This window comes from Sminthopsis crassicaudata, chromosome 4 (assembly GCF_048593235.1).
Source record: "Sminthopsis crassicaudata isolate SCR6 chromosome 4, ASM4859323v1, whole genome shotgun sequence".
NCBI classification, from domain to species: Eukaryota; Metazoa; Chordata; class Mammalia; order Dasyuromorphia; family Dasyuridae; genus Sminthopsis; species Sminthopsis crassicaudata.
In genome coordinates, this window is record NC_133620.1 from 262,538,942 (window position 1) to 262,611,030 (window position 72,089).

The 72,089-nt window shown below is 35.0% G+C and overlaps 1 protein-coding gene across 1 annotated transcript; it reads left to right on the forward strand.

Annotated features, from left to right (window-relative positions):
• The first annotated feature begins 13,714 nt into the window (after positions 1-13,714).
• KLHL31 (kelch like family member 31) lies at positions 13,715-40,688 on the forward strand. Its single transcript, XM_074310638.1, has 3 exons — positions 13,715-13,926; positions 29,113-30,316; positions 32,545-40,688. Exons 2-3 carry the CDS (start codon positions 29,145-29,147, stop codon positions 33,275-33,277), a joined length of 1,905 nt encoding a protein of 634 aa, XP_074166739.1. The 5' UTR covers positions 13,715-13,926; positions 29,113-29,144; the 3' UTR covers positions 33,278-40,688.
• Positions 40,689-72,089: the final 31,401 nt, after the last annotated feature.

Consider the following 72,089-nt stretch of genomic DNA (forward strand, 5'->3'; position numbering starts at 1 on the left):
ATCGCAAGGAAAGATGAGCTGAAAGCTAGGTTCAACAGCTTCTCACTGTCCCACCTAGCTGCCCCTATTGATTCTTGCCATTTATATTGCTCATTAATGATGCTATTAATTTCTTATTTATTTATTTTTGCTGTGGCAATTGGGTTTAAGTGACTTGCCCAGAGTCACACAGCTAGGAAGTATTAAGTATCTGAGGTAGGATTTGAACTTTGGTCCTATGACTTCAGGACAGGTTCTCTATCCACTGCACTATCTAGCAGCCCCAATGCTATAAATTTCCAAATGAAAAAAAAGTTCCCCACCCTTGATATGTATGATGACCTAAAGAGTCAACTTAAAAAATAGTTGAAACAATAACTTTGAAGTTGTTTTTCAATTCATGTTTGACTCTTTATCATTCCATTTGAGGTTTTCTGGTCAAAGATAGGGGTTTGGCTTTTTTTTTTTTTTTTTTTTTTTTTACTCCAGCTCATTTTACAGATGAGGAAACTAGAGCAAACAAGAAGAAAATGACTTGCCCATGGTCACATAGTTAAATAATAGGATATAAAATAAATCTACTTCTTTTTTTCTATATTGGCAACAAACTCTAGCAGGAAAATGTAGAAAGGAATTCCATTCAAAATAACTATAGAATGTTGTAGTCTACCTAGAGAATATAGATAGAATATGTATTCAAATGTAGACCTACCAAGACCCACAGAAGGATTATAAAAATACAATTCTACAGAGAAAGACAGATTTTAAAAAATAGAAAAGTATAAATATCTTATGGTTGGCTTGTAGCAATGTAAAAAAGACAATGTTACCATAGCCATTCAATTTCATTACAATTTATCAAGAAGTATTCATTACAATTTATCAAGAAGTAACTTTGTAGAACTAGAATGAACCAAAATACACACACATTCATCTGAAAAAACAAAAGTCAACACTCTCAAAGAAAATAATTGAAAAAAAAAAAAGGTAAGTTGAAAGGAAGCTAGAATTTAAACTACAATAAGCAACATAATTTTTCATACTAGTTTAAAAAAATAGGAAACTTGATTGGTATTACAGATGAAGTATATAAGATTTAGAAGCAAACAATCCTAGTAGAATAACATTTTGTTTACATAAATTTTTTTTAAGTTTTTGTACAAATAAATCTAGTATAATAAAAATTAGAAGAAAAACAGGTAAGTTGGGGGAGATCTTTACAACAAGTTTCTCTAATACTAGTCTCCTTTCTAAGAATAAAACTAATTCAAATTTATAAAAGAGTAAAGAACATTCTCTAAAATAAAAATGGTCAAAAGCTATGAACAATTATGACAAATGTTGGAAGGGATGAGGGAAAACATGTACATTGTTGCATTATTAGTGAAGCCATGAATTGGTATTGCCATTCTGGAAAGCAATTTGGAGATATGTAAACCCCCAATCAAAGAAAGAAGAAGATCTATAAATATGAAAATGTTTATAGCAGCAGTTTTTGTGGTAACCAGAAACTGGAAACTTAAAGTAATATCCTATTGGAGAATTGCCAAATGGACATATTTATTTAATGAAATTTAATTGTGCTATGAACAATTTCAGAGGAAACTGCAAAAACCTCTCTGAACTGATAAAAAGAAAAGTGAACAGAGCTGAGAAAACAATTAAACAATTATAACACCATTATAGAAGAAAACGACTTTAAAAAGCTTTAGAACCATGATCATCTCGATGATAAACACAAGTCCAAAAGATGAAGTTGAAATATACTTTCACTAAGTGAAAGAGAAGTAATGATCTTAGAATTTAGAAAGAAACATACATTTTTAAAAATTGATAATGTAAGAATTTCTTTTGATGGACTATGTAGGTATGTATTGATGATTTGTTTGGGGACATTTAAAAAACTGATTGATGGTGTAGTGGGGAGGATAGATTAATAAAAAGAAAAAAGAAAAGAAAAATAAGCATTTGATCACATGGTTCATGTGAGCAAAAAAGAGTCTTTGTGCTATAGATTTTTAAAAGTTTTGTTATATTTCAATCTCGTATTCCTTTTAATTTCTATTTTGTATGTTTTAAAATAAAAATATATGAATATAGTTACATAACTTTAAAATAGACATTTATTGGGGAAGGGTGCTAAAAAGTTTACCAGGAATATGTAATGACAACAATTTGGAGATCCCTGCTCAAAGGAATGTTGTCATTGAAATGGGTAGCAACCAGATAGTTCATTTCATAAAAACCAAAAGAAGAAATAATGGTAGTAATTCTGTGCTAAAGGGTACTGAGGCAGTTATTTGTTGATCTGTTGGTAAGTGGTAGCAGAGAAATGTCAGTTGTCTTCACCTTTATCTGGAGCATGACTGAGCCCAGAACTTGTTAAACTTGATTACTCCCTACATTTCTAGTGTTATCATTCACCTCTACAAGAATTACAAATAAGCACCCAGCTCTAGAACCATAGGTGATATTTTCAATAATGATGCTAAGAGAGAGGGGAAGGAATGTAGAAAGGGATTTGGAAGATAAAGGCAAATGCAAGAAGGGAAGGTAGTGTTAAAGAAATGACATTTGAGAATAGGATTTGAATTTCTGTATTATGATAGACAAGAATAATAGGCTGTTGGCCAAAGTTAGAGTTTATCTAATGAGAACTGGTTAAAAATATCTGTATCAAGTCTTGTGAGTTGTGAAGAGGGTTTTAGGTGGAATAGAAGGGGAGGGAAGGAGGAGAAGAGAAGATTGGGGGAAAGCTACTTATAAGTACCAAACTGTATACCATTGTGTAATAGCTCCAACATGGGAAGGGTAGCAGTAGAGAATTCTAGAAATCCATAGAACACAAAATACAGGTGGTAAGCAAAAAAAAAAAAAATCCAACAAAAAATTACATCAGATGTCTATATACAAATCCATAAATTGTAGGTAATAGATAAGGTGAAGTGGAGACAAGGTGTCAGATTTGACCTTACAGATTTACAGACTTGGCAGATGGTATTTATAACTGGAATATAGCTCCAGAAATATAGGTGGGGGCAGGGGGTAGAGTAGTCTGATAAAGTGATGTAGAATTATATATTACAAGTGAGAATGCCCTTAAGAACCTATAATTTTTTCAAGATCATAAATTCCATTCTTTTACATACATAGGAAATGACTGAATAATCATCTACATATTCCCATTTAGAATTAATTATCCTACATAATCCTATATTATCCCACATAATTCTCAGATACTGGGAGGTTGTGGGTGAAGATAGGGAATGGAAGCTGAATATCTTTTGAGAAAGAGAATTTCAACCTCCTCTTCTCCTTCCCTCCCCTTCTATTCCACCTAAAACCCTCTTCACAACTCACAACACTTGATACAGATATTTTTAACCAGTTCTCATTAGATAAACTCTAACTTTGGCCAACAGCCTATTATTCTTGTCTGAATCTTGAGCCCAAAAGACCTTAGTTCAAATCCCATCTCATAGAATAAACTCGGTGTGTTTGTAGACAAATCATTTTGCCCTTATGGGCCTGTTTCTCTATTTGTAAGATAAAGAAGTAGGTCTAGATAGCCTCCCTTTAAAGCAGTTCCAACTATTTCAGAGGACCTCTCTAGTTTATTCAACTTACAATGCTCCCCACCCCCCTTTTTAAATAAGAGATATTTTTGCTTCAGCCAAGTTCAGTTTGATGACTAAATCTAACAACAACCAATTTTTTGGTTTGATTTTGTTTTTTAGATAGAAAATTTAAGAGATTCACTCTGAATTTTAAAAGAATCACAGTTTTTTGGATCCATCAATTAAATTTTTTGCAATTATTTGATTTTAAAGCCAAAAAGTTCTTCATAGGATACCATAATCTTCTACCAACCACTACTCCCATAGATTGTCCGAATCCCTTATAAGGGATGGCCTCTTCCTGCTCTCTAGAAAGCCTGGAATGTCTGAGTCTGCAATGATATCACTTACTATGTATGGCAATACCAAAGACTTGAGAGCTCTACTTACTCAGTACTATAATTGGAGGATATAAATGCCAGCCATGGAGAAGAAACTGCCTAACCTCACGACTCACTAAAACACAGAACAATGTTTAAACAGTTTCATGACAACTGTGACTGAGATCAAAACGAGGAAACAGCTGGTTTCTGGAGCATAATCTTCCATATGTAAACTTAATTTTTCTTTTAAATTATGTTTTTAGAAAAAACATACATTGAAAAGATTTCATAACTGGTCTTTTCCAAGGATGGTCATTATTTATACTATAAGTAGGAAGATCACTTGAGTAATATAACTTAAACAAAAACTAAGTATGAATATCATAGGAATATAAAGAAGTCAAGACAAAATAATGAGTCAACTCATGTCAATAAGCATTTATTAAGCACCTAGTATGTAAGAGGTAATAAAAGAGATTGAGGCACAAGACCTTAGCTGGAGTGGGGGAGGAAAAAGGAAAAGAAAAAAAAAACAATTAAAGGCATTTCTTGGAGGTATTGACATCTGACCTCAATTAAAAAAAAAAAGATGAAAAGACGAGCATACATTAAGGGACATTGTTTAAGATATAGTTTATGCAAATATACAGATGGAAAAAGCATGGCCAGATTGGAGAAAATCTAAGCAACTTCTTTATCTATCTTTTAGAACATATGAAAGGGAGCAATGGGAAATAAGGTTTGAAAGGTGAGAGCAGTGTTAAATCTATGAATTAGAAAGACATTTGACAGTTATGTGGACAGATTGGTGATTATTGGGATCATGGAAACCAGCTGGAAATCTTTGACAATTGAAGTGAGAGTTGAAAAGAGCCTGAATCAAAGTGGTAAGAGGGGGGTGGAGAAAAGGAAAGAGACAGACAGACAGACAGACAAACACAGAGTGACAGAGACAGATATATACACATAGAGAGATAGATATACATGGAGAGAAAGAGACAGAGACAGAGACAGATACAGACATAAAGAGAAAGAGAAACACACACAGAGACACAGAGAAAGAGAGAGAGGGAGAGAAAGTTCATTAAATTAGAATTAACAAGGCTCAATAATTGATTTATTTTCCCTCTATATCCAAAGTGGGCTTTGAGGTTTCAAGCCATTCATGGAAATAAGGAAATCTGAAGGAAAACCTTTATATATTAAAGGAAAAAGAAAGAAAGAAAGAAAAGCAACTGGGGAAACATGCTTGATTTGAGCTACCATAGGTAAGACTTCAATCATTTTTAGGAATTCTTACAAATACTTAATAGAAGCCATTATTAACCTCCAAAGGCTGACAGTTATGTTTATTATAATACATTTTTTTCAGATAGACATTTTTGTTGTGCTGATCCTTACTGGGAGCTATCAATAGCACTCCACATATGTTCCTCAATAATTGTATGATTCAGTTGAAGCAGGTGTTGAGGTGGAGGGGAGGGGGAAGAGGGAAAAAAGACATAGAAATCTTCATAAGGTTGATTATAAAGCCATGACCAATATTTGCCAGTTGAACTACTTTAGCTATAAAATAGTCAAATATTAAGAGTCTACTAGGACTATACATAAGACACAAAGGTAAATAACTATGCTCCCTGTTATGGTCTAGTAGGGAAGACATGAGCTTTATACAAATAGTTAATATAGAAAAAGGATGATGAATAATTAGAGGTAGATCAAAGTAAAATGAGAGTTCAACTTTTTAAAATTTAGACTTTCCTCAAGAAATAATAATTTTTTCAACTATCAGACATTTGTATAAAAAATTAAACAAAAAATTTTATTAAAATCCATGAAGGTTATCAAAATGACAGAGCTGTTTGCCTTTTTATTAAAGTAGCTCAAAATCTCCAGACACAAGTGATTGTTATTTCTAAAGCTGCTATAAAGCGTGAAGTTCAAGCACACATAATGAATAGAAGATAGCTCTTTAATTCTAAATGGGAATTCAGAGTACCCAGAAATTTTGTAATTCTTTACTCTGATTCATTATATTAATTACATTACTGTTCACTGAATAATTTCTGGGCATTTTCTTTGTATTAGCCTTTAAAATGATTCTTTAAAATGGTACATATTAAATTTTCATTGGTTTGTATTTTTTAATGCTAGTATATTAGTATATACATATACACATACTAGTATACTAGTATGATGTTGTTTTTGGCATTTTCTTTTTTCTTAATTACATGTAAAAATTTTTAACATTCTTAAATTCTGTCCTTTCTTCCTATCCCTCCCCCTTCATTGAGAAGGCAAATAATTTGAAATAGATTATATAATTATGCAAAACATTCCCATATTTGCAAAAGAAAGAAACAAAAAAACCAAGAAAAATAATGGAAAATATTCTTTAATCTGCATTCAGATTGCATCAGTTCTTTCTCTGGAGGTGGATAGCATTTTTCATCATAATCCCTTTGATTATTATATTGTTAAGAATAGCTAAAACATTTATAGTTGATCATTGTATAATATTGTTGTTACTGTAAATAATGTTCTCCTGATTCTCCTCACTTCACTTTGTGTCAGTTCATATAAGTCTGCCCAAGTTTTTTCTGAAAGATTCCTACTTGTCATTTCTTGTAACACATAGTAACACAATCATATGCCACAACTTGTTCAACCATATTCCAACTGATGGGCATTCACTAAATTCCCATTCTTTAACAACAAAAAAAGAACTGATATAAATATCTGTATACATATAAGTCTTTCTCCTTTTTCTTTGATCATGGGATACAGATCTAATAATAATATTGCTAGGTCAAAAGGCATGTACAGTTTTACAGTTCTTTGGGCAGAATTCCAAATTGCTCTCCAGAATGGTTGGATCAGTTCCAACTGTACCAACAGTGCATTAGTATCTGAATTTTTCCACACCTCCAACATTTGTCATTTTCCTTTTCTGTCATATTAGCTAATCTGATAGCTATGAGGCAATACCTCCAATTTGTTTTAATGTACATTTCTCTAGTTAATAATGATTTAAAGCATTTTTATATGACTATAGATAACATTAATTTATTCTTCTGAAAACTGACTTTATATTTTTCGACCATTTTTTAATTAAGGAATAATTTATGTTCTTATAAATTTGATTCAGTTCTCTATACATTTGAGAAATGAGGCCTCTATCAGAAATTTCCTGTAAAAATGTTTTTCCATTCTCCTGCTTTCCTTCTAATCTTAGCAGTATTTTTTTTTTTTTTTTGCTTATGCAAAAGCCTTTTGACTTAATGTAATGAAAATTATTCATTTTTAGATACTGTAAGGCTATTTCTTGTTTGGTCATAAATTCAGATCCTGATTTCATTTATTAATTGAATAGATTTTTTTACTTTCAACTTTATAACCTCTCCTTTGAGCTTCAGGATTCCCAATTTGGTGTTTAATTTGAGGATTTTTAATTTTGCTTTGTTTTTGAATAGGATGTTGGTATTCTTGATGATCTCTTTCCTTATTAGCACAGAATACTAGAAACCACTGTATTTTCAAGGATTCAACAACACTAATCTTTTAAAAAAAAATAAGAACATGCTAGACAAAAAAAGAATGATAGTTGAAATAACACAGATTATTGCTTTTGCCTCTTATATGTAATCTCTGATACAAAACATTGCTCATGGCAAAATAGGGGACTATTTATACATCTCAAAACTCAGCTGACAAAAATTAGATTAACTATCAAGACCCAGAGGAAAAAAGTTATTTTTAGGTGGATCATGAAAAGGACTAAGATATAATGTTAAGAAGTGATGACTAAAAGATCTTTTGTGTAATGGGAACACAGAAATATTTAATGATGCCCAAGATTTAAGAGAAATAGAAAAGAAACAACAGGGGCAAATATACAGCTGGACAAAAAGGAGGCAGCAATTCAGTACAGGAAAGACCTGACTATTTACTCATTCTCCCAAAGTAGAATAAGGAAGACTCCAAGGAGATTATTAAAAGACAGAAATTATATCACACCTATTTAATTCACAAGGAATGTGTGGTTGCTCAAAATCAACCACTATCATAAATCAAGGAATTTTGCTTAGCAAGTTCTCAGTATGGAGGGAAAGTAGGAAAGTGAAGGGTTGCTGTCAGGTATTACTATATACTATAATTAAATAAATGTGATTGTTCATTTTCAAAAAAGAGTTTTAACTCTAGATGGGACCTTAGAGAGCTAATTCAATCTCTCTTTTTACAGAAATGTAAACCGAGGCACAGAGCATTTATACCTGCTTCAAACAAAAGTAAATAGTGAAAGAACAGAGATATAACTAACAATTTTGATAGCCAAGATAAGATCCACTTAAGATAAATTTTGTTGAGGATGAAGTGGGAAAGGACTTCATAGGGAGAAAGAAATCCTAGGTTACCAGCCGCTGTGGGAATAAATCCAGGGAGAATGAAAGTATAAGGGAAGAAATCTACCACCTGGTAACTTCCTATTATACTAATTATTATTTTTTTCTTTTTAAAAATACATTTTTTTTCAATTATCAAGCATTATTTCCTCCCTACTACCTCCCCACCAGTGAAAACATTTACAAAAGAAAATAAAATAAAACCATCCTAACACATAAGTCAAGCAAAACAAATTTTCACATCCAAAAAATGTTTTTATACTAATTTTTCTTGCTACCTAGGTGTGCAGTTTGTTTCACTACTAAAGAATGAAAAATACAATTAATTCTCTTTAAGTATCATATCAGTTACCTGGAAAAGCGCCCTAGTAACCCCATACAAGTTAGGGCTACTTTGACTAGAGACTAAGTCTCCTCACTCCAATGCAGGGGAGTTCTCATTATATCACATTGCCTCTTTTCATATATAGTTAACATTTAATATTAACAACATCTAAAATTATAATATTGATGATAATAAGCAATATTGATAACGATAATTTAATGTTTGCAAAGCTACTTACATATTATTTGATACACAAATCATCCCAATTTGAATATACTATATATTTGGGGAAACTATACATTTGGCACTTAAATAAATTTGATATAGATTCAGTGCATTTATCCTATCTTCTCCTGCCTAGGTTACATCTACATCATCATTATCATCATCATCATGAAATCTTCAGAGAAGTTTGCAAGTAGGTGAAAAAACATATGAAGAACCTCTTAATAGTATTCCACCTGAACATAATACGATACTGAAACATTCAATTTAGAGAGGCTGTTTGAAAAGATTGAGTGAATTATAATTTCTACAAACCTGATAGCTGTTAGTTAACTGACTTCATTTGTTTTTCCAAATTAGAAGAGTGATTGGTGCACTGGAAGTATATGCATATGTTTAATGATGGTGAGCACAGTTGGCCTTTATTAATCATAGGATGTAGAGCTAAGAGAGACCTTGTATATCAACACCTTCATTTTATTGGTGAGGTTGAGGACCAGAAAAGAGTAACATTTTTCTTAAAAGTGTCAAGTTTAACCCAGAAAACTCAAATGATAAATAAGGTCAAATTGATATTGACTAAGAAGCCAGCCTATTAAAAATAACTCCTTGGTACAGACACTGATAAAATGTGAGTTCCCCAAGGCCACGGACTAGTGCATTTATGTCCTAATATCCCCAAAGCCTAGCCCAGTGCTTAGTGTATGCTTACTAAATGCTGATTAATTGATTAAATTGATTAATTGCCATATTTAATGCATATATTTTCTTATAATTATAATTGCTTTTACATCCAGTAAACCCAAGGATTTAAAATATGTACTGATACTTTTTCCTACAATGCCCTACTGGCACTATTTGTTATTGCCTTCCTACTCCAGCTCCATAGGACTATTTCTTCTGTCCTGGATTCATTTCAAAGAACTTTCAAATAAGGAAATTTCCTCTGCCACACAGATTGGCACCTGCTTATTGTAGTTTACGATCTGAGAGAATTTTCTTTCCTATAATAAAGAAAAACTACTAAACAAATTGTAAATTACTTCTTCTAGCTTCACCCTGTATCTGTGCTAGTCTAGTTTTTTTCAAGTTCAATGCCAGCCCTGCTCCTCATGACCTCCCACATCACTATGGCACAATCCTCCCTGTTCCCAATATGCTATTTCAAGGAAGAAAAAGAGGGAAAGTTATAATAACCTTTATAATAGTAATAATTCTTGTCAATATAGCACTCTAAGATTTGCAAAACATGAATATTATTTCATTTGATCCTCACATCAACCTGCGAGGTACCTGATATTTTGATGTACTGCATATTTTGGGGAACTATATATTTTATGTTCTAAGCAAATTGGTTACAGGTTCTGGGCACTCATTCTGCTCTTCTCCACCTGTTCTGGACCTAATTGAGTTAGGCCCACCATATTCCACCCCTTGTTACATCAATTTATTACATCAAAATCTAACCTTGCCCTGCTTCACTGAATTGCTCTTCAAAGCTTAATGGTGAATTAGGGTAAAGATGATTGACCCGTTCTTTCAGAAGTGTCTAGCATTTCCTTCACAAAGACTATACCTACCCCAGCACCTCTATCATCCCACCACCCCTGATAAATTTAGAGATACATTCTAAGCACTAAAAAACTTCAATGCCCAGGGAGAAATAATTCCGATAGAGCAATTCCAGATTGAATGTTGTTTTTTGGTTGTCTTTTGTAAAGTAATTTTAAACTTGTTTCTTCAAGTTGAAGCCCATTAGTTGTTCCTAAATTTGAGGTCATGACTAGACAGTCATGGTTAACAGTCTAACAAAGAACTTGAGATCATCTTGATGATCATTCTTCCTCACTCCCCCACTGTAATAGAATAAAACACAACAGTTGGCACATAATAGGCACTTAAATGCTTGTTGACAGACTTATTAAAGTAGCTCCAATACCTCAAGCCTTACCTAGGAATCTAACGATTTGTTTATCTGTACTTAGATTGTCTCATTCTAGGAGTTATTTCAGATTGCCTACGTGAAGCCAAACATACAGTAACTTCCTGGGAATGCCATTATTAAAATATTTCCTGTACATTTGTTACCTCCATCCCCATCATCTTCCCCTAATGATTTAACTTGCCAAAAAACTTCTCTTAAGAGTCCAGACAAGCATTCAAATTTATTCCACAAGTTTTTCCATCTACCTAAGGCTATTGCAGGTAGGAGGACCCAAAATTTCTTGAAGCCCCTTAACAGATCAGATTCATACCTTTTGGAAATCCTGTGTCTTCCTCTGCTGCTCTTTCAATGTCAGGACCCTTCCTGCAAGGTTCTCAACTTCTGCCACTCAGAGTCCCCTTTATTAGACTCCTCAATGAAGGAAATTACCAGCATACCTCAGAGTCTCCAGCCAACCACTGGGACCTCTACTCTCCCCCACACCAAAAAAAAAAAATGTTGCTCCTATTGAATAGTTTATAGATATAGTTAATTCACTCTTAACTAGTTACACTTACCCTAAGGATCAATAAATTCACTTAGTCTCTGAAAATTAGAAAAGAAGATACAGATTTAGAAAGTCCTTTGATCCTATATAGAAAACAGCTAACATCCTTCCCCAATGAACAGTGGCCTGTTTTTCAGTTGTTTTTCTGTTTCATTTTTGATATACTTATTTATATGTATGTCATTTCCCCTAACAGAATTGAAGCTCTTTCAGGGAAAGGACTATTTCTTTGAATACCCAGCACTTAATCACTTCAACAAATACTTATTAAAGATCTACTATGTGCCAGTTACCACATAGTAGATCCTAATAAATGTTAATTATTTGATGTTGTCAAGACTATTGACTACTTTGGTAATACATTCCAAGATGTGATGTGCCCACGTGATCTTGGTATGCCTAGTATATTCCTAATTCATTTTATCTGGTGTTCTGTCACAACTAGCTGATGGGAGCTAGGTCATGGAGTTTTGTTGAAATAAAGCAACAGAAAGAAAACAAGCTATCCTCTCTACTAAAAAACTAAAGACAATTCAGCTTGAAGTGCCCTGAGGGATGTGTGAGGAGTATCAGAATGCCTAAATTCTCATCTCAGCTCTTTCTCCATAAGGTTAAAGGATCATTGATGAACCATTTAATGTTCTTTGCCTTATCTTAACTTTTCTTTGCCTTAATAAGTATAAGATAGTTTCATAGCTCATTGGACTGGGAAAGGATTTAGAAATCTTTTTGTCCAACCTAATTTTATAGGTAAGGAAACTTAAGCCTAGAGTCAAATGGATAGCCCAAAGTAACAGTAAATTAGTAGCTGAGTTGGGAAGTAGAAAACAGATCTCTAAGCTGAATCCAGCATCTTATTCATGCCGATGGAAAGAAAATTATCATTGCAGAATGTGAGGGTTAAACAGAGAATATACATAAATATTTATCAAGCTTTATGTTTTAGAAAGCTTTCTTTTAGAAAGAATTTTCCTCTCAAAAGCCCTATAAATTAGTGAGCATAACTCCATCTTACAAGGAAGGAAAAAGAGGCTCAGAGGCACTAAGTGATTTATCTGTGATCACACAACTAATGTAAGGTAGAATTTTAACCCAAGTTTCCACTGACTGGAAGGTCAGACTTTTGCTATATTACCCCATCTGCTTATTAGGGTGTATCACAGACTTAGAGCTATAAAAGACCTCCAAGGCATATATAAGAAAGGTTGCTAGATTAAAATGCTATATGTTTATTGCACATTGTTTCTACATTAGATAAGCTCATTGAAGGTAGGGGCTGGCACAGTGTTTATAGCCCTAATTCTGAATCAAGACGATCTGAGTACAAATATGGCTGCAAAAAGTTATTTATTAGCTTTGTGACTCTGGATAAGTCACTTAGCTTTAGTCTGTTTCTTCAACTGTGAAATGGAAATAATACACCTATTTGTAAATGAAATAATCAAATAATATTTGTAAAGTACTTAGCACAGTTCCAAACATTTAATGCTTGTTTTGTTTTTTTTTTCCTTTGAACCACTAGTGCTTAGCTTAGTACCTTTAAAATCAATCAAAAAACATTTATAAAGAGCTTTCTATGTGCTAGATACCTTAGTAAGTTCTGAGGATACAAAGAAAGGCAAAAATGCAGTTCCTGACTTCAGGTAGTTCCCATTCTCCCGAGAGAATATGAAAACAACAATATGTAAGTGTACAATATGCATATGTACATACACACACAAACATATTCAGTGCAAATGGGAGGTAATCCTGGCACATATTAAATGCTTAATAAATATTTGTTGATAATAAGAGCTAGTATTTATATAGCATTTCAAGATTTGCAAATATTGTTTCATTTTATCCTCATAAGAAACTTGAGAGTTCCAAAAAATAGGTGTTATTCTTATTGCCAATTTTAGAAGGGAAAACTTTGTCTGAAAGAAGCTAAATGGCTTGTCCATGGTCACACAACTAGAGTCTGAGGCAGAATTTGAACTCAGGTCTGCCTGTTGATTAATAACAGAATGCTATAGAACCAGTAAACATCAACTACTCTCCTTACATCTGTCCAATCTATTAATGACAAATAATATCTTCGCAAAGAGCTTGAGGTAATCATCTTATATCTCTGAAGAGCTAATTCTTTTAAATCTATGGGCCACTCCCAACCTCCAGAAACCTTTTCATTCCCCTAAAATATATTCTTATTGTGAACTGAAGTCAATTGATCCCTTGACTTTTAAAAACTGGACAGGTTGAGAAATCCAATTCCTTCCTAGTCCCTCCCTCTGTCCCTGGGTGGCCAGGAGGGGTCATGCTCACTGCCCCAGCGCGCAGTCTCCAGACTCCCTTTTTCAGAGTGACAGGAAAGGGTCACACTAGAAATCGCTGCTGCTGGGGCTTGTCAGGTGGCTGTTGGAAGCTCGGGGTGGGATTTTTCCTTGTTCTTTCTTTCCTTCTGTTTCTCTTTCTCTCCCTCTCCCTCTATCCCTCTCATTCTTCCCTCAGGTTACCCACCAAGAAGAATTCAGTACAGAAGCTTCATTTTGGAACCCTGGGCCAGCACTTGGATAGAGGAGGGTAAGATCTGGGGCTACTCTCTTAGGGGCTGCCTCTTGTATTCTGGGTGTGTGCCTATTTGAGATTAGGGCATATGAGGAAGTTTCATATTTTATTTTTTGTTTTAATTCTGTGATGGCAAGTCCACAGCTGGTGCAAATTAGTCATGTCCGAGATCTACAATTCAAGGCAGGGAAATGTTTCATGTGAAGTCTCAGAGATAAAAAAAATTTTGGAAAACATGAGAGGTGTTGAAACCCAAGTTGGTTGTTGCTTGAAAGACCAAAACTAATTGTGATAGCTGGTGGGAAAGGAAAGAGATAGAATGGTTTTAGAATATTTTTTTTAAATCTCACGTTTCCCACTTACTTTGAAATTCCCATATCTGATCATGCTGAATTTTTCTTCACTGCTTAGCTGACAAAAAAATATATTATCATTGTATCCACCCCCAAAGTACAGAATCTACATCTCTATTTATCAGAAACCAGAGTTTATGCTATTATACAGAGATATCTCAGAATGCAATTAATAGGCTACCACAGGACTCATACTTTAGATGACTGTCAAAAGCATACTTATCAACATGGAGAACAACCCAATTCTTTGGTTCAGCATTTATAAAACATATTGGTTTTGGATTAGCATTTTTTTGTGTGTGCCTCTAAGTTTCTTAATCTAAAGTATGAAGACACATTGCAAAGAAAGGCTCATAAGACATTTAGACAAATGCACCTTAAACCAGACCAAACTTAAAATGGCAAGTTGGGCCAGTCCCCTCCTGTCTGTTACTATTCCTGGAGTTAACTCTGATAGGCTTCAACAGATGCAGCCTTTGGAATGTGGAAGGGAGGGGGCAGAGGGAGCAGCTGATTCACCTCTCCAGCTATAAGACATTTTGGACACTCAACCAGTTCAAGCTTGAGAATGACACTGACACTTTAGCACACATGGCTTCTTATCTTGCCCTAAGTGGTGTCCTATTCTAAGGAACCTCTCCTTTTTCCCTTCCACCTCAAAAAAGCCAAAAGGTAAAGTAACAATCCTTTCCGATGATGGCAAGAAATAAATGTTGTCCTTCATTTTCGAAGAGGACCAAAATGAAATGTTAGAATCAAGTTACAGTGTGTCTGATTGTATTGATCAGATCAATACAAGCTCAAAATGCTCTGCCAGTTAGACACAAATAGTTCATTTACAGGCATGTGAATATATGCAGTATAATGTAATGACAGTAAATTTCCCAAGAAGTTCTAGGTTGAAATCCAGCCTTGGATACCTGTTGACTGTGTGATCCTCATCAAGTCATTTAATTCTTTTTAGTTCTCTAGCAATTCCCATGATTGTGATCTGAACTGGAAAGAAGGTATTGACTTGTATTGTTCTCAGAAGGAATTTCCTCATATGGAAGTTCCCTATTTCAATGAAATTACAGACCTAGTTAGTATCTCTGCTGATAGAAAGAGAGTTTGCTGTTCAACAGAGTCTCTGTTGCTGTTGTTCAGTCGTTTCAGTCATATTTGACTCTTAATGACCCCATTTAGGGTTTTCTTGTCAGCAATACTAGAGTGATTTACCATTTCCTTCTTCAGTTCATTTATAGATAAGGAAACTGAGGTCAATGGGGTTAAATGACTTACCCAGGTAATAAATGTCTAAAGTCAGATTTGAACTCATGAAGATGAGCCTTTCTGACTTCAAACCCAGTCTCCTATCCACTTTGTTACCAAACAGCTCATAGAATACTACATATATACATAGAAACACTAGACATATTCCAAAAGCTTTAGGGCTATCAAAGCTTAAAAGTGCTCTGATACCTTTGGGATACTTTGTATACACAGGTACATGTGAAACATCATAGGGTAATGGAAAAAAGCTGATCTCAGGGTTAAAAAGAACTGGATACAACCTCTTTAGCTTATTGGCTTTATGGCAAATCATGTAAACTCTCAGTGTCCTCCAGATGTTCTCTAAGACTCTAAATCTCAGGAAAGTTGGTGATCCACATAAGTAAGAGGAGTTTCTTCATCTCCAATACTGATAAAACCAAAGATTGTTAGATTCCTAGACCCAGAATTGGAAGAAATTTTAAGATGCCATTTAGTAAAACTGGGTATATTAGTACTAAATAACTAAGTACTAAAATAAATAAATACTAAATAAATGCTTGTTTATTGATTGGTAAGGAAACCCGAGATTCACAAAGAGTGTGATTTAGCACTTATCTCACTAAGTTCAGACCCTTTCAAAAGGCACCATATGTATTGCTAGAATTACTATATTAGGAGCTATGATCAGAAATGTATTTAAAGAAAAAAGCTGTAACATGTGCACTGTCCACACTCTGATAAAATCATCTCAGTTGACAGAGCCAGGTTGAGGGGAATCAATAGGCCTCAAATCGGTCATCAAGTTAGGGAGATGTCTACCCCAAGCTTTCAAAGACTTCCCCTAGTGGAATGGGCAAATGAAAACAATTTGCTCCAACGACTACTTAGGACTATGGAACACTTACTTAGAGCTCTATCAGGCATCAAAGATGCCAAGGTCATCCACTGCATATCAGGCCATGACCAGTAGTCTTGACTTTTGTTTTGCATTGATTCTGAAAGAGTAAAACTGATGAATTTGTGCAACTCTGCCTCACTTAAATCCAATGAATGCACAAGTCAACACATCATCCTATGACATTGCTGTTCCTCATCAGAAAGGAAGGATGAACAACAACAAAAGAGGAAGCAACTTGACTTAAGTGGAATATATGAATATTATTTACTTAAGTATGAAAACTAGAAAGTACTCCTTTTTTTTTTGGTAGGTCCTTGACTCTCTAGAATTATTAAGTCACATTTACAGTAATATCCTTCAATTTAGCATCCTATGGAGACTAAGAGTTCACATTTATAGTTAGTACTTTAAAAGGTTAGCAAAGTACAAGTCCCTTCCCTTCACTGGCCCTCAGTTTTCCCACCCATAAAATGATTAAATTAGACTAGGTGATCTCTCAGATCCCTTCCAGCTCCTAAATCCTTGGGTCATATTTTCTTCATAATAAGTCTGTGAGATCCTTCATATTATTATCACTATTTTATTTCTCCAAAATATTTCTAGTTCATGAGAATGTGTTTTCTTCAATGCTACAGATGGCAATTTCCCCCCTGACTTAACAGAGGATCTTCATGACCTGTTGTGGCAAATATAAAAATAATTAGATAGGTAGACAAGTAAGCAAATATGTTAAACAGATAAGTAAATTAATAAATGGACAAGTAGATAAGTGATAAACAAATAAGCAAATACATATAAGAAATAAATGAACCAAAAAAAGGAGATAAATAATTGAATGGAGAGAGACAGAGGCTAAAAGAATTGGAGAGAGAATCACTTTGAGACCTACTTCTATTTAGGCTAGTCCTCTGATAAACATATTGCCAGTCATGATGACATGTCAGTCTGTCTTTGGGGGGAAAGGGTGCAGGAGAGATTTCATTTTCTCCTTATCTTGCCCAGACTGCAAGTACAACTCAGAACCCAAATCTACTACGGATCAGCATAGGAGTTTTAATCTGCTGTCTACTGCACCTTGGTCAGACTGATGGCCTCCATTTTCAGAAGCTCACCCTATTATTCTAAACTTTAGAAACATGATTAACTTTAGCCCTACTGCAAGTTAGATCTCCCTAACTTCAGTAATTCATCAACTTCAGCCTTTCCAGAAGCAGAATCTATAAGAGTGAGCCACTAGCCCCAGCTTTATGATTTTATTCTGGTTAGTTCCTAGCAGCTAGATACATTAACTGCTCCTGAAAGAAATTCTTCAGTTTATTTATTTGTATAAGAACAGGCTTTTTAACCATTTGTAGTGCACTCTTAGTCTTATATTCTGAGATCTGGATAAAAGATTCATTTACCTTACCCTCTCCTTCATGGTATTTTCAACTTTGGAGAGAGTCCTCTCACTCTCTAACATTCCATATTCAAGAGGCTTAATCTCTTTAAATGAGCAGAGGAAACATTTCATCTGAGGGATAACTTGCATCAAATTACATCTAGGACACAGGTGCTAGCATAAATTTATTCTCAGTGATTTATCTTTGAGAATTTGTTGAGAAATGACAACGAATTGTGGTCAGTGATCAAACCAACTAATCTGAACAATGTGGTAATATATGAAAATTCATGCCCTTCATTGTGTTTTATAATACTTTGTGATGCCAATAGAGCCATAAATGTTACAAACAAGGCCAAAATGTCTATGTGGTAGAAGAGATTCTTGACCTTACCACAGACTCTCTTTGGTAGTCTTATAAAACCTAGGCTTATCTTCTTAGAATAACACTTTTAAATATATAAAATAAAATAAATTCTAAATTATGAAATAAATGGATAATGTATTATATTTTTATAAGTGTAAATAGTAGAAAATAAAAAAAATATATAAAGGAAACAAATTATATGCAATTATATGCATGTGATAAAAGTTGCTCCACAAGCAAATAGCAATCCTTGATACATATCTGCTGCTGTAAAGACTCCCTTTACCATACTTTCTTCTATTACTTTTGGAGGTATATAATAAATGTGGGCAACTGGGTGGCACTGTGGATAAAGTGAGGGGGCTGGGAGCAAAAAGACTTACCTTCTTGAGTTCAAATCCAGCCTCAGATACTTACAGTTGTGTGACCTTGGACAAGTCTAAGTTTGCCTAAGTTTCCATATCTGTAGAATGAATTGGAAGGGAAATAATAAGCCTCTCCTGTATCTTTACCTAAATAGGGTTACAAAGAATCAGACACAACTGATATGACTGAAAAACAATAAATGTGGATGTCTCAAAGTCATGGTAGATATTTATTACAAGCATCTATTTTTTAAAGAATAAAACTGAATGAAGTGAGCCTATAGCTTCATTGATAAAGTTCTGCTTCAAAATGGTTTTAGTAAGTTACCTGGGACACAAAAATGTTAAATGATTCGACCAGAATCACACACTTAACTAGTATTGTGTCACACTTGAACCTAGTATTTCCTGACTCCTGATTCTATTTTTAAATTAAGTATTCTGTTATTAATTACATACTGTTAATATAAACTTAGTAATCTTAAAATGACATATGAAATAAGCAACAATCCCACATGATAATAGTTGATATTTTTATAGCACTTATCTACATTATCTCATTTGAGCTCCATAGCGGCCATCTGAGGCAAGGCATGTTATTATTACCATTTTATAGAAATTGAGGCCCAAGCAGAATAATAAATAAAATCCAACATAATAGCTAACACATTTGTAGTTTTGAATAGACATTATCTCATTTAAACTCTACATTAATCTATGAGGCAATAACTACATGTGTTATTATTCCCACTCTATAGATGAAGAAACTATAAGGATCAAAGAAACAAAATAAGGAATAAAGACCTTGATATCTCGCATTTATGTAGCTTGAATTTACATTATCTCACTTGAGTCTCATCTAGATCTTGAGTAATAGTTATTATAGTCTATAGATGAGGAAACTGAAACTTGGAGAGATGAAATGACTTTTCCAAAGTTACTCAGGTATTAAATATCAGAGGCAAGGAAAGTTTAGCTCTTTTAACTAGAATTTACATAAGATTTATAAAACCCCTTTTAAACATCATCTCATTTTTTTCTTCACAACAACCCTGGAAGGCAGGTGCAATAGATGAGGAAACTGAGGCAGAGAGAGGTTAAATGCATTACCCAAGAGCAAAGTGTCTGAGGTTGAATTTGAACTTAAATCTTCCTAACTTCAGGTTCAAACTCTAGTTCAAATCTAGGTCTTACCTTCCCCAAGCCTAGCACTCAAATTATTGTCAGACTGCCTCTCAACCTTCTAAACTTCAAAGCACTTACTTCAAAAGTTTGTTGAAAGGGAAAAATATGCGTGGAAGTTTTAAAAATATCCCGTTTGTTTTTGCATTTTCATTACATATTTTTTTTGACATATTGTTTCTCAGTTACTTTTGCCATTAGGAGTCTAAGCCTAAAGACTTGGAGCATTGCAGCCTTCCTGAGGGCAAAAGAGAACTCCAACCCTATTTTGCTTTAGAAAATGTGCTTCTGGTCATGGATAATCTGTCCCTTTACCCCCCCTTTATTTTAAATTTTACTGATACCCAATGACTATAGTCATTTACATATATATATATATATATATATATATATATATATATATATATATATATATATATATATATATATATATATATATATATATATATATATATATATATATATATATATATATGTACCCTATGTCCTGAATTGATACCTCCCCCCAGCAAATAAAAACACCAAGCAAAAATGATCACAGTTGACATTTCATCACCATAGTAACCCACATCTCTATCCAGAGGAAGGAAGTGTGGCAAATGAAAAGTTTGAGAGATGTAGTTTATGGATAATTAATCATTTTATTAATTCATGCTAGTGATCCATTTGGCTATTTTTTTCTAAACCAAAGGACCCTCATGCTTAATGCTTAAATGTCTTTGGAAGTATCAAGAGAATGAATATCATAATGAGATGTGGATTTCTTATAATGAAGGGCTAGGGAAAGTAACTGTCAGTCTTGATTAAAGAAAATTATTTATACCTATACCACCCTGTTTAGGATAATCTAGAGAAAAGGGGGAAATCCATTTTCACCCAGGGCTATCTGACTAAAACACAATCAGCCAGAATTCACCAATTCACCAAAACTAGAATTTCTTTGCATTTTGATCAGATCAGAGTTTTTCCATTTCATCTTATCACCAGCCCTGCCCTTCAAAGACTGACTGGGGATAACAAGGACTGATTTCTGAATAAGCATATAAGAAAGGGGAAAATAGTACCAATTAAATAATTGGTTTTCAATATAAGAAAGAAATAATCATTTTTCTCAAAAGAGTGTGTGGTCTTTACTCTTCCGGTTGCAACCAAAAGTGTTCATGGAAATTCATCTGAGTTTGTTTACTTTTTAATATTGTTTTCACTTACTTATTATAGTAAAAAGCTCATTTCCTCCACCCAAGCAGACCAACCATTTTCTGTAACTTCTAGTCTTAGAGAGTTGCCTGGGTCCTTGAGAGGTAAAGTGACTTATCTAGAATCACAGAACTAGGATGTGGAGGAGGCAGGGTCTCTAATTTTAAAAGGTGCAAAAGGTATATGGAATCTAATCTGAGATTAGAGGAATTTCCAAAATCCACTGACTTGGGACAACAATTTGGGATTTGGGAGCTTAAGTTACAGCTAGTCAGTAACTTGAGCAAGAGGCCAGTGGTGCTTTAAAAAATTAAAAAAAAAATATTAAAGGCTGATATGCATGCATATAATCAGTCTATAAAACCCATCTTCACTGGTGCTAAGCAAGGAAGTGCCTCTTTCTTCTTTCATACTATCCCTTGGGCTGGCCTTCTGTGACTGCTTTCCCCTTTGAAAATTGCCCTTAATATTTACTTTAGTCTGATTTCATCTGATCCAAGTGTTCTGAAGTTGTTACTTGTATATATGGAGCATATAAGATTTGTATATACATGTATATATTATATATGTGTATATATGTATGTATGTATTTGTATATAATGGCAGGAAGGACAGGGGTATTTTTTGTTTTAAGTTTATATTCATCCCCCTGCACTTATTTAAGGTAACTAGACAACCTACAAGCTAACTAGTCCTATTTGTCCTTTATGAGATCTTAGGTTTTGCTGTTACCAGAACTCCTGATCCCTCAAGTAAACAGGGAATCACTGTCGCTGATATAGGGTACTGGATACCAAGCAACAGTGACCATTTACCCTGACTATTGCCAGATCCTCTAGTCTCCTTGGGCTGTTGCCCATCATGAATTGAACAAGACCATGAGATGGGGACAGGGCAAGAACTAAGATGATGCAGGTGATAAGAGGCAAGGGGAAGGAAAGGTGAGTGTAGGGGGGTGGGGTGTAAGGATGGAGAATTACTCAGGAACATAGAGAAAGTTGTAACAACTAAGGAACTAAAATATGCACCAGGGCTTAATGCAGGGATTTTGTACTTCAAGGAGCAAAAACTGTTATAGGGTATGTGATAATGCCTAGAGAAGAGGCCATCTCTCTTTTCCTACAAATGTCATAAACAAGTGAAAGAACACCTACAGCTAAAGGATTTGGAGCTAAAAAGGTGCTTAGAGTCTATCCCTTTTATTTTATTAATGAAGGAAGTGAAGCTCAGGGAGATTAAGTGCATGGAACAATATTAACATCTAGTATTTATAAGGTACTTTAAGTTTCACAAAAGTCTTTACAAATATTATCTCATTTGATCCTCACAAGGACCCTGGGTTATTATTTTTGTTATTATTATTATTATTTGCCTCATTTTATAAATGAGAAAAATGAGGCAAACAGGTGTAGGTGACTCACCCAGGGTCACATAGCACCTGAGTCTGGATTTGAACTCAGGATTCAAATTTTATCTTAAATTTCTTTATTTAAATTTCTTTAATTAACCTCTTTATTTAATCTTTAATCTCCTTATTTTAGATAGGACACCTAAGTTTAGAATGTTTAATTGCTCAAGGTTGCAGTGAGTGGAAGAAAATGAATTCTGCTCCTCTATTTCCAAGTCAAGCTGTGCTCCTCATATATCACAGTATAGTTAATAATCCTCCATGCCACCTCGATGTTTCCATTCCAGCTATCGGTTGAGGAAACTGAGGTAAAATGACTTGCTCTCTACTAAGAAGCAGATTCTAGAATGCAGTATTTCAGCAGAAATTCTTGGGCAGTCTTGTGGATGTGGTCATTGTTCTTCCTCCTCCTCCTCCTCCTCCTCCTCCTCCTCCTCCTCCTCCTCCTCCTCCTCCTCCTCCTCCTCCTCCTCCTCCTCCTCCTCCTCCTCCTCCTCCTCTTCTTCTTCTTCTTCTTCTTCTTCTTCTTCTTCTTCTTCTTCTTCTTCTTCTTCTTCTTCTTCTTCTTCTTCTTCTTCTTCTTCTTCTTCTTCTTCTTCTTCTTCTTCTTCTTCTTCTTCTTCTTCTTCTTCTTCTTCTTCTTCTTCTTCTTCTTCTTCTTCTTCTTCTTCTTCTTCTTCTTCTTTTTTTTTGGCTGAGGTAGTTGAGGTTAAGTGACTTGCCCAGGGTCACACAGCTAGGAAGTGTTAAATGTCTAATGTCAGATTTGAACTCAGGTGCTCTTGACTTCAGGAATGGTATTCTATCCACTGTGCCACCTAGCTGCCCCTTTTTTGTTCTTGTTCTTGTTCTTCTTGTTCTTCTTCTCCTTTTCCTCTTCCTCCTCCTCCTCCTTCTTCTCTTCTCCTTTGTCCTTCATCTTGACTTGTTTATAAATTGTATTTAATGAGGCAGAATTGCTCTAGATTTATAACCTTTTGACTCTATTAATACAAACTCATAACTTCTGAGCCTCAATTTCTTCATCTGTAAAATGAAAAACATGGGATTTAATGGTTTGTAAGCTCCCTTCTATTTCTAAATCTATGATACAATGAAATGCTATATTTCCTTCAAGTTTCATATGTCTTCTATAAAGACATTTCTATCCATCCTAAGACCTCTCCCATGTGATATTTCCCTTCTTTTCCATTTCCCCTTATCACTGTATATAGCCTATATCAGGAGATAGCATGGCATGATGGAGGGCAGGGCTTGATTCTGGAGTCAGGAAGACCTGGTTTCAAAAGCTGCCTCACTTATGAGGTAGGTGACCATAAAGTATTTAACCAGTCTTGACCTCATTTTCCTCATCTATATTGTGGTGATTGTGCCATTTTTCAGTTGTGTCTGTCTCTTTATAATCCCATCTGGGGTTTTCTTCTCAAAGATACTGACATAATTTGATGGCTCCCTCTCCAACTCATTTTATAGATGAGGAAACTGAGGCCAACAGGGTGAAGTGACTTGCCGGGTCATATAGCTAGTAAGTGTCTGAGGCTAGATTTGAACTCAGGCGTGGTGCTCTATCCACTGTACCACCTAGCTGCATTACTCATCTATAAAGTAGAACTACTCTCTAAAGTAGCACATATCTCTAATGAGAGAATTATGGCTTTTGCTTTGCAAACTTTAAAACATTATATTTATAAATGTATATATAGATATGTATATCTATATATCTATATAATAGCTATCTTTATTAAGTTGCATCACATAATTTTATATTGTCTTACCTTACGTTTAGGATAAGTATATTTTCTAAAACAAAAATCAGAACAGATAGTCTGACCAAGAATCCTTTTATAAAACTTTTGAATTGCGCTAGAAAATCTGGGACATATGATTTTACAATATTTTATTTCTTTCAAGTGATTGTGTAATTATAGAGTTGTCTCTCAAGGAGCCATAGTATAGTGAAAAGAACACTAGACTTTGAGTTAGGAAAGACTTTGCTTTGAATCATTCTTCCCAAATTTACCTACATCATGGACAAATAACTTTTAGCAATATAAGCTTCAGTTTTCTCTGCTACAAAATGAGGATTTGATTACCTGTAACGGAGACAGCTAGGTGACTCAGTGAGTAGAGCTCTAGATCTAGAATCAGGAAGTCCTGAGTTTAAATCCAGCCTTAGACACTTAATAACTGTGTGACCCTGGTCACTTCACTTTATTTGCCAGAGTTTCCTCACCTGAAAAATGAGTTACAGAAAGAAATGGCAAATCCTTCCAGTATCTCTGACAAAGTAAAAAAAATCCACATGGGATCACAAAGAATTGGAAACAACTGAACAAAAACAACGTTAAGATTTACAAAGTGCCTTGTAAATTATCTTATTTGATTCTCTCAACAATCCTGTAAAGTAGATGCTAGTAACATTCCCATTATACTCTTCAGGAAACTGAGGCTGAGAAAGGTTAGTAGGTTGCCAGAGGTCAAATAGCTGGTTGAGTGTCTGAGGGAGGATTTGAATGAAGGTCTTCCTGCTTCCTAGTTTAGCACTTTCCTTTGTACTACCTAGCTGCCTCAAAGTAAGTATTTGCAGTAGAATATAATTGGAATTGATTTTTTAAAGCAGATTGTCTATTATAATAGTTTGAAAAATATTTAGTTTAACTTATCAACACATTTTCATTGCCATGAAATTCTATGGCCTCCTTTCCCAAGAGAAGATGAAATTTATCTTTAAATTAAAGTATTCATTTTTATTGACCATAAAATTTATGGTGACCTCTTTAGTCACAGGCAAGTTTGGAAAAGAGGTAGGTTATGTGGCCTGTCTGTTCCTCCAATAAGTACTCCTTCCTTAGAGTAAGACCCTGGCCTCAAGTCCCAATCCCCTCCCATATATAGTAATAGTAAATAGTAAATTTTAATAGTAATAGTAGTAGTAAATAGTAATAGTAAAAGCACCTTACCAAAACAGTTAATTCTTGCTGCTAGAGCGGCCATAACTGGTGGATTGTTGAAGCTTAGGGATTCTAAGCTATAGCAGGGCTTCAAATCCATCATGAGTCTGAAATAAGATTAGCACCAATATAATGAACTCTTGGGAGCAGAGGGCCACCAGATTCCTAAAGCGGAGTGGTGAACTGGCACAGGTCATAAACTGAGCAAAACTTCCCTGATCATCAATAATCGGATCCGGCTGGTTCGGAGACATTGCATTTCCCATACTGGTGAGATTAGTACACTAAGTAGCAAAAAATAATTTTAAAAAACCTCAATGAATATTCTAAAAATGAAAGGAATCTAATCACATTATAATCATTTCATGGCTGAAGGGAAGGGATTGCCCTTCTGTTATATTATAATTGCTCAATAACACTCATTTTTAAAAATATTAAAAGGCCATGTATTTTAGAGTTAGACCTGCTTTCATATTGCAGAAGCCCAGAGAGGAAGAGTGATATAGCCCAGATAGAAAAAGGTATTCTGACTCCAAAGTTAGTGGTTTTTTTTAATCACTTCTCAAAATTAAAAATTTCTTTGGTAACATCCTAGATATAATGTCCAGTAGAGTGCAACAGGGATGTATAGTTCTAGCCTGCTTAACATTTTTTTCAATATTTTGGTTAGAAACTGAAAGGCACAAGTATTAGATCTACAGAAGACATGAAGTTTGAGAGCCATGGGGAACACATGGAGAGCAGCTGGCACAGGGAGCTAATACAATGTATGCCAAAGCCAGGAACAGAAAATTTGACCAGCTAGAACACAAAATTTGACCAGCTAGACCAATGGACTGAATCTAATAAAATGAAATCTAATAGGAATAAATTTCTTAGACTTGAGTTCAAAAATTAGACTGGACAAACACAAGATGGTAGAGATATGTTTAGATACTAGTTTGTCTGAGAATTATCTGGGATCAGAAGTTCAAAATGAATCAATATAAATAGTCCCAATGAGCTTAGGATCCATTCAAATGCATAGTTCCCAGAAATATGGCCATGACTATACTCTGAACCAATCAGCTCACATAAATCTAGTGGTTGCAGGCAAAGAACAGTTATAAACTAGAAAAATGTACAAAGGATAGCAACCATTATTGGGAAGAGCCTCTGTTCTTGCCATGTCACAATAAATTGAAGGAAATGGGAGTGTTTAAACTAAAGAAGACAATTCTCAGGGGAACACAATAGCTAATCATTTATTTGAAGGGCTGCCAAGTGGAAGAAGGATTGATCTTGCTCTGTTGGCACTAGGGAACAGAGATAAGAACAATCCATGGGAAGTTCTTGGAGACAAATTTAGGCTCAATAAAGGGGAAAACCTCAAGAAAATGGGTTCCCCTTCATCTTAGGTCTTCACTTAGGGGCTGGATATACCATTTATTGGGTATGTTAATAACAGGACTTATTTTTGAGGTAAGGATGGGACTGTATGGCCATTGAGGTCTCTTTCAACTCTAAAATCTGTGATTCTGTAATTCAAAGAAACAGTTGGATAGTGGATTGAGTGCCAGAACTAGAGACAGGAAAACCTGAATTAAAATCCAGCTTCAGACACTTTTGAGATAACAGTGGGGCAGTCATTTAAACCTCTGTTTGCCTCAGTTTCTTCATTTATAAAATGGGCATAATTATAGTACCTACCTCCCAGAATTGTTTTGAGGATCCAATGAGATCATAATTATAAAGCACTTAGCACAATACCTGATATATAAAAGTACTATATCAATGATCATAGAATTTTAGTCTTAAGTGATCATAGAAATTATCTAATCCCTCTATTGTAGAGGGCCAGAACTCTGGAGAAGTATACTTGAAACAAGGATACTTACAAGGTGTTAACTCAGTGTGATCGATGAGAAAATGGTTCTTTAGTTTACATATATTTAATATGGTGATGGAATGGTTCTCTAGTTCACACATGTTCAGTATGCTGTAATGATGTAATTGTAATAGGATATTTAAGGGCTGAGAGAACTTGGGACACAGTCAAGTCAGAGTGAATAGACTGTGAAGGAAACAGACTATGAAGGAGATAATAAAGACTTTAGACTCTATTCATGACTAGCCTGGTAGTGGCCCTCCTGCCTTCATCACTTCTCCACCTAAAGACCAAGGACTATGGCTGATCCAAGGTCCTCCAGAAAGCTAGCCCAGACATTACACTCTATGGCTAAAACAGACTGTTGGGGCCAAAAGTAGCTCTATTGACCCTGAAAGATGGCTTTTATTATACTATTAGTCACACAAACATACACACACATACTGCTTTTTACTTTCTCAGCCAACTTTCATGAACTTGTCACAAGCTTCTTGTGGATGCCATGAATTATCACCTACCTCCCTACCACAAAACACATTGCTGTGGAGGCACACCAGAATCGGAGGGGGCTTTTGAGCTCTATAGACAGGGTATAATAAAATGCCTGCTGCTTCTGTTGTGTGACTACTGCCAGGTGTCTTGCCAGGAGAATTAGAATAGCTTGTAGTTCTACTTTAAATTGAATATAATGTAATTATATGCTTAAATTCATTTAACCCACCCATAGGAAATCAGCCCAGATCCCCCTTTAACATGGCCCTCTTCTCAGCCTCACCCAGTTTCAGGGTCCTATTGGGATAGATGACTATTAAAATTCATAGCTTTGAACCCCCCACAGATATATCTCTTTATACTTCACCAAGCCAGATAATACTTAAATTCAAAGCAAAGACATTTAATTAAAAGAGATTGGCAAGATATTTATAAGGAATTAGGTATCAAATGGTTTCTTTGATCATTCCCAAATACTATATGCCAATACCATACTTTTATAAATAATAAACAATTACTGAAAGAGTTGGGGCTAGAACTAGGCCATAACTGGGGTGGGGAAATAAAGCTTTGCCCTAGGGCACTAAATTTAAATTGTACTGCAATTTAGAAAACACCAATTATACTTACCCTCCTTCAGTTCCCAATTGTAGGGAACTAGTCAATTCCAGATCATTCCTTAAGAATCCCCAATGTAGTAACTGTAGAGGGTTATTTCATGGAAAGGTATTAAGGGAATCTATTACAGCACAAGTATTGGTAATGCTATTTACTTGGCACAGTAACTAGAACAACAGCATTGCTGTTAACGTCTCTCAATACTACAATCCTTTCTATTGTCTGTGCTAATAAAAGGATAGTCTTGTTGTGACTGTGATTTTTCCTCTATGTCTCAAATTCCATACCCACTTCTTTTGGAAGACTCCCAGAAACTTTTTTTTTTTTGGCTGAGGCAATTGGGATTAAGTGACTTGCCCAGAGTCACACAGCTAGGAAGCATTAAGTGTCTGAAGTCAGATTTGAATTCAGATTCTCCTGACTTCAGGGCTGGTGCTCTATCCACTGGACCACCTAGCTGCCCCAATTCCCATATACTTTTAAACTGTGAGCACTAGTAGCACATTATCCCATCTGAGTCTACTCTGGATAATATTGCCGTGTTTCAAAATCCATATACAGGGTGTTTAGAAGTGTACTTCAAAGAGAATTTCCTTCAATAAGCAGGGATCTCTCAACTCCATATTTTAAAGAAACATGGGATTTGTATACAGATATATCTTCCTACTTTTTCCCACTCAAAATAAAATTTATAATTCCTGCAAATCATACTAGGTATGATTTAAACTTAAACCATAAATACTCATAAATTGGCATATAATATAGTAAAACTGAAGGGAGGAGCCATGTTATTCCATTATCTGAAAGAGAAAGTGTTTATTTTTTAACTGAATCTATTCATTTGGTTTTTGTTCACTTGTTTGTTTAGCAAGTTCTTGCCTGTGACATCCTGTTGCAGTCATGGCGCCCAAAAAGAAGACTGTCAAAAAGAACAAAGGAGAGGTGAATGAGATGACAATAATTGTAGAAGACAGCCCACTCAATAAACTAAATGCTTTAAACAGTTTCCTAGAAGGAGGCAATGGATTGAACTGTATCTCATCTGAAGTGACCGATGCCTCCTATGGACCCAACCTCTTGGAAGGATTAAGCAAAATGAGGCAGGAGAACTTCCTCTGTGACTTAATCATTGGCACCAAAACCAAATCCTTCAACGTGCACAAGTCAGTGATGGCCTCCTGTAGTGATTATTTTTACAACATATTAAAGAAGGACCCTGCCACTCAAAGAGTCGATCTCAATGATGTGTCCCCAGTTGGCCTGGCTACTGTGATTGCATATGCCTATACTGGAAAGCTGACTCTTTCCTTGTACACAATAGGAAGCATCATTTCTGCTGCTGCCTACCTTCAGATCCACACCCTAGTGAAGATGTGCAGTGACTTTCTGATACGAGAAATCAATGTTGAGAATTGTATGTATGTTGCTAACATAGCAGAAACCTATAACTTAAAAACTACTAAAGCAGCTGCCCAGAAATTTATCCGGGATAACTTCATCGAGTTTGCAGAAACTGACCAGTTTCTAAAACTTACTTTTGAGCAGATCAATGAACTCCTGGTAGATGACGACCTGCAGCTGCCTTCTGAGGTAGTCGCATTCCAGATTGCAACCAAATGGTTAGAATTTGACCAAAAGAGAGTAAAGTATGCTGCTGATCTCTTGAGCAATATTCGCTTTGGTACCATTTCTGCTCAAGACCTAGTCAATTATGTTCAATCTGTACCCAGGATGATGCAAGATGCAGATTGTCACAAGCTTCTTGTGGATGCCATGAATTATCACCTACTTCCCTACCACCAAAACACATTGCAATCTAGGCGCACCAGAATCCGAGGGGGCTTCCGAGTTCTAGTCACTGTTGGGGGGCGGCCTGCTCTCACTGAAAAGTCCCTTAGTAGAGACGTCTTGTACAGGGACCCTGAGAATGGATGGAGCAAGCTTACAGAAATGCCTGCCAAGAGTTTTAATCAGTGTGTGACTGTGATGGATGGATTTCTGTATGTGGCTGGGGGAGAAGACCAGAATGATGCAAGGAACCAAGCCAAGCATGCAGTCAGTAATTTCTGCAGGTAAATGATCTCTCATTATGAAATGAAAAGGTTAATATTGTAGATAAATAGTCCTTATGTAGCAATTTGCTGTGCCATGCGTGGCTTACCTCAGTTCATAGAATCAGAGAATGAAAGACCAATAGAACAGTTTTTGTTTGTTTGTTTGTTTGTTTGTTTTGCTGAGGATTAAGTGACTTGCCCAGGGTCACACAGCTAGGAAGTGGTATCTGAGACCAGATTTGAACTCGTTGTCCTGACTTCAGGACTGGTGCTCTATCCACTGTGCTACCTAGCTGTCCCCCCCCCCCCCTTTTTTTTAAAGGAAAGCCAGAGTTGAACACATTGACTAGGACATTAAGAAGATAACTCCTGATATGTTGTTTTTGTGGTTGTTTTAAAAGATAGATAGTTGATGCATCCAATATCTAGCAAAGAATCTAGAACATAGTTAGTGCTTTCTAAATCCTTAAATCACAAGAACAGCAAATCATGTGTGAATAGTGGTAGCTTTATAAAACCAAGAGGAATTATTGAAGCAAGAAAGGGAGAAAGGATTTCCAAAAGAAGTATAGGAATATAGGAAAAAAGCAATAGAATGTTTCACATCCTAGGTGAGCACACCTGGGACAGCTGATATTTCCTGGAAGACTTTATATTCTGAATTCTTGCTGTTAGAAATTCTTCCAAAGCTGAATACAGATTGCATTTGCTAGATAATGGGAGAGAATAGGCAATAACTTTATACAGAGAATGTCACTATACTTTTAATAAGGGAATGGGAATTCCCAGGTCCTAAACCTATTGTGCAAGTTTGTGAGGATTCCTAGGAATTCATGTTTTCCCTAGAGGTTCTATTGGTTTTATATGATTGGGATTGATAGACCTAGCTGAGAGACACCATGGGCAGGGACAAAGCCAATATTAGAACTTGAACTATGAGAGATAATGAGTTGCTCTTCAAGCCTACCTAACTTATACAAGAAATATCTTTGCTGATCTGTTCTCCTTTCCATATGGCAGCAACTACAAAAGAAGAAACTATTCTATTTGAAAAATATTTTTGTTCTTTCTATTTCTTTATGGTTTTAATAAGCATTTGTACTCTGTACATAGTTTTACAAAGGGATTGTATGGGGCAAAGATTAATGTGAATAATAATTTCTATACCCATACCAGTTTTGTGCCAGTCAATCCTACACAGGTGTCCAAAAAAAGGGAATTTTGGTGCATATTATGCAAGCAGTTACATATTTGCTCTGATTAAAGACCAGAAAAGATGTCTTTTAATCAAATAGCCTTACATACTAAGAAAAAAAACAAACCATTTTATTCTCTCTTTTTAAGGTTTATAATATATATATATATATATAAATATAAAATCGAACTAGTTGAAAGGCCAGGGCATGATAATAGGCACAGGAAGCATGCAAAGTTCTGAGACTGAAAAAATGATACACTCCAAGAAAAGTTTTCCCTCTGGATTGGAAGAGGATTGATAATTAGCTATGAATGGGTGGATGTTTATAGGAACACAAAATTAAGGGTGAAAGTGAGAGATCTGTCTTCCTTCTTTCCACTGCCCATAAATATCCAATATCTTCCTGAAACCTCACTGAAATATAAAAGTTACTGTAAATGAAGATAAACTGGACATCTATTTTTGTCAGAGCTCTTTTCCAAGGTGTTGACCTGAGGAGGGCCAGTCTCTGTTGACAACTCATGAGGAGGTTATATATCCCCCCAGAAAATAAATTTCTTATACCTAGTCATTGATGGAATGGATAAAGCATTGAATTAGTAGTAAAAAGTTGTTGAGTTGTTTTTCAATCGTATTGGATTCTGTGAGTCAGACCCATTTGGGGTTTTCTTGGCAAAAATACTGGGCTATTTCCTCCTGATTAAAAAAAAAAACCCACTTGGATTTAAACCCCAGTTCTGCTACTTATAAAATAAGGGGATTGGATTACATTATCTTTGAGGTACCTTGCTACTCTAAATCTATGAAGCTTTTTTTTTGGGGGGGGGGGACGGTTGTTAACTTGTTTTTGCTCTCTTTATCAGTTAGTGTCATGATTTGTTTTTAATAGTGTGGGAAGTGGGGCATAAGCAAAGAAGTCGACACAATGGATTCTTTTCCTAATCTCTTTTCCATGGATATTGAACCGACAAGGTTTAAAATAGCTTAAATTCCTCAGGAACAACAGAGAAGAGTAAGACAACATTTTTTTTTTTTTAAACATTTTCAGATATGACCCACGTTTTAACACTTGGATACACCTGGCAAGCATGAACCAGAAACGCACTCATTTCAGCCTCAGCGTGTTCAATGGGCTTCTTTTCGCAGTAGGTGGACGCAACTCAGAAGGCTGCCTGTCTTCCATCGAATGTTACGTGCCTTCCACAAATCAGTGGCAGATGAAGAAGTCTCTGGAGGTGGCGAGATGCTGCCACGCCAGTGCTGTGGTCGATGGCAAGATCCTAGTGACGGGAGGCTACATCAATAGCGCTTATTCCCGTTCAGTGTGTATGTATGACCCTGCTAGCGATGACTGGCAAGATAAGTCTATCCTTAGCACTCCAAGAGGCTGGCACTGCGCCATCTCTCTCAGCGAGAGGGTCTATGTGATGGGGGGGAGCCAGGTAGGGCCCAGGGGGGAAAGGGTGGACGTGATCCCCGTAGAGTGCTACAATCCTTATACAAGTCAGTGGAGTTATGTAGCTCCTCTTCAGACTGGAGTCAGCACAGCCGGGGCTTCAACACTCAATGGGAGGATTTACTTGGTGGGAGGCTGGAATGAAATAGAAAAGAAATACAAGAAGTGCGTCCAGTGCTTCAATCCCGACCTTAACGAATGGATTGAGGACGATGAGTTGCCAGAAGCAACTGTGGGAGTTTCATGCTGTACTATTTCTATGCCTAACAATATGGCCCGGGAATCTAGGGCTAGCTCAGTGTCCTCTGTACCAGTCAGCATTTAAATGTAGTGAAAATGAAGAGAAAAGATGCAATTAAATAGCTATGTTATTAACACTTTGGCCACAAAAAAATAACCACAAGATACAGCGTATAAACTTCCCCTATCATGATTGTATTTTAGAATATAATAATGAGCCAAGTAAGAGGTAGAGGCAGAGAAGTAGAGTCCGAGGTACTGGGTTTACAAGCCAGCTTGGCTACTTACCTGCCGGTAAGGTCTTGGGCCAGTCACTGAATCACCTGAGATCTCATTTTCCTCAGATCTAAAATGATGGGGTTTGGATAAGGTAAGCGGGAAGGGAAGGAGCACCTCCAACGTGCCAGACATTATACTATATGCTTTATAAAAATCATCTTATTTGATTCAATTCAATTCAATAAACATTTATTCAGCACTTGCTATGTGTCAGGCACTGTGATGTGGTTTACAAATATCTCATCCGAGATTCAATTCTATACTATTTAATAAACACTTATTAAACGGCTGCTATTTGCTGGGCACTGAGCTAAAGGCCCAGGATACCAAAAGATGCAAAATAATCCCTGTCCTTTTATGATCTAAATAACAGTGACCTGCAATTTCCCTGTCAAGATATTTCAAAATCTCGAATGTCATTTAATCTACTGATTAGCAGATTCCGGTGACTGATTGGAATTTGAACAAAAAACCAAAAACAAAACCAGGGTTTCAGCCAAAGTAGTAAAGAGGAAATAGTTCCCAAAATGGCCACTGGGAGGCAGATATGTCTAGATTTATTGCTGGAACTCTGAATTTTCCAATTCAATTCTGACTTTGCATTAAAGTTTAAGAATAATTTTGCTCACCTATACCTGCATAGAATTGGTCCACTTCTAGAATATTTTAAAATATTTCATTTATTTGTATGCATATTTTATACTATCAGTCAATACGTTGTTGCACATTAGATAGAAAACAAATGTTTAATTACTACCCATGGAAGCAAGGAATTCATTCCTGCACAAAAGTTACTCTGGGATTTTCTCCATTCTAAACAATTTCAGTTGTGCATATGGTACTTATATGTCTATTTATTTATTTATTTTGGAAGATTCATGTGTCCCCTTATCTCTCTTCTATACTTTTCCCAGCTATTTCTGGAAAAACTTGAGGAAACTTGGTCATAACTTAATAGTGCAATTTTATATTCCTACTTAGGGCTAAGTAATGGATATCTTGCCAGTCTATATCTAAAAAACAACCAAAAACAATCAGGATCCATTACCTATTCTTCAAAATGGGGTCTGCCTTATTCAAGGCTAACCAGACAAAATCATAGATAAGTTTTGACTTTGAAGTTCCTGATTTGTCTTTATGAATTCTTTCCTCCATTTGTTGGCCTGTGGCACCACTTCTTCTTCCCAAATTCAGGCAAGTGCAGTTTCTTCTCAACTAACCAAACCTGCCTCAGAAAAAGGATCCAATATCAACCAATTACACCTCAGTATGAATTTGTCAAAGAAGCAATGTGCGATAGTGACTCGAGAGTCAGATTTAGACTCAGAAAAGCTTGGGTTCAAGTTTCACTCCTGAAACATAGTGGTTATGTCAGCCTGGAAAAGTCACTTAACTTCTCAGTGCTAGAGTCCATTCTCCAAATCTATAAATTCTAGAGAATATTTACTGGCACTGGTTGAAAGATCCCTTACTATGGAGTTTCCTATACAATTAAATATATTCCTTTACAATGAAATAACAAATCCAGTCCCTGTTTCCATGAATTTGACAGTACAATACTTCTAATTATAAAATGAGAAGTTTTTATACTCCCAGAACAAGGTTTAAAAAGCATGTGACTATCCACTGGAGTGCCAAAGCTTTACCACTTGTAACCTGACTTTGCACTTATGGATCCTTGACTGCAAGATTCTTTAGCATTATAAATACACTTATTTTTAAGAAATAATATTTTAAAGTGTGATTCATTGTCTTCCTACATTCTGTACCCCATATAACTGCCAACTTTGCTATCCCTAGTTTGTATGATGGCAAGACCTTAAATCACATGATTACTGAGTCTTAAAAAAAAGTTTTTAATTTACTACTTAGATGAAAAGCTATTTTATAGGTTTTTTTTTCCCCTTTTACTGTTTAAACATATTGACCTCTTTTTTACATATATGAAAAGATTAATACAAATTCTAGGCTGCTTTGGTTTTTGATGCATAAAGCTTAGCAATTCAAAGGATTTCCATATGAATCACAGAATTTGAGAACTGGAAGGGGCCTCAGCAGCCATCTGGGCTAACCTATAACTAGAAGGAAGTAACAGTATAATGTAACTGACAGGTGGTCATCCAGCTTCTGTTCAAAGACCGCATGAGGCAAAACATTCCTTTTTTAGGCAGTTATAATTGCTAGAAAGTTTTTTCTTGACATCAATCCTAAATTTTCCTTTCTGTAACTCCTACCTATTGCTTCTGTTTCTGCTCTCTGGGGCCAAGAATAATTCTAATCCCCCTCCAAATATGCCAACAGTACAAATATTTAAACACAACAATCACTGTTCCTACTGACTCTTCTCTTCTTCAGGCTAAATATCCTAAAATCTGTTCATCAGTTTTCAAAAGATAGATTCGAGGCCATTCACAGTCTTGCTTATCCTTCTCTGGACACTTCAGCTTATCAATGCCCTTAAAGTAACAGTGGTGTCATTCTTAAATTTTAGTTTTATTAGTGATATGCTATTCTTTCCCGTTTGAATCTTTAGTACGACTGCTCCATTTGTTTTCTGAAAGGAAAAACATGATATTTCTAAAGAAATATTAAAATTATCCTTGTCTGTTTTAAAGCATCTCCCTAGTTATTTCTGCCCCAAATTTGTTTTGTGAATCAATGTAGAAACAATTTATTGCATATAATCTCATTTTCTTATACAATTGCCAAATTCTAAATCATTCAAGGGACAAATTGTAATCAATTGATATCATTTTTTATTGTTCACTGTTCATGTTTGGAATGTGCTCAGAATTCTACTTTCGTTGTTTTCGAAAGAAAATGTCTTCTTCAATTATGAGCTATGTGTAATAAAAAAAATGCTTACAGGGTTAAATGTGAAGTATATAAAAAATTCTAATTGTATTTCCATTCATCCCTGTCCTACCTTGTATTAGATTGTTGCTAGAAATTTGGACATTTCTTAATTGTTGTCATTTTTCTTAATTTATTGACCTGGAAAAACAGGTTTATACTTTGCATTTTCATGGGTCTTTGTAATGTTGTCCCTTTATGGTATTCAAATCTCTCAACATTTAATTATATCACCTGAAAAAGGGTCTGTGATTTTAAAAATAGTCTAAATTCAGAAAGGATGTAACCAACTAAGTATATTGGCTCTGGTTCTCCCCTCAAATATAGCAGCCCTGGGAAACTTTTCCAAACACAATTTCCCTTGACTTCAAAGAGAAGTTCTGCTTCCTTGGCAACTTGGCTGCCAGGGCTGAGTTATAAAACAACATTAAAAATCAGGCTTGTTGAGCAAGCTAAGTATCTAAAATGCTTTAAAATCACAGATGGCTCATACTATGTCAACATTTTTGCTTAGCAGTAATGGCAATGGTGGAGGAAATGGGGATTTTATGAAGTTAGCACAGTGGCTGGCATATTAAAAAACAAAAAACAATGGGGCATATTAAAAGAAGGACATGCCACAATGATGGTTTTTGAGTAGCACTTTATAAATGGTCAGTAGAGGGAACTAGGGGTACTCTGGAATGGATGCAAAATAGCAAACCTGAGCAGCAGTGTTTCCAAATTCAACAAAGGTATATGAAGCCTTCACACTAAGATAGCATACATTATTAGTGTAAGGATATCGAGCATTTATATAGTGTTTTAAATTGTTTTATACATGTCTCAATTGATCCTCAAAATAACATTAAGGTAAATATTACTATTATTATTATTATTCCCACTTTCTAGACAAGGAATCTAAGACTCAAGAGAGATTAAAGGACTTACCAAGATCACAAAAAGAGTAACTGTCTGAGACAGAATTTGAACTCCAGTCTTCCTTAGTCCAAATCCAGTGTAATACATACTGTGCTATCTTAGATCACAGTTATAGGGCAGTGAAAAACTGGCTACGTAATGAAACAATATGGTACAGAAAAAGAAAGAACACAGGCTCTAGTGTCAGAAGACTCCTCTGATGCTTATTATTGTGGTCCTCAGTTTCCTCATCTATAAAATTATTTATTTGACTAGATGGCTTCCTTCTAGCTATAGACTTGCAATTCTCCAAAGTTGGGATAGATAGTGAGCATGTGATTTCTTTGGTATAGGAAGCTCCCATGTGAGGGCATTACTTCTACCATTGAAGACTGGCCTTTCCCCACAACTTTAAATCATAGAGAATTGTGTCTGGAAAACAGAGGGGAATATGTGACTTACCCAGAGTCTTACATCCAGAATGTATCAAAGGTGGAGTTTGTACCCGTCTTCCACTACAATTTCACAATCCTACAAATTAGACTGGAAAAAATGTCCTCTCTATTCTTATCTGCATCTCTTGCTGAAGAAATCATTTCAAAGCATTGTAAGATTCCTGGATATAGACCTAAATTCACTTCTTGGAAGAAAATGTCACTGATGATTGCTTTTAGTATCTTTTTGAGAACAGACCAACTGTGCATGAATGAGGTCAGAGCAACTAAACTAAACTAGAATAATATTTAATTTAGAGACCTCAAGAAGTTGCTGTAAACCTCATTATTGCTCCCTTAGGAATTCTGGGCCTTGCTAAACTTTGCTTGATATGTTGTTTCCCTCAAATTTGAATGCAGCTTCCTTGAGAGCAGAAGCTGTCTAGCCTTTTTTGTTTGCACTCTCCAGAACTTAGCACATTGCTTGGCACATAGTGAATGTTTGATCAGTACTTTTTCAATCAATCATTCAGGCAATCAATCAGGTGGGTTAAACATCTCAAAGCTCTAGATTTCTTACCTAAGTTTCATAAATAGCACTTTCAAAAGATCTTAGAAAGGAAGAAACAGTGAAATCAATGATACCGTGGTTCTTAAGAGAACTCTAAATCAAATCCATCCCAATCCAACATAATCAACATCTATCTCCTAAGTTAACAAACATTTATTAACCCCTTGTCACATGCTAGAGTCATAAACACCCCATGTCCACTCTAATTTCTACTACCCTTCCTCTTATTAACTAATGCCTGATTGGATAAGTGATTGGAGTTTATTGGCAAATGTCTAGGATCACTCTTCAGATAAACATAGCTGGAAAAGCAGCAATCAACCTTAAGCACCACCAATGCTATAAATTCTTCCCTCAGATTCTTTCAATCAGTGAATTCCCATATTCATAGCCCATAGATTTCATTTTTCAAAAAAAAGTTATTTCAGCACAAGCCATAATAGCTGCTGTAAGGAGATTATGTTGTCTATCCTAGAATTCTTGATGTATCCAGTGACAGGTATTTATGTAGAATATGAGTGTACTCCTGACAGACTCAGGGTGGTATCTTGTTAAGATAGGAAAAACTGTTAAATGAAGGCATGCTAAGAGGATTTCCCTAGTTCTTGCCAATAGGGAAAGATCCCGCTGACTTATAGGGATTCTTGCAAACAGAAGAGGTTCATGGCCTTGGGATAAAACAAGAAGCATGTCTTGTAAGATTGTTGTCATCTTAGAAGGGGATAAGAAGAAATGGTGAAAGTGGAATTCTTTCACGTATAAATAGATGATAATGGATTAGTTTGTGGGAAAGAACTGGCAGTTGGTTTCTGTGGTGAAAACTGAGATATACTTGAGTTGGATAAACCATATTAAAATACTAATCCCCCAATTTACAAATTTCCAGTATGAAGACTCAGAAAGCATCCATAGTTGTACTTTGTAGTTTCCCAGTATATTATTATCCTGTAACTTGCTTCAACAAGTAGGTTGCTGAAATCAAGACAATTATGAATTGGAATGTTATAACTACTGGCTTAATTCACTCAGAGTGAGCAGGAAATTGTGTAAATTGAATGTTCAGGTTTTGAAAGCTATAATACAGAACCCCATAAGAGAAAGCAAGTTAACATTTGTCATTGTTTCTTTCTGATTTGTTTTTTGACAGATATATAAAGATGTAAAGCAGAGAATGTATGTGTTTTACTTATTAGATGATAACTGGAGGAAAAGCACATATTTTTAGTACAGTGTTCTTCAGGATGATTTGGAAGATTCTCTTTGAGGTTTCTTTTCTTTTTCCTTTTTAAAAAATTTCCCAACTAGAAATTGCTCCATTTTAGTTATGACTTAACCCTTCATGCAGTTATGTTGTCAGGTGTTAAGGGGCCAATCAATCATTCTTTCTTATGAAAAACACTTGCTTATATGTTAGGAAAACTGGCAGTTTGTGTTTGGGGTAACATTTGAGTAAATACACTGAAAACAACATTATTTGACATACAAAGAATAAAATTCAAGCTTTTCTTTCTTTGACTTAATGGGAAATGGAAGAAAGAAACTTCTATCCTGAAGCATGGGAAATTACCAGAATCAAGGAACTAATGGATTCTATACATGTTTAGTAATACTATTTAATATCTATGTACTTTCCTTGGGTCGATTGGATTCAACAAAAATTTATTAAGCAGCCAGACTAAGGGAATGTAAGTGAATGAGGAAGGGAGAAATGATTCTAGAAGAAGGGGGGGTACTGAAGATTACAAAGATAAAGTTAAATCCTTACCCTCGAGGATGTAATTAGGGAGATGAGAGGGGTACATATATGGTTAACCAAGTAGAATAGAATGTGTACAATGTGCTACATGGAATTCCAAAAGAAAGAGAAAGATTTGGTGCTAAGGCTTTTCTTTTTTTTTTTTTTAAGTGAAAAGTATTGGCCAAAGTCATTGAATGAAGTGTTTTTGTTTTGTTTGGGGGTTTTGCTCCACTGTATTAAGAATGATTGTGAGTTTTGATGAGGAGTGATTTCAGAGTCACTTTATTTTAGGTTCTGATTAGAAAATGATAAAATGTTATAAAATGTTGATTGAGGTTATAAGAAGAGAAAGGATAATATAGTTAAAAATTGTGTGAATTAATGCTACCAAATGCATTTGTAAATATGAATGTAAATAAATAATTCCCTAGAAATGTGCAAGTATAAACAGATCAATTCTTCGCTTTCTGTACTGGCCAATTACTTCTTTAAAATTCAGAAAAGTGCCTAGAAGAAACAAATCATTTCAACTGTACGTAGTTTTTTTTTCCTAGCTATAACTAAATTAATTCATGTAACTTCCTCTTTGAATCTGCCTGGGTTTAGGGGAATAAAAATCTCTGCTAGACTAATAAAGTTTACCAAACTCCAGAATAAATATGAATGACCTTCCAAAATGTTAGATGTGTATACCTGAAATAAAATTAATTTATTTGGTAAATCTTCACAAACATGTCTATTTTTATATGACTCTGGTACTACAAAATAAAACTTACACAGTATTACATAACCTTTTCATCATCATTAAAATTATGTTCAATAAGAACTGAAAAAATGTATGAGGATCACTCCAATTTTATTTATTTATTTGGTAATAAGGAATTTTTGTCTCTGGTATCATTGAAAATGAAACAGGAAAAAAAACACAAGAATTCAGGAGTAATTGAAGTGCTACAATAAAGGCTGGAAAACTTTGGCAAACAGTATATAAACTTTGAAAAATAAATAAGTTACTCAGTGGTCAACCTTGTCACTCAAACTCTCTGTGCCCGAGACAACTGAAACAGAAATCACAGGCCACATACACATTGAGATTAGTATTAGATCTTTCTGTCTATTGGTCTGAAAACACCAGTCCAGTCCAAATAAAGCATCAACAGTAACTTTCAATGGAAATACCAAGCAAAAAGTATTGTTGGAAACATTTAATAGGATGAACTTCTATAAGTTAAGATTCCATTCCCAACTGTACAGTGATCACAACCAGTGGGATAAAATAAGATGAGAACTGATTTTGAAGTCAGAAGATCAGATCTACCACACTGCCTCTATGACCTTGAACAAATCACTTCTCTAGGGCTCAGTTTCCTTATCTATTAAATCAGAAGATGAGACTAAATGGCCTCTATCATCCCTTTCAGGAGAGCTGGATAGCACAATGGATAAAGTGCCAGCCTGGAATCAGAAGGAACTGAGTTTAAATAAAGCCTCAGACAAAAAGCTCTGTGACCTTAGGCAAATCAATTAACCTTATTTACCTCAGTTTCCTCATCTGTAAAATGAGTTGGAGAAGGAAATGGCAAACTACTTAAGTGTCTTTCCAAGAAAACCTAAATGGGATCACCAAGAGTCAGGCAATCTAAAAAAGCAACTGAACCACAAAATTATGTCTTTCAGCTTAAAATCTATAAATATTTACAATGGACTCTCCTTTTCAAAAAGGATGATTATACTATTATGTAAAATCATAGATCAAGAGTTAGAGGGGACCATGTCATGTAAATCGTAAATGACAATGAAATAATTTAAACCTGGTATTCAGAACCTAGATCCATAATACTTTCCAGTGGAGTCACTGTTCTATCTCCTATTTCAAGTCCTCATACAAATGCCATCCATCAATCAAACATTTGTTAAGTATTTGTTAAATACCAGACTATAATAGGAGCTGGGGTTGTTACAATGACAAACATTAAACAGACACTGCCTTTAAGGAGGCTCACATTCAAATAGAGGAAATAAGTTGTATATATACATACATACACACACACATATATGTATGTGTGTGTATATAAAATAAATATAACATTATATTTTGCAGGGTAATTCTCCAAAAAATTCTTCATATACAAAGTAGCCAGTAAGCTGAACTTAATTCCATGAATTCAGAAACAGGGGAGGAATTACAGAGAAAGGAAAAGGAATAAACATTTATATTCCATATGTCAAGCCCTGTGCTAAGCACTTTTACAAATATTATCCCACTTGATCCTCACAATAACCCTGAGAAGTAGGTGCTATTATCATTATTATTCCTATTTTACAGGTAAGGAAACTGAAGCAAACAGTGGTTTGCTTTGTTTTTTTTAATGATTTGCCCAAGGTTGCCTAATTCATTAAGTATCTGAGTCTGGATTTCAACTCTTCCTGATTCCAGACCCAGGGCTCTGCATGACGTGTAATTTTGAGGAAGTTACTTCTGTTTCAGCCTCAGTTTCTCCATCTATGTAGCACAAGCTCTAGGATGATTTTCCCAATCCAAAGTCTAACTCATGAGCTAGATTTCTAGAGTATAATTAGCTTTGAAGGATGGAGAGTAACTTTCCTAGCACTATAATTTACATGCCTCCACCAGAATTTTTCCCTCATGATTATTAGTTGATGTCTATTAGTCAAATAAATGTAATTAACTTTTGCAAATGGATGTTTACTAGGGGGTAGAGTAAGAAGATAGTTGAAAACATTAAATGTCTGTGAAACATGGTGGTTAGAGTGCTGGCTCTAAACCTGAGTTCAAATCCAGACTCAAACACTTACTAGCTGTATAACCCTGAGCAAATCCTTTATTTACCTCAGTTTCTTAATAATAGCACCTACTTCTGAGTTTGCTGTAAAGATCAAATGAATTAATATTTGTAAAAGTGCTTACTTAGCACAGTGCCTGGAATTGTTGTGGTTAATTGTCCATTTTCAAAGAGGACCAATGACATCACAGGGTGATGTTTGGGTACATACATAAATTGGAATTAAGGGTGAGAGACAGTTAAGCAAAATTGTTAGCCTCCCTTTCTCTTCCAAAGTCAATGAAGTCTGGTGGCAAGACAAAAGTCAAGAAGACTGGCAATTGCTCATAATGCAGTAGATGACCTTGCTGTCTTTAATATATGATCAAGCCCTAAGCCCACAACAGGACCTACTTCAGCCGCCTTCATGGTTGCTGTAACAAAATTTCCATCTGTCCATTCCTCTGGAAGAAAGTCCTCAAATGAATACTGTAATTTTTCTCATGGGTTCTTTATAGAATTTTGAACTTACCTTTCCTCAGTGTGTCTAGTTTGTCCTTGGCTTCCAATAAATCATTGGAAACCAACTATTCTAGGATACTACTAGGACTAGAACATTGATGGGAAAACCTAAAGGAACTAATCTTCTAAAGTTCATGTGGTCCTTCAGCTAAGGGAGGAGAATCATATGGAGGTGGAGGCCAAGTTTGCTTTCCTCTCCCCCAAATGACTTCTTAGAGAAATGATTATAATAAATAAAAGAGATCCATTTCCCCATTATTGTTATACATTGGTTGTGAGGCAATTTTCCAAGTAAATGGATACCCTAAAAATAGCACCAGATGGAATAATGATCAAGAAGTTCAATAAACAACTATAGATGGTAATTTCATTACTATCAGTTTGTGCAGTTACTCAGAACTGCACAAAAAATCAGCCAGAAGTCCATAAGCAACAGGAAAGAGAACCAGCCAGATTGTTATTGTCCACATTCAGGCAAACAACCTAGCTTTGTCAATACAGCTGTGTTTACCCAATGGGCAGCTATATTTATAGTTGATTTGAGCCTAGATCTTCTGTAGATGTATATTTCATGGCCATGGCAGATGGTTCTAACTGGAACTGGCAAGCCTCATACTTAGGATTCAAATATATAAATGCATTAGTTATATTGTATTTATTTACTAAGCACCCTTTATAGCAATAACTCTTGAATTGAATTTCTTGCTTCAAATTTTTGAGTGTCATACAAACCCATTAATAAATGGGTCAATTAGTTAATTAATTTTAACAATAAAATATTAGAATTGGAGATTTAAAACCAGAGGAAATATGTTTCCAACTGAGATAGCTACCTAAATTCCTACTCTAGAAAAAAAAATGAAACCCTAAGAATAGCACTACATGGAGTAATAATCAAATTCAATAAACAACTTTAATAAATAAATTTAATAAACAACTTCATTCATGTCAGAACTGCACAAAAAATCAGTCACAAGCTCACAGGCAATAGGAAAAGGAATCTGCCATAGAAATTATTTGTTCAGACTCAAACCAACAAGTTGGTGAGTTCTTAGCAAAGACTTGGGGTGACTGAAATAAACAGCATGGACTTTGGATGGAATCAAGAGCAGTACTGATCATTTTGATGCAGTTGATTTAATGAAGTAGTTAGATCAGGGCAGCCCAAGCCTTTGGCCTCCAAAGTCCCCAGTAATCTCTTCAGAGACATTAATATAGAGGTCCTGAATATTCAATATTCTGAACCTGAAATCTTCAAAGCTGCTTAACAACCATGGGAAATAGAATCAGTATGTGACTCGTGTCCACACCAACCACCTCACCCAGAAGTATAGCAGAGATTGAACCTGGACCTGGAACAAAACTCCAAATACAGGAACTAAGGCTGGAGATAAGGGCAAACCAAAGAAGACAATGTAAAAAATTGTTGTAAATGCAAGTTACCCCCAAAATCCAAGAAGAGAGTAATTCCGTAACAACTGTAAGAAGATACTCAAAGGGAAGTATGAATGTTCCATAAGAACTACATCAATGTCTAAAAGAAATAAAATGAGCCAAGAAAAACAGAAGATCTATAGGAAATAATTAGAAGGAAACTAAACATCTTAGAAGGGAAAATGATAAACCTTATTTAAATAATAGACTCCCAGAAATTTAGAATAGACCAAAAAGAAATTAATGGTTCACAAGACAATTTAGAACAAAATAAAAAAAATTTAAAAGAATAAGAAATTATAAATGAAAATAGAAATGGAGGTTGAAGTAAAACCTGGAAAGAATCTACCAATAGTCTACTTAAAGAAACTACCTCATAAGGAAAAGTTCCAAATATGTCACAAATTCAGAGCTCCTATGTCAAAGAAAAATATAGTAAACATTTGGTACCAAAGCATCAGTCAATAGAACAGAAAATTTGGTTTCTTGTTCTATAAAAAAAAGAAACCTTGGAAAACAATATTTCAAAAGGCAAAAGAGAGACTTAAAATCAAAAATTTGTACCCAGCAAAGCTGAGTGTAATTCTCTGGGTTGTGTGAGAAGAACAGGAACAATAGACCTTTAATGGAATAGAGAATGTTCAAGCATTTCTGATTTAAAAAAAAAAAGCCACTTGAAATACAAATAAAATTCAGAATGGTAAATGTATCAGAACAATTGAAAGAGGTTATATGAAAATAATATATAAAATAATTGACCTTTTATTAAAGAGAAAAGAAACAAGTATATCTTCAGAAACCTAATGTTTTTAAAGAATAATTGAGGGAGTTAAATCAGAAAAACAGAGGTCTTGGGAGTGGATTGTTTTTGTTCTGAGGAATTGAAAAGCTGAATGAGAAGAGGAATGGAGAAAGCATTAGTATGGAAAGGAAAGAGATGGGAGGACGATCCTCATTTTTTTCTGAAAGGAACAATGGAGAGACACAAAGAGTCAGAGAAACAGACAGAGAAAGACAGAGACAGAGAAATGGAGACAAAGAGAGTCAGAAGTAGAGATAGACATACAGAAAAGACATACAGAAAACACACACACACAGAGACAGAGAGAAAGACAGACAGACAGACAGAGACAGACAGAGAGACAGAAAGGGAGACAGACAAAGACAGAGAAACAGAAGAATAGAAAAAAAGACAGAGAGATAGAAATATGGGGAGACAGAAAGAAAAAGAGAGAGAGAGAGAAGAGACAGAGACAAACAGATGCAGGGAGGCAGAAACATAAGGGGACAGAAAGACAGAGAGACCAAGACAGACACACACAGAGAGAGAGAGAGAGAGAGAGAGAGAGAGAGAGAGAGAGAGAGAGAGAGAGAGAGAGAGAGAGAGAGAGAGAGAGAGAGAGAGAACAGAGACACAGAGAGAGAAAACAGAGACACAGAGAGAGAAAACAGAGACAGAGAGAGACAGAGTGAGGATGATATTAGGAAGAGAATTGTCACAAGAAAAATTCCTAAATTCTAAAGGGGGACCTGAAGATGAGACATTAAGTGACTTTTCCAAGATCACACAAATAGTATAAATCTGACAGAATCAAGATTTGAACCCACATCCTTTAACCAAAAATCAACATTCTTATAATTATATCTCATTGTTGTAGTCAGAACCATGAGAAATGAAGGGGGATAGAAATGCATATTGTGTAAGATCCTATTCTCCTACAGCAATGATAGCTTCAGAATGTCTCAAAATTTTTTGTGACTTGGCTCTCTTTGATAGTCTGTTGAAGCTTGCAGATCCTTCCTCAGAATAACATTTTTAAATGTATAAGAAAAATACATAAAATTATAAAGAAAATCAATTATACTAAAATATAATTATCAAAATATTTTGAAAATTAGTTTGCAGAGCTCAGCCTAAGACTCCTTGGCTAAGACCATAACCCACTGGATTTTCTATTTAAATCTGGAAGCCATTTCTGGAAGCATATCACAACCCCCCTTTTTTTTCAGGAAACAAAAGGTAAAATAAATTATCCAAGATCATACAAGTAATAAGTAGCAAAATTGGGATTTGAACCCAGTTCCCTTGCATCCAAAATCTGGTTCTTTTTCCAGTGCATCACCTTTAATAAGAAGTAAAAGAATAAATCTAAATAATTATGATATACCATATCACATAAATAGGGCCACAGGTGGCACAATGTAGACCTTAGAGTCAGGAAGACTTATCTACCTAAGTTTATATCCAGCCTCACACACTTACTAACTGTGTAACTCTGGGAGTCACTTCGCCCTGTTTGACTCAGTTACTTCATCAGTAAAATAAACTAGAGAAGAAATGGAAAACTATTCCAGTATTTTTGCCAACAAAATCCAAATAGGATCACAGAGAATAAGACATGATCAAAAATGACTGAAATATTACATAAATCCATGAAAGAGCAGCAAAAGAAAAAAAATGTAAAAATTCTGAATAAGATAGTTAATAACCAGGTAAATCAATGAGGTAAATTCAACTTGCTCTTCAAGAAGGCTTATAAGCAGCAGTTCTAAACCTAAAATTTGTGAACTTATTATTATTATTATTATTTTGCTGAGACAATTGCTGTTGTGACTTTCCCAGGGTCACACAACTAGGAAGTGTTAAAGTGTCTGAGGTCAGATTTAAACTCAGGTCCTCCTGAGTTCAGGTCTGGGACTCTATCTACTGTACCACCTACCTGCCACAATGAACTTATTTTTAAATGAATCTCCTATCCTCCAGAAGGGTCCAGAACTCCAAAAAGGTTAAAATATTCTAAAGTATAAGTTGAAATTCAGCATCCCTTATATCAAGCATCTGAACATTAAAATTTTTCGGCATTTGCTTCCAATTTGTTTCTTCACATCTGAGCAGGAATCAACTATGATAAGCATTTAATGTAAGAAGCATTGGCTACCCTTCAGAAGGGCCAGCCAAGTTTTCATTTAGTAAGTCTAATTTAAGTACCAGTAACATAGCTTAGCATTCAGATGGCTTCTTTCCATATTTAACTTAATTACTGCTGCATGTAATGAGGCAAATTTTTTTTAAATGCTTAAAGAGTATCATCTAAAAGAAACTAAAATGAAAATCATACTAATTAGTGTGTCCCTTGCCCTTATCATGCTTTTGGGGGGTCTGGGCAGTAAAGGAGTAGCAAAGACTCCCTTTAGGGATGAAGTTGGTGACAAGATTAATGATGATAATGAAGTCATGAGACTAGAGCCTGGGAGGTTTTGTCCTCAAAGATGAAATTCAGTTCCCAGGACGCTCACAAAAAGAACACTTCTTAGCAAGGGTCTGTCATTGACATTACTTGAAGGGCAACCTTTCCACCATTAACATTTTTTTAATTATTATTATAGCTTTTTATTTACAAGATATATGTATGGGTAATTTTTCAGCATTGACCCTTGCAAAACCTTCTGTTCCAACCATTAATATTTGAGAATAAGATTCTATGTCATACCAAATAAGATAACAAAATTTAAGTGCTTTGGAAACTTTATGTTCATTTTTTTCTTATTCAAAATTATAGATAATTTTGCTAGATATGATATTTTGACTGCAGACCTAGCTCTTTTGATTGTCATTAGATATGATTTCAACACCTGTGGTCTTTTATTCTCTGATTATTCTTACGAAGATGGATAGCTACCTAGAAACAGCTAGGAGGTATAGTGGAAAGAATGCCACTTGAATTATAAGAATGATCATGCTTCTCCCAATCCATGATCTTACTCTTTCTTTTTCCACCATATCTGCAAAATCATATATTAAAATCATTGTCTTTCATGTAGCTTATTCACACCTATTATGAGGTGAGAAACTCTGTGATGACTGTTTTAGGGAATCTCATAGTGTTTTAGAAAAAAGACTAGATTTAGAGTTGCAGAAGAACTAAATTCAAATCCCATCTTTTCAATGTGTGGCTCCAAGAAGCTATAGCACAGCCAGTGGCTAAATCCTGGTAAAAATCATCTCAGCAGATGGCCTAACTCAGGTTGAGAGTAACCAATGGGCATCAAACCTGTTGGGGAGTTAGGGGAGTTTCTACCACAAGCATGTGAAGGTTTCCCCCCATCTCTACTGCTACAGAATGGGCAGATGAGAACAATTTGTTCCAATGACTGTTAAGGCAGAAGAAGCAGACATCAAAGTCATCCATGACATCACAGGCCATCATCATCTGTCTTTTTGACTTTTGTTTTATCACTGGATTTGAGGACTCTGGAAGAGAGAGTAAGATTGATTACTTTGCATAGTTCTGCCTTTCCCAAATCCAATTTTTGCACAAGTCAAAACACTACCCTATGATGTCACTGGTACTCTTAGAAAACGAAAGACAGACAACAACAAAACAAGTGTGACTTTGGGTGTGTCACTTTTGTGATTGGAGTCCTCAGAGCTGAGGATATTTATAGACAACTGATTCTTTGGCCTCCAAGGTTTGCAACTCCAAAAACATCTAAGAGAAGGCTTCTTCTGGGTGAGATCATTCATTTTTCTCTCCTGGTTTGAGCAGAAATCTTATCTCACTCCCACTTGAAAAGCTCACTTACTTGTATGTTCTTTAATATGTTCTAATTTATAGTATTTATTTGATTTCTATTTGCTATTGTGTTTGGATAAATAGGTTTGTTTACAATTTGTGATGGACTTTTGTATAACTAGTACTTTTTTAGGAAGGGAATAAACTAGCTAGGGTTATAATAATAATAATAACAACAACATAACTTTTAGATAGAGCTTACTATGTACCAGTTACTATGCTGAGCACTTTATAATTATTTTCTCATTTGATGCTCACAATGACTTTGTGAGGTAGGTGCTTTTATTAGCATCATTTTACAGATGAGAAAAAGTAAAGGTCTAAGAATGGATTGGAATTCAGGCCTTTCCGACTTCAGATGGGTATTCTTTCCAATATACCTCCTAGCTGTTTCTAGGTAGCTATCCATCTTCATAAGAATAATCAGAGAATAAAAGACCACAGGTATTGAAACCTAGCAACAATCTAGTGACAATCAAAAAAACTAGGTCTGCAACCAAAAATATCACATCCAGCAAAATTATCTATAATTTTGAATGAGAAAAAATGGACATTCAACAAACTTACAGATTTTCAGGACTTTCTATCAACCAAACCTGAACTTAACAGAAAACTTAACATATAAGAACTATTATTAAATTTAAAATGAATGTTAAAGAACTCAACATGGACAAACTGTTTAAACATGGACAAATTGTTTATTTTTTCAATATGGGAAATATATACTATATGTTTAAGATTCACATCAACAATAGGGTAGCTCAAAAGAAAGATTGACAAAGTCAAGGTAAAAATATTAATCATATCATACAAATGAGGTACAGAGGAAGAATAGACACATAGACATTAAAGGGGGAAGAAGGGCTCTGATAACCTACTCATATCTGGAATGGGTTCAATTAGCAATATGACATATATAACACCCTTCAAAATCTACAAAGAATTAAGGAGGGAAGGATGGGCAGATAGAGAAACAAAGGAGGAGGGAAGACGATAAGGGAGGGAGGAGGTTAAGTAATAGCAAGGCAAGTTATGGAGTAGAATTTAATTAAAGAGTCAGCAGGGATAAGAAAGACATGTGAGGGGGGGAGAAGTGAGTGTGTTTATGTAGGTATATATTTGTTTTTGTATGTATATCTATGCATATATATATATATCTACATATGTATATATAAATATGTCCTTTCTTAATTATAGCCTGTTTTTGGGGGGGGGAAGATGAAAGGGGGAAAAAAGAATAAAGTAAAAAAGTTGAATAGAAGAGAACAAAAGAACAATTTACAAGGACATAAAGAAAAGATACATAGTATAATTTCTTCTACTAATAGATATACTTTCTTGAACTGGTATTTGTTGTTCTATATTTTGAATACTTTCTGATGTTCTGCTGAGACATGACAATCTTCTCTTTTGTTTTGTATTCCTTTTCTATTTTTTTTTTTATTCTATTTCTTTAAATAAAATAAATTTGAAAAAAAAAATCAGGGAAGTAGTTTTCATTCTAAAACTTTAAATTAAAATTCCTAGAAATATTCTAGGAAAGGGCAGGTAGATTTAAATCTCCCCCTCGCTATCTCTTGAAGATAAGACACCTCTTCCAGCTTTGAAGATCCTAGAAGAAATTCAGGAAAATGTTGTCATCTCTATCTTGTCCTTCTAGTGTTGCTAAATAAAGATCCAGGATAATTTGCATGACCTTGATCTAGCTTTGAGGGATAGCAAAAGGAATGTATTCATTCCAACCCAACATCAGACCTGATGGAAAAATCAAAATCAATAAAAATTCAGATTAGATCTGAGGAATTTTTACTGTGCTGAATAGGCATGATATTTAGAGTGATTTTCAGAAAATCTGAAATAATCCTCAGGCTATGGTTTGGCTCAAGAAGTAGCCAACTCAAAATATAAACATCTTCCTAAGGGGAAAATGCTGCCTATCAGTTGCTGATCACCAGAGAGGCTACAGATAGATAGTAAAGCAGCTTATCACCAAAAGCTGCCAATGGCAGGTCAGTTTAAAAAAAAAAAAAATTTGAAGGTGACAACAGCAGTTCTCCAAGCAAGCAGCATATGGTAAACTCAGAGTGTGAAAAAGTATTCCAAATGGGACACAACCAAGGAATGTAAGCTGCAGAAACTATGAATATTCCACTTCCCACTGGAAGTATGACAATTTGTGGAAGATTATGTGTATGGGAGCAGAGGCAAATTTTCTTCCACATTGTTGTTCTTCAGTCATGTCCAACTCTTCATGTCCCCATTTAGGGTTTTCTTGGCAAAGACACTGGAGTGATTTGCCATTTCCTTTTCCAGCCCATTTTACAGATGAGGAAACTAAGACAGGGTCAAGTGACTTGCCTAGGGTCATATAACTAATAAGTTTTGGAAGCCAGATTTGAACTCTGACTCCAGACCTGGTATTCTATCCACGTTGCTATGTTGTATTGACCTCATAATCTATTTTAAATAAATTTTCTTTGATTTATCATAACTTCATCTGGCTATCAAATTGATTATCCTAAACTGTCTAACCATGCTACTTCCACCCCCACTCTACCTCCATTTGATAAACTCCATTGGTATTAGAAACAAATGTTAAATCTCTTTGGCTTTTGGAGCCCTTCACAAACTATCTTATACTTCACTCTTCTCCATACACTCTGATATACCCATTGTCTCTGATCTTCTAACTGTTCTACTTACAAAGATACTTCATATCCCAGGCCTATATATATATATATATATATATATACACTGGCTGTTCTTCATGCCTGGAATATTCTCCCTCCTTATCTCATAATAATTATTTTTAAATTCAAAAAATATTTTCTAACAACCTACTGCACAGCACTGCAACAGGTTAGTTGTTAGTATTGTTTTCCCTAGATCTATTTTTGACCATTTTGTGAAAAATAAGTCCAATACTGAAAAATTAATTTATAACCTATAAAATGTTATGTAAATGTATTGGAAAATAATAATATTATTAAAATTTTCAAATAATACTTTAATAATAAGTATGAAAGAAAACCACAAAGTAGACACAATTAAAATGATTTATTCAAATGTAATTAAATATTTTTCTTTCTTTTTTGTTTAGACTTATGATTTCATTGGTCCCAGGAATCTCCCAGTGAGGAAATTCCCTCCATCAATACAAATTGTCTTAGAGAATAACCTAGAGTACCATAAGTCCAAGTAGTATATCAACATTTTTTCAGGTACCTACTGTTTTAAATTGGGAGAGAGATACAGTGCTCATGAATGGGTAGTTTACAGTTGTGGTACAAGGTATTCTTAACCTTTTTTGTTTAGTGCAATGGGTAAATATGCTCTAGACTTGGAGTCAGAAAGACCTGAATTCAGATCCTGCCTCAAATAAAGATAGCTGTAAGACCTTAAACAAATCACTTACTCTTTCCAGTTTTCTTATCTGTACAAAACTTTCTCAGTTTCCTCATCTGTATAAACAAGCTATTGTACCAGATTGTTGTGATGATCAAATGAGATAATATATGTATAATGCTTTGCAAACTTTAAAGTACTATATAAATGCTAATTATAATGATGATAGTGGTAGTAAAAACCTACTGATTCTTCAGAATAATATTTTAAATACATCTAATAAAATATAGGGGATTATAAATGAAACTAATTATAATAAAATATAGTTATTAAAATACTATATATATTTTAAATGTATTGTGAAATGAGAGACATTGACTGAAATGACCTCAACAGTCTCTTTTATCTCTAATTCTATGATCTTATGACCCCACAATTCTGTAACTAAGCATTTATGAAACACTTCAAATACTTGGCCAAGTTTCAAAGTTATTCAAATATGCCAAATATGATAGCACAAAAACCACATTTTTAATGTTTTGTAATTTCAAAGAAAGGAGACAATACTAAACCAGAATCAGAATAAAAGCCTTTAAGAACCAGGGACAGCTAGGTGGTGCAGTGGATAGAGTATCAGCCCTGAAATCAGGAGGACCTGAGTTCAAATCTGGCCTCAAGCACTTAACACTAATTAGCTTTGTGATCCTGGGCAAGTCACTTAGCCCCAATTGCCTCAACAACAAAAAAAAAAAAATATGACCAAAAACAATTTCCCACTCCATCAGCCCTAGGAAATCAGAATTTCCTTAGCATAGACTTTAAAATAAAAAATATCTTTCTAATCATCATCTAAGGATCAAAGTGTTAGAGGTGGGGCATAGCTAGTCTAGTTGTTAGTTAGTTAAGTTTAAGTTTGGGAAAGAAATGAGGGACTGAAATACTCATCAGTTATCAATAGTTAATCAGAGGAGATATAATAAGCATAGGAAGGATATTCAATAAGGAATCTTTGGCATACAGAAACGTGGCTAATCAGCAGATCAGGGTATGGTGACTCACTAGGTCTTGGAACATCTGCCAAGTCTGAATGGCCTTACCTCTCAGTCAGCCACTTCAATATGGCCAAAGTACCAGGAAAGCTGCCAAGATAGGCAGAGGGGGATTAAGCTTACTTAGCCCTCTAGGACAATTAAGAACCTATATAGCTTTCAGGGGAAAACTAGATAAACAAGTGTTGGAGGAATGGGAGAATCAAGTGAATAGGATTAAAAATATCCCAAGTTTTTAACCATGGGTCACATGACCAGAGATTCTCAAAAAGAAGGCTCCATGAGCAATTTATGATTTTGTTCTACTTCAATCACAAACTAACTATAAGCTTTCTAACTTCTGGAAGTAATTAGTTAAATACCTGTAGTTACACCCTTCATGCCTTATAAAAATTTCAGTCAGTTTATCCCTTGAAGTTAGGATGCTAAACTTTTTGATTATCTCAGTAATTCTTTAAAACTGCATGATTTGGAAAATAGGTTCTGGAGAGATAGTTTAAGAATTATTGTGCTATCTGAGAGTCAGGGTTTTAAAAAAGAGCCTAGATAGCATCTTTCAAGGAACAATCAAGGAAAACTGCTCTGATATTCTAGAACTAGAGGATAATGTAGAAATTGAAAGAATCAACTGATCACTTCCTGAAAGAGATCCAAAAATGAAAACTCCCAGGAAAATTTTAACCAAATTCCAGACCTCCCAAATCAAGAGCAAAATACTGCAAGCAGCCAAAAGAAAAAAAATCCAAATTTTACGGAACTGCATTCAGGATAACACAAAAATTAGCAATTTCTGCTTTGAAGAATGGAATGGCTTGGAATATGACCTTCCAAGGGCAAAGGAGATAAGATTACAATGAAAAATAGTTTGTTTCTTCAAAAGAAAAAACAAAAATTCCATGAAATAGAGGACTTTCAAGCATTCATAATGGAAGCCTAGAGTTGAACAGAAAATTCGACTTACAAATACAAAATACAAAAGAAGTATGAAAAATAATTAGGAAAGATAAATCAGAGAGGATTCCATAAGATTTAACTGTTTGTATTCCTACATAGGAAAATATTTATAACTCCTAAAATTTACCAATATTAGTATAGTTAAAAGCAATACCCATAGACCAAAAGCAGAGGTATGAGTTGACTATTGTCAAAATATTTGGAGACTCCCTATTTCCCAGGGCTAAGGTCCAGCAAACAGGTTGTAACATGAATTTGGCATAAGCACAATTCTTTGTATTTTGGATTATCTGATGCTCTGGCAAAGTGTATTGTTTTGATCAGTACTAGCTATTCACTGAGGGAGTTGGCCCTATTCCCCAAAGACTTGAGGGTCAGAAACAGATGATCTATCACATCTCATGAACATGGTCATAGTCCCCATATATTGTAACTGTCAAGTGTACCAAATTTGATACTGCCACACTAACTCTGGTTCTGTACCCTGCTGTGAGACAATCAGTTTGGAAACTACTCCCACAGAACCCAGGCTCTCCTGCATTGTCCATGCATGAACTTGCTATGAAAAGTACTTTAAATTATAGAAATTGACAACTAAAACTGTAAATAATAATAATAATAATAAAATATCAAAACTTTTTAAAAATCAGCATTATATGTAATAAGGAAAAACTAGAACTATCCCCAATAAGACCAAGGGTGAAACAGGGTTACCAACTATCCATTATTATTCAATATTGCATTAGAAAGACTAGCTTTGGCAATGAGAGAAGAAAAAGAGATTAAAGGAATTAGAGTAGGTAATGAGGAAACCAAATTATCACTCTTTGCAGATGATAATATTTAGAGAACCCTAGAAAATCAACTTAAAAACTACTAGAAATAATCACAACTTTAACAAAGTTATAGCATACAAAATAAATCCACATAAATCATCAGCGTTCTTACACGTCACTAACAAAATCCAACAGCAAGAGATACGTAGAGAAATTCCATTTAAAATAAATGTTGATAATATAAAATATTTGGGAATTTATCACTATATAAGCAAAACTACAAAACACTTTCTACACAAATAAAAGATCTGAGCAATTAGAAAAATATCAAGTGTTCATGGATAGTTGAACGAATATAATAAAGATGACAATATTCTTTAAACTAATTTATTTATTTAATGCTATACCAATCAAACTCCCAAGAAACTATTTTACTGAACTAGAAAAAAATAACAACAAAATTCATCTGGAATAACAAAAGGTCAAGAATTTCAAAGGAATTAATGAAAAGAAAAGCAAGTGAAGGTGGCCTAGCTGTACCAGATCTAAAACTATATTATAAAGTAGCAGTCATCAAAATCATGTGGTACTGACCACATGACTCTAAGAAATAGAGAAGTTGATCAGTGAAATAGGTTAGGTTCACTGAACAAAATAGCTAATTACCATAATAATGTAGTATTTGACAAACCCAAAGGCCCCACCTTTTGGGATAAGAATTCACTATTTGACAAAAACTGCTGGGAAAATTGGAAACTGACATGACAGAAAGTAGGCATGGACTCACACTTAACACTATATACCATAATAAGGTCAAAATGGGTTCATGATCTAGACATAAAGAATGATACTATAAACAAATTAGAAGAACATAGGATAGTTTACCTTTCATATTTGTGGAGGAGGAAGGAATTTGTGACCAAAGAAGAACTAGACATCATTACTGATCATAAAATAGATAATTTTGATTATATTAACTTAAAAAGGTTTTGTACAAACAAAATTAATGCAGACAAGATTAGAAGGGAAGCAATAAACTGGGAAAACATCTAAAATATATAGAGAGAGAATTGACTCAAATTTATAATAGTTCAAGCCATTTTCCAACCGATAAATGGTCAAAGGATATGAACAGACAATTTTCAGATGAAGAAATTGAAACTCTTTGTAGCTATATGAAAAGGTGCTTCAAATCACTATTGATCAGAGAAATGAAAATTAAGACTATTCTGAGGTACTAGTGCATATCTCTCAGATTGGCTAAGATTACAGGAAAAGATAATGACAAATGTTGGAGCAGATGTGCGAAAACTGGGACACTAACACATTGTTGGTGGAATTGTGAACAAATCCAAACATTCTGGAGAGCAATTTGGAACTATGCTCAAAGGGCTATCAAGCTGTGTATATCCTTTGATCCAGCAGTGTCTCTACTGGGCTTATATCCCAAAGAGATCTTAAAGGAGGGAAAGGGACCCACATGTGCAAAAATGTTTGTGGCAGCCTTTTTTGTAGTGGCAACAAACTGGAAACTGAGTGGGTGCCCAGTTGGGCAATGGCTGGATAAATTATAGTATAATGAATGTTATGGAATATTATTATGATCAGCAGGATGACTTCAAAAAGACTTGGAGAGACTTATTGGAAATGAGGCTAAGTACATTGAGCAGAATTCATTGTACATGGCAACAGCAAGATTATATGAAGATCAATTCTGATGGATGTGACTCTTCTTAACAATGAGATGTTTCAGGCCAGTTCCAATGATCTTGTGATGATGACAACCATCTACACCCAGAGACAGGACTGTGAGAACTGAACAACATAGCATTTTTACTTCTTTTGTTGTTTTATTTCTCATTTTTCTTCCTTTTTGATTTTATTTTTCTTGTGCAGCAAGATAATTGTGTAAATATGTATAACTATATTCAATTTACATATATTTTTACCATGTTTAACATATATGGGTTATTTGCCATCTAGGAGAGGGGGTAAAGGAAAAGGAGGGAAAATTGGAACATAAGGTTTTGCAAGGGTAAGTGTTGAAAAATTGTCCTTGCATATGTTTTGAAAACAAAAAGCTTCAATAAAAGAGAGAGTGAGAAGGGGATGTGAGGAAGAAAACCACATACTTTCATTTACCAAGATAGAGTACCCATGGAAACTAAGTGGTACAAGTGAAAGAATGCTAAGCTTAGAATCAAATCTAACTTCAAACTCTTACTAGCTGTTTCACCCAGCCAAATCACTTAAGCTATGTTGCCTCAGTTTCCTCAACTGCCTAATGGTGATAATAATAGCACCTACTTCCCCGAGTGGTTGTGCAAGAAAAATAAAATTATATTTGTAAAATCTTTAGGAAACAGCACATAGTAAGTACTACATAAATATTAACTATGATTATTATTGACTTTTTATCAACATGTATATGATTATGGAAGAGAATAATTATTCCATCGGAACAGATTTAGTAAAAGGAATGGTGGAATCACAATGAATGTTTAGACTGGCTTCCTATGACAGGCAGAAAATAAATCCAAAATGAGCTTTTCAGAAGCATATGAAGCTCTCTCCAGAAGAACTTGGACATGGGATCAGTTCAACTATACCCTCTTTCTCAGATTAAAAAAAAACAAACTCCTGAAAAAAAGTTTTTTCATGTTTCTCTCAGTGTATATAGCCATCTAATTTCAGTCCTTTTCAACACAGGACACATCAAAATTCTCTAGGAGTTTATTCAATAAGCAATCCCTATTGCTTGGAGATTAGAAAATTTAGTTAATTTTCTCTTACTCTTTATTCCAAAAGTTAGTTGAAATTCTTTCTTGTGTCCTTCATACTTTAAATATAAATGTAATAGAATTGAAAAATCATATATCAGGACAAGACAAATAGCTCATTAAGAAGAATAAAGAATATTAGTTGCCTGTGGATTTTAGGAATAAGCATCCTAAGAAGTTCAGGCATTTTGCTCTCACAAAAGGCAATTAATACAAATCTATTTAAAATGAAAAAAGAATAATTTGAGAATAAATTGAGGTGGTGCTTTGGAAAGAAGTGAGAAAGACAAGGAAAGAAAGAAAGCAGGAAAGAGAGAGAGGAAGGGAGGGAGGAAGGAAGTGATTAAGGTGAACCTTGAAACTGTGTCCCCTTTAATTTGTAAAAGAAGGGTGATTGGAGTCTCAGGTTCTCCCCTGGGAAAAGCATGCCTTTCCCAGACAACACCCAGTAAAGTGGTCTCATTCGTTTGGAGATCTGGCCAGAGATATGTGCACACACTCTATTGAATTGAAGATTAGTTAGGGACTACTCCTAGTAGCTCAACTCCCAAGATAAGCAATCTCTTTCCAATCAGAGATCTAAGCCTTGGGCATTAACAACATTGAAGACCCAATCCTCCGAAGGCTAATAAAAGACAGCTTTGAACCCAAAATCTCTGCAGAAGTCGGAAACAGGATTATGCTTTGCCAAGGAAGCTCTCTCTTGGCAAAGCTGCTTGCCAGGACCTTTGCCTACTGTGAAGATATTCTCTTCTCAGTGTTAACCTTTATTATTTTCCTAACAGGATATTTCACCCACCAAGAAGTCTGTTTTCCTAGCAAAGCTGGCTTCTCAGTGCCAAATTACTAATGAGGAGTTTTGCCCACTGAGAGAGCTTCTTCTTAGTGAACAATAAACTTCCCTTTTCTGCCACATAGATTTCAGGTTTGCAAATTCTTTTGCATTGGACCTGAGCCGACCAGAGGGAATTCCCCACCCCAATTATCACATCTCTTAATTATTACTAGCCTCATCATTTGCACCTCATCAGAAGGAAGGAAGGAAAGAAGGAATGAACAAAGTAATGAAGGAATGAACAAAGGAAGGAAGGAAGGAAGGAAGGAAGGAAGGAAGGAAGGAAGGAAGGAAGGAAGGAAGGAAGGAAGGAAGGAAGGAAGGAAGGAAGGAAGGAAGGAAGGAAGGAAGGAAGGAAGGAAGGAAGGAAGGAAGGAAGAGAAAAAACAGAAAAATATGAATAAATCAGCCAACAGGATTCTAGTGATGTAAATTCCTGATTTCTCATGTTAAAGTCAACACCAAGCCTTATATGGGATTCAGTAATACAGAAACTATTAGTATTTAAACAGTAAAGCATTTGACAAATGAAAAGTTTATAAAATCACATCAGTGGAACTGTCTTGTGAGGAAACACATTGGGGTTGGGAGGGAATCACCTACACAGCATAAAAAGAAATTTTGCCAATTTTTCCAGGATCTGAATATCTATGGTATCTAAAATTAAGTCTCAATCAGAGAATCTCTTCAGAAATCTCCACAAATGTAAAAGTTTTTAGTTTATTCAAAATAATATCCAACGTGAAATAGCCATGACCTGGGCTCCTACTGCCAGAAAGCCAGGTATGTTATATTTCACTCCTCCCTCAGGGTTCTCTAGTACCCTCAAAGAGGCTTGAGGGTATTTAGGTTTTCTGCCACTGTTTTCAGTCCCAACAGTAGTATTTCCCCAATTTTTTTCTTCAATCACTAAATAGTAGAATAACTTTTACATGTCAAGGCATCATCATGGTCCTTTTTGAGAATGAAGAACAAAAGCAACAACAACAACAAAGAAATACTTACTTCAAAGCTATAAGAAAAAAAATTGCTCCAACATGTGAGGGGCATGGCACACACCTCCCTTGTACCACTTTATACTCTTGGAGGAAGAAAGGGGATTAGGTTTAAAATTTAGCTCATTTCCTATATAGCATAGTCTCAAAGATGAAAATAATTCTTTGAAAATTAGAACTGTGCAAGGAAAAGCCAGGGAAATTATAAGTCTAAGAAATAACAAAATTGATTATAAAAAATAAGAAAATAGAACAAAATGTGAAATATAAGATAAATGACATCTGGAAAACAGATCAAGAAGAGAAAATATAAGAATTATTGGACTGCCAGAAAATTATGACCAAAAAGAGAATCTTCACACAATAATGCAGGAAATAAATCCAAGAAAATTGTCCTGGAGCATAGAACTTAAGGGTGAAGAAGAGATCCTGAAACTCTAAAACTTCTTGAAGGAGAAAATCTTCCACTCTGCCTCAGTGAGGGACCCCACCCAAGGGAAACAAAGATAAACAGCTTCATTCTGTTATCTAGGTGGGGTTGGTTCAGTCCTGAACTAAAAGAATTTCAACCATATTCAATTAAAGAAACTCATTCAATTCTATTTAAATTTAGCTCAAGCTGAAATCCAGCTTGTAGCCAAAACTCTTATTATAAAAGAGCCAATCTAAAATCCTCTCTTTGCAGAGGTTCTAGACATGCCAGCTATGCCATGCTTGCTATGCCAAGGAGGCCTCTGCCTACTGGATAAATTCTTTTCCAGTGCTATCCTCTCTTTCCCCTCTCCTATTTCCCTAATGAGACTTTATGCCTCTCTGTCAAGATTTCTTTTCTTTTTTTCCTTTTTTTAATTAAAGCTTTTTTATTTTCAATATGTATGCATGGAGAATTTTCTTTTTTTTTATTAATTTTATAATTATAAATTTTTTTTGACAGTATATATATGCATGAGTAATTTTTTTTATAACATTATCCATTGTATTCATTTTTCCAGATTTTCCCCTCCTTCCCTCTACTCCCTCCCCTTGATGACAGGCAATCCCATACATTTGACATATGTTACAATATAACCTAGATACAATATATGTGTGCAAATCCAATTTTCTTGTTGCCCGTTAAGTATTGGATTCCGAAGGTATAAGTAACCTGGGTAGATAGACAGTAGTGCTAACAATTTACATTCACTTCCCAGTGTTTCCTTCTCTGTGTGTAGTTATTTCTGTCCATCATTGATCAGCTGGAAGTGAGTTGGCTCTTCTTTATGTTGAAGATTTCCACTTCCATCAGAATACATCCTCATACAGTATTGTTGTTGAAGTGTACAGTGATCTTCTGGTTCTGCTCATTTCACTCAGCATCAGTTCATGTGAGTCTCTCCAAACCTCTCTGTATTCCTCCTGCTGGTCATTTTCTTACAGAGCAATAATATTCCATAACATTCATATACCATAATTTACCCAACCATTCTCCAATTGATGGACATCCATTCATTTTCCAGTTTCTAGCCACTAAGAAAAGAGCTGCCACAAACATTTTGGCACACACTTTCTCATCTTTAGTATTTCTTTGGGATATAAGCCCAGTAGTAACACTGCTGGGTCAAAGGGTATGCACAATTTGATAACTTTTTGGGCATGGTTCCAAATTGCTCTCCAGAATGGTTGGATTCTTTCATAACTCCACCAACAATGTATCAGTGTCCCAGTTTTCCCACATCCCCTCCAACATTCATCATTATTTGTTCCTGTCATCTTAGCCAATCTGTCTGTCAAGATTTCTAACCTTACTTCCAATTTCTATAATAAACCTCTTTTATCAATCTAGGCTTTCGGATTTGTAAATTCATTTACAGAGAATCCCTGCACCGCCAGAAGGAAGTTCCCCAAAACTCCCTGTCCTTGCACTGAATCCTAAAGGAGTGTAGGGGAGCCAAACTTCTCCATTTAGTTCCCTCAACCCCCGAACCTGCCACTAGACCTTATCATTTAACTCCCTGACCACCAGAAATCCTAATCTCATTTTGGTTCCCTAAATCTAAACCCCAAAATAAACCTCATCATATTTTTGGTTCCCATACTAGGAGCCGCAAAAACTAGACGACCTCATCAAAGGGAAAGTAGAAATAGAAAAAAATCCACCAATTGCCACTTCAAAGAGATCCTTTGTGGAAAATGCACAGGAATATCACTGCCAAATTTAAAAACCTCCAGATCAAAGAGAAAATTTTGCAAAAAACAAGGAAAAAACAGTTCAAATATGCTAGAGCTACAATTAGAATTGTACAAGAGTTATCAGCAGTTACAATAAAAGACTGCAGGTCCTATAATCTTATCTACCAACAATCAAAAGATTTTTGGCTTGTGGCCAAAATATCATATCCAGCAAAATTATCTATAATTTTGAATAAGAAAAAATGGACTTTCAATAAACTTACAGATTTTCAGGACTTTCAAACCAGAACTTAACAGAAAATTTAGCTTATAAGAGCCACTATCAAGATCATTTTTAAAGAACTTAACATAGACAACATGCTCTAAAATGGACAAATTGTTTGTTATTTTTACATGGGAAATGTATACTCTATGTTTAAGATTCACATCAACAATAGGGTAGCTTAAAAGAAAGGTTGGCAGAGTTAAAGTAAAAGCAGTAATTGTTTATACAAATGAGGTGCAGAGGAAGAATAGACACAGTGGTATTAGAGGGGGAAGGCTCATCGTTCTGAAAACTCATCACATTGGTAATGGGTTCGATAGGCAACACTACATATATACCATGAAGAGCATAGTGCCCTCCAAAATCTGTAAAGAAATAAGAGGGGAGGGCTGGGCAAATGGGAAGCAAAAGGTGAAGGAAGAAGAAAAGGGAGGGATCCTTGGGTAGGAGCAATAGTAAGTGATAATAATAGTAAGGCAAGTTATGGAGAAGAATTTAATTAAAGAGTCAGCAGGGATAGGAAAGCAATGTGTGTAGGGTGTGTATGTATATGTGAGTGTATGTATGTATGTATCTACATATGTGTACATAAATATATCTTTTCTTAACTATAGCTTGCTTGGGAGTGGAGGGGGATCAAAGGGGAAAGAAGAATAGAATAAATAAGATGTGCAGCAGAGAATCAAAGAACAATTTACAAGAAAGTAAAGAAAAAATGGACATTCACGAATATAATTTCTTCTACCAATATATGTACTGTATTGATCTGATCATTTGTTGTTAGATATTTTGAATTCTCCCTGATGTTCTGCTAGGCACATGACAATGTTCTCTTTTGCTTTATTTTGTTTTGTATTCCTTTTCTGTTTTTCTTACTATTTAATAATAATTTTAAAAAGAATTAAACTTAAAGCATTGCTCAATTAAGTGTTTTGTAATAGTTCTGCTTGTTCTCTGAGGCATTAACCCAATAATAATATGTTTTCAATATTCATTCATCCATTCATAAGTCCATCATTCATTAAACAAATATCTAAGTATTTTTGCCCTACCTTAATATTACACTGGAGGGCAGCAGAATAGAATATATAGAGTAGCTTAACACTAGGACTACTTCAACCTATCCAGAAGTGAAAATTATTTCTTCTTACCAGAATATAAGAGAGTTGTGCAATTAAGCTTTTTACATAAAATACTGTTAATATCTTGGAAGTTACTTCCCCATTGGGGAAAAAAAAGTGCAAGTTTTTGTTTCTGTTTTTAACTGAACTTTGACAAGTTCCAACTTTCTTGCCTTCTATCAACTCAACAAATATTTGTCAAGTATTTACTGTATTCAAGGCAAGGTATTATACATTTACTGTATTCAAGGCAACATTCTAAAACAAAAACAGGTTAGTCTCTGCCCTGGAGAATTTTTCTTTTTTCCTTCCTTCCATCTTCCTTTCTCACTTTCCCTCCCTTTCCTCTTTCTTATCCTTGTTATTCTTACATTTTCTTATTCAAGTGATTAACTGCATCCAAGCCTGAAATAAAAATTCAGAAAAAAAAAATGAAGAATCTAGTACCCCATGTTTGTATCCTGAGATGATTCTTCATACTAGGTTCCTTCTCTTCCTTCCCTCTCTTCTTCCTTCTTCATTCCCTTCTCTCTCCCTTTCACTCTTCTTTCCTTTGCTCTTCCTATTATTTCTCCTTTTCCATCCTTTTTTCTTTTGGTCCCCCTGTCTACCACCCACCTTTTCTTTTTTTCTTTCTTCCTTCATCCCTTTTTCCTACTTCCTTCCTCCTTCTGTCTGTCTGTCCCTCTTCTTCTTCTCTTTCTTTTTCCTTTTTCTTCCTCCCTCATCCTTTCTCTCTTTGGTCCCTCTATTTCCTATTTCTACCTTCTTCACTTTCTATTCTCTCTCATTTCAGAGTTTCTTCTTCCATTTAATAAACACTTGCCAATTGCAAGTGTTTATTATTGTTTTTTTTTTTTTTTTTCTGAGACTGGGGTTAAGTGACTTGCCCAGGGTCACACAGCTAGGAAGTGTTACGTGTTTATTATTCTTATTCCTGTGATCACCTGCATTCAAGCCTAAAATAAAGACCCAGGAAAAATAAATGAGGAATTCAGTACTCCATGTTTGTAGTCTGAGATGACTCTTCATGTTAAGTTCATCCCCTAGTCCTAAAATAACATTCATGTAGTTATCACTCAGTGATTGTCCTAGATGGATTGTATCAAAGGGCAATCAAATGTTTTCTAATTACCTGTGAGAGTAACATAAATATTGTATGCTTTTCCAAGTTTGAAGGGGAGCAGCAAATAGCCTGTTCCACCTCAAAACTTTCTAATGAATTGATCATAATAACTGCTCACATTAATGTGTCCTTTTTTAAACAGAAACAATGTGCTTTGCATTTGCTATTTTATTTAATCTCAAATAGATAATGCCATCATCCATATTTTACAGCTAAATAAACTGAATTTCTAAGAATTCAGTGCTTTGCCCAACTCACACAGCTCAAATATGCAAATAGGTCTGTGATCACATCAATTTAGGATGCAGTTTGCATTCTATCCACGCTTATCTATTCTGTGTCACTCTTGTCTATCTCCCCACCAAAAAAATCTTACCACAGGGAAGGTCTCCCCTAACTGCCTGAAGACCTCACTTTCTCTTTACAATAGCTAGGATACCCTGGGAAGCTAGATGGCATAGTGGATAAAGCACTAGGCTTAGAATCAGGAAGGCTTATTTATCTTCATGAGTACAAATCTGGTATTAGATACTTAGTAGCTATATGATTATTGACAAGTCACTTAGCCCTATTTGCCTAAATTCCTCATCTATTAAATAAGATGGGGAGAGAAATGACAAGCCACTCCAATATCTTTGTGAAGAAAACCCCAAATGGAGTCACAAAGAGTTAGACACAAAAAATGGCCCAGCAATAACAAAATGGGATACCCTGATTGCTCTTCTCTTAACCTTCATCATGGTATCATAATTAACCCATTTCTTCCTAGCACACAATTCCTCAATGAAGTATTTAACTTTTTTTTGGTTTTCAATTGGTGCTGTTTTGCAGTCTGCTGACACACCATATATATATATATATATATATATATATATATATATATATATATATATATATATATATATATATATACATATATATATACACACATATATTTATATAAAATATTTGCTTTTAATTCTTCATAAGTTGTATTCTATATTTTATAGTCTTATAGAAATATTAGTAGAATAGGCCTTCGCTCCCTTTATTAGAATGTAAGCCCTTGGAGAATAGGAATGATCTTGCTTTGGAAACCCCAGGTCTTAACACAGTACTTTATACAGAATAAGTAAATGTTCTTTTATTTACTCATTTCTTCATGGGAAATTTGGTATCAATAGGGACCTTTGCAATTCCTGAAAGCAAACAAGATGACTCCCTATTTCTCTTCCTTAATTCTGAGCCCAACTTTTTGTCCATCTCTACCATTCTACCCTGACATCCATACTCCTGAAGAAATTTCCATAGGATATCTGTCCAAATGCATGTACAATAAAAATTGAATCCCTTGATCTTTTCTGGGTGAATGGCCAGACTAAATTCCTTTAAGTGATTAGAGATTTATTTCAAGAGGCTCTAAAATATTCTGAGACTTGACAAAATAGTGCAATGTCCTCTGAAAATAAAAATATCCACAAGACTTCAGCATCCACTGGGAATAGTTCTTTGATCTGGACCCTGCCCTGGTTCTACAACACTGTGACAAATCTAGAATCTGGGAATCTAGATCTATTTTTTGCCTTGGCTGACATTTATTATGAGAGAGTCATTGGATAGAATTATTTCCAATATAAAATATATTTTCCAATGTATAGGAATATGTATGAGTCCTCTTGTGAAAGAATGTTTATGGTGGCATTTTTCCTATTAAATCATAATCTCTACATAAATCAATCTACATAATCCTACTAAATCAAAATCATAAATTTTCTCATAAGAAACATTAACTTCAATGGAATTTTCTAATCCCTTTAGGAATTGGTAAATATGTGATCCATTACTGATCCAACTTGTTCCCTACTATTACCTTTGTTGAGGGTATCCTTGGTAACGAATTTGTTGTTTAAACAATAAATTGTTTTGTTTGAAAATTGTTTGAAAAACAAGTTGTTTTTCAGTCATGTCCAACATTTTGTGAATGCATTTGCAATTTTCTTGGCAGAAATACTGGAATGATTTTCCATTTCTTTCTCCAGCTGATTTTACAGATGATTAAACTGAGGCAAACAGGGTTAAGTGACTTCCCCAGGGTTGCACAACTAGTAAGTTTCTGAGGCTAGATTTTGAACTCGGGTATTTGAGCCTTTCTGACTCCAGGCATGGCCCTCTATCCATTGAGCTACCTAGCTGTCCCATTGATCCTGAATATTTTCTCTCTCCCTCTCTCTCTCTCTCTCTCTCTCTCTCTCTCTCTCTCTCTCTCTCTCTCTCTCTCTCTCTCTCTCTCTCTCTCTCTCTCTCTCTCTCTCTCTCTCTCTCTCTCTCTCTCTCTCCCTCCCTCCCTCCCTCCCTCCCTCCCTCCCTCCCTCCCTCCCTCCCTCCCTCCCTCCCTCCCTCTCTCTCTCTCTCTCTCTCTCTCTCTCTCTCTCTCTCTCTCTCTCTCTCTCTCTCTCTCTCTCTCTCTCTCTCTTTTTTTTTCTAGTCCTTACCTTTTTTGTCTTTCTCATTTTTTTTTGTCTGACTTTTCCTGTTCAGCATGATACATGTGGAAATATGTATAGAAGAATTACACGTTTAACATATATTAGATTACTATTAGATTACTTGCTGTCTAAGTGAGAGGTTCGGAGGAAGGGGAGGAGAAAAATTTGGAACACAAGCCTTTGCAAGGATAAATGTTGAAAACTATTTTTGAATATATTTTGAAAATGAAAAGCTTTTATTTAAAAAAATAAAGATGTGCTCCAAATGCCACGACAAACAGGCTATTTGGGGGGACTAGAAAGCTAAGGAATTATATTGTTGTTGTTTTCTTACCAAGACAGTTGCATGGCTTTCCAAGATATTTTGACTGCCAAGTGTGAGAGAATTGTCAAATGTCAATGAAGATTGGATATTCCCTTCTTCTGACAATTCTATTAGCTTTCTGAAATGCTTGTTACAACAGATAATGATGATGAATTGGAACCGAACCCAAAATTTCATTGGTGTAAGTTCCTGGATGAAAAAACTACTTCTACAAAATCAGGTTATCATGTTCTCTGCAACTTGTTGATTTAGAGCAGGGATTCTTATCCTGGAGCCCCACTGCTGGCCTCCCTCAGCCAGCAGGTCTAAGAATAGGTTTCAGTAAGTTCATAAACTTGGATGGGGGAAAAAATAACATCTCTATTGAGTCAATGATGAATGTAGACATTAAACACAGCACTATAAGCAGTACTTGTGGTTTTTGCTTCAATAGAAATCATAGATCTTTTCATAGCCAAGTGACCCTGAACAGGTTTTTTCAATGCAGTTTCCTCATCTGTAAAATGAGGATAATCATAGCACCTGCCTCACAGGGTTGATGTAATGAGACAGCATATGCAAAATGCTTTGTAAGACCATTAAGCACTTTCTTAATACTAGCTGTGATATCATTGTATTTGCTCATCACTACTTTGAAATTACTATAGTTATTAATGAGTTACCAGTAGCTTAAAGTGTTTAAGCTTTTCTGACTATAGATTATATATAATAACAATAGCTAACACTTACATAGCATCTACTATGTACCAGATATTGTGTACACAATGCTTTACAAATATTTATTATCATATTTGATCATAATAACAATAACAATAATAGTTAACATTATTATATTGCTTACTGTATGCCAGGTACTGTGTTAGGAACTTTGCAAATGTCTCTTTATTCTACAACAATGCTGGGAGATAAATGCTATTGTTATCTTCATTTTTGGATGAGCAAGTTGAGATAAACACAGGTTATGTGACTAGCTCAGGGTGACACAAATCAGTGTCTGAGGTTGAGATCAATATAATTTATTTCCTCAATATGTTTTACATAACTTTACTTGTATAATGGGTATCATATTGCTTGCCTTCTTAATGAGTGATAGAGGGATTAAAGAGGGAGAAAATATGGAACTCAAAATTTTTCTTAAATGAATGTTAAAATGAAGTAATTCAGACCAATTCCAATAGACTTGTGATGGAAAGAGCCATCTACATCCAGAGGAAAAACTATGAGGAATGAATGTAGATCACAGCATAATATTTCACCATTTTATTATTGTTGTTTACTTGCTTATTTTTTTCCTCTCATTTTCCCTCTTGAATCTGATTTTTCTTGTGCAGCATGTTTGAATTGCACATTTAATCTATATTGCATTACTTGCTACTTAGGGAAGAGGGAGAGAGGAAGAAAATTTTAGAACAGAATGTTTTGCAAGAGTGAATGTTGAAAACTATCTTTGCATGTATTTTGAAAAATAAAAAGCTATTATTTTTTTAAAAGAATGTTAAATAAAACATTTTAAAATAATAATTGATTTCATGAACTTTATTTTAGGTATTTAAAAGCATTATTCTAAGAAGGAAGTAATAGACTTCAGCAGATTGCCAAAATAATAGATTAGGAAACTCTGACTTAAAATATTTCTCTGGACATGGAGAGGTGAAATGATTTATCCAGGATTACACACCAAGTTACAAAGAGAGCTGCAATTTTCTAGATAATGGCTATAAATTCACATAATACCTAGGACTTGAAGGGACATCTAGAGTTTCACAGTGTCAAAACAGAAAGGGATTCCAATCACCATTTGGTCCAAATCTCCCTCTTCTTTTTCCAATTTTTTGAGAGGAAGGTGAGGCAATTGGTGTTAAGTGACTTGACTAGTAAGTGTTAAGTGTCTAAGGTCAGATTTGTACTTAGGTCCTGACTCCAGGATCAGTGCTCTCTCCATTGTGCCATTTAGCTGTCCCATCGAACTCCCTTTTTTCACAATTAAGTAAACTGAGGCCTAGACAGCTGGTTGGTGCAGTAGATAGAGGACGGGGCCTAGAGTCAGGAAAATTCATCTTCCTGAGTTCAAATCTAACCTCAGACACTTACTGGCTGTTACTAAACCCTATTTTGCCTCAGTTTCCTCATCTGTAAAATGAGCTGGAGAAGGAAATGACCAGATTACTCTATTATCTTTGTAAAGAAAACTCCAAATGGGGTCACAAAGAGTTGGATATGACTAAAAGACAACTAAACAACAACAAACTGAGGTCCAGGAAAGCTAGGAGACTTGAACCCAGGATTTCAGATCTCAGAACTGGGCCCTCTATACATTTTACTCCATTGGTGAAGAAGCTGAGACTGAAAGGTTCTCTGATGTCAATCCAGTGCTCTTTTTCACTATACCACACTAGTCCTTCAGCCAATTTCCTTGAAAGAAGTGAAGAAAGGCAATTGTAGAAATCAAGGAGTTGAAGTCTTCTTGATGATGTCATTGTTCAATTATTTTCAGTTATATCTGATTCTTCATGACCCAATTTGGCTTTGTTTTGGTTTTTTTCTCAGAAATAATAGAGTAGTTTGCCATTTCCTTTTCATTTTACATATGAGGAAACTCATCATCGGGATTAAGTGACTAGCCCAGGGTCACACAGCTAGTTAGTTTCTGAGATTAAATTTAATTCAAGAAAATGAGTTTTCTTGACTCCAACCCAACATTATATCCATTGTGCTACCTAGCTGCCAACTGAAATCTACTGTAACTTAACAGAGAGCATTAAAGAGTTCCCGAACTGAAATGATCCATTTTCTGCCAAGAAAGCCAACAAAGAAACATTCAGACCTTCTACAAGATAGTTCTCCCTCCTGGCAATATGCTCCTGATGTTGATTCCCAGAGATTCCAACCTGGACTCTCCACATTATCAGATGAACCTCCTTGGCTTCAGGATTGTTAAAATAAATTATACACAATCGCCACTACCTTTTTAAAAATAAATTTAACAGTATCTCTGGTCACAACTTGCTTGTCAAGCTGTTCTTCATATGGGGATTACTAACTACAGAATCAAATTAGGGGGAGATTTTCTGAGGCTATCTAGAGAATTCTCCTCTAGCACTCATGGACCAGGGCAAAAGCACCTAGCTTGGTTTCTGAAACCTGGCCATATTTTCAGAAGAATGGATTCAGTGAATGATGCTTTTGTTCTATCTCATTAGAACACAGTTCCCAGAGCAGCCAATACAGTGGCATAATAGCTGACATTTCAGGTTTTTTCTGTTAGGTTAACAGCTGCTGTTTGCATGCCAAACTGCCTTTGGCATTGACTCATATTTCACATGCCCTTCTGCCCTGCCTCAATGCCCGGACTTAACATTTCTGGGAACAAAGAGGAAAGGTATTAAAAGCTGATGTTTCTAATTTGATCCTAAAATTCTTAAAGTATATCTGAATGAAAGATAAACCAAAATAAAGTCAAGAATTGGGGCATAAAGACAAAAGATTGCACATTTCCATCTTCTTGGTAGAGAAGTGGGGGACTATGGGTACAGAATGTTGCATGCGTAGTTAGTAGGTTTTGCTTAATTATTTTTTTTTGTTTCAAGGAAAAGTTGTATTGAGGAAAGATGATTAATAGTGGAATATGAATTATGATATGGCCATATCATCCTGAATCTGCATGATTTCATTTGATCTGGAAAGCTAAGCAAAGTCACTTCTGGTTAATCGTTGGATAGAATTCTACCTGGGAATACCAGGTGTTGTAGGCTTTTTCATTTGGGACAACTAGGTATTGCAGTGGATATAGCACCAGACCTAAAGTCAGGAAGACTCATCTTTTTTGTGTTCATTGTTCTCAGATACTTACTAGCTATGTGATTCTGGGCAAGTCACTTAACCCTGTTTGCCTCAGTTTCCTCAACTACAAAATGAGGTGGAGAAGGAGATGGGAAACTATTCTTGTATCTTTGTCAAGAAAATCCCAAATGGGTTATGAAGAGTCAGATATAACTAAAATGACTAAACCACAACATCGTTGTGGGATCAAAAACAAGAAAGCATTAATTAAACTTTTTTTAAAGTCATGTGATGAAAAAGATAAAGATAATCAGCATTTGAGATTTTATTGTGTTTTTCAGTTAACAAGTCATTTAAATAGTTATATGGAGAAAGGAAAGGAAGGTAAGTGCTCACTATATAAGGAAAATGTAAAAAGGGTGATCACATGGTGCTAGGTCGGGTTTTTTTGTTTTGTTTTGTTTGTTTTAATTTAAGCAATTGAATAGCTAACTTGAATTCAACCAAACAATGTCTAATCATATTATCTTTGACCATCAGTCAAATAATCTAAAATCTTTAACTCACAATGTTTAACCCTTGAACTCCTTTTTGGCAAGAATTACAATACAACATAAAATATTCTAGAACACTAATCACTCCATCCTGATACCCTCCAACAAATTTATTACAAATAAAATACTTTGCTTGATCTCCTAAAAATATCAAGATGAAATTGGTTATTTTCAAGGGACCAGTTTTGTTCCTAGGATGAGAAATAAGGATCAAAGCAAATGCATCATAAAGAAATCAGAGAATATTTAGTAGATTCTTTTTTTATAAGT

What these genes read in the sequence shown, in the direction of transcription:
- KLHL31 (XM_074310638.1), top strand. Translation starts at nt 29,145, where the DNA reads ATGGCGCCCAAAAAGAAGACTGTCAAAAAGAACAAAGGAGAGGTGAAT. An exon ending in GCAGTCAGTAATTTCTGCAG is followed by an intron (nt 30,317 to 32,544) that starts GTAAATGATCTC and finishes AAACATTTTCAG; the next exon opens with ATATGACCCACGTTTTAACA.